Source organism: Xenopus laevis, chromosome 1L (assembly GCF_017654675.1).
Source record: "Xenopus laevis strain J_2021 chromosome 1L, Xenopus_laevis_v10.1, whole genome shotgun sequence".
In the NCBI taxonomy this organism is placed as follows: domain Eukaryota; kingdom Metazoa; phylum Chordata; class Amphibia; order Anura; family Pipidae; genus Xenopus; species Xenopus laevis.
In genome coordinates this window covers 64,915,589-64,976,956 of record NC_054371.1, presented here as the reverse complement: position 1 = coordinate 64,976,956, position 61,368 = coordinate 64,915,589, and the positions used below count along the sequence as shown (strand labels likewise).

Here is a 61,368-nt window from a genome sequence, read left to right as displayed (position 1 = left end):
TGAAACACCTCATATTACATCAACAGTTGGAGTCATTTTGGGGTCATTATGGCTCGAAAGCACTGTATCACTTTATAAAACACAAAAGCCATGAATATCTTGTAAATGATATCCTTATTAACAGTGACTAGTGATGTCATCAGTTATAAATGGTGAGTAGTGATATAATGTTTGTCACATGACTATTAAAACTTGTCTATTATAATAAATAAAGTACCCTCTATTGTAAAATATAAGGATATTAGAAGTAACCTCGGAGTTCCATGACCTATATAAAAGCACTCGGCCTACAGTATGACACACGCAAGCCCTTAGCCCAGCTCCTGTAATGTTATAACTAGAGGCAGCAGATCCTGAATTGATGATAGGGCCCAGGATGTATTGGGAACTCTGAGGGGCAGTCTATGAAAAATATTTTATTCCTACATATTAATGGGGCCCTAAAATACTGTGGTGGTGGGGGCAGTAAGTTTGAGTTCCACCTGGGAGCACATGCCAAGGCCACTTTCAGTACAGGCACTTTGTGACTTGCATGGGGTCATGTCCTCACTGAGCAGACTCTCCTGTACTTTCAAGGGAACAGCATCCTACCGACTGTCACTTCTCCTGCACTGCAATTCCCAGATTCCTTGGCAAACATTCTCTGCGTTCAGCTAAAATTCTTCTGACATGAAAACAATATTGTATTTAGTCCATGGAAGTAATATTGTATTGTATTTAGTCTATGGAAGCAATATTGTGTTGTATTTAGTCCATGGAAGCAATATTGTACTGTATTTAGTCCATGGAAGCAACATTGTATTGTATTTAGTCCATGGAAACAATATTGTATTGTATTTAGTCCATGGAAGCAATATTGTATTGTATTTAGTCCATAGAAGCAATATTGTATTGTATTTAGACCATGGAAGCAATATTTCATTGTATTTAGTCCATGGAAGCAATATTGTATTGTATTTAGTCCAGGGAAGCAACATTGTGTTGTATTTAGTCCATGGAAACATTATTGTATTGTATTTAGTCCATGGAAGCAATATTGTATTGTATTTAGTCCATGGAAGCAATATTGTGTTGTATTTAGACCATGGAAGCAATATTTCATTGTATTTAGTCCATGGAAGCAATATTGTATTGTATTTAGTCCAGTGAAACAATATTGTATTGTATTTAGTCCAGTGAAACAATATTGTGTTGTATTAAGTCCACGAAACAATACTGTATTGTATTTAGTCCAGGGAAGCAATATTTCATTGTATTTAGTCCATGGAAGCAATATTGTATTGTATTTAGTTCATGGAAGCAATATTTCATTGTATTTAGTCCATGGAAGCAATATTGTATTGTATTTAGTCCAGGGACAGCCAAGCTTCAGTCCTCCATCACTTTAAAAGTTGAACTAAGCCATTTCCCAGCCTTGCCTGTCGTGGAATTGTGGGAGTTGTAGTAAAGCGAAAGCTGGGGGAGTCAACCGAGGAATAAACACTTTCTCTTCGCCAGTTCTCAAACAACATACTAAGTGCCTCCCCCTGGATGTCATGGTCCCGCCCTCTGTTTCTGACACACTCCCTCCTTGTGTATCTCCCTCTCACACACTGTCTCTGTCATCCCCGCCTCCCCCCTTGCTCTCACACTCACACTGTTGTCACTGCCTTGGCTTCAGCCGCCTTCGACCCCCGCCCTCACTTCTCCCGGTGCCAGGAGCACATTCCGGCCGGTTAAGGTAAGGGAGCCTGTTGTACCGGAGTAGTGTTTGGCGGAGGAGTTTCGCTGCACGGGCTTTGCGAGCTGTTTTGCTGCAGCGTGACGGGGTGGGGGTTAAGGAGGCTTCTGGGAGCCGGGCATGAGGGGGAATCCCAGGCAGCGGCAGACATGATGGTAGCGATCAGCCTGGAGTAGTAGTAATAGTAGTAGTAGGTATGGGCTAGCGCTTCTCTCACTGCCGTCATGTGTATATTTGCCCTTTCACCTCGCCTGGGTTGGAGGAGCCCTTGATGTGAGCAGCAGCAGGGGATAGAGAAGGGGTTAAAGCATAAGGCAATGCCTCCTCCCTGACCATGTCCAGCCCCAGCAGCAGCAGTCAGTGCACAGGGGATAGGATGAGGATAGGCTGAGAGTAGGATGAGGGTGGGTGTGGGCTGGAGCTTGGTGTCAGCAGGGCCTACATGTTTGTTGTGTGAGCGAGTCCAGTGTGTGTGTGTATGGGTGGGACAGTTGGCATTTCCTCCGTGTCGCTGTGAAACCCACCACTGCCGCGGGAAGTATGGATGACACACGTGACTCGGCCGAGGTTAGTGACTGCTGTGACAAACTGATAAACGGACACTTAGAGGAATACTAGGAACACTTTCACTTCGGGGAGCTCGGTCCCTCCCCCTGTTCCTCACTACATGGGCACAGGAGCCTGGCTGCTTCTACATCACCGTGTGGACACGGGCTCAGCTCTTGTTTAGTGGCCGGGCACGGGGCATTGTTTCACAGCATGACTGCCAGACTCCTCTGCACCCTGAAATATTATTAATAATAATAATAATTGCCTGCTAATCCTAGCTTCCCTTAGCTGCCTCTGTTTTATCAGGGCGTCTGTATTATATGTTCTGTACCTGGCAGGGCCCCACAGCAAGTTTATTTTAGGGCCCCCCAAAATATCCAGAAGTTATCCTGTTCTCCCAATTTATATTGAAATTGCACATTAATGGGGCCCCTATACCTCATGGCCCCCCCCTGCAGCCATAGGGTCTGCTTCCTCTATAGTTTTGCCCCTGCCTGGCAGCATGGTTACTTATTACTATATGATAGGAATTACAGCAACTTGAGGTAAGGTAGCACCTGCTTTGGTGCCTGTTCCTTTAAAAGCTATATTCCCACCTCCGCTAGGTGTTGCCAGCAGTGGGGCATGTGCCCTATAAGCTTCTGGGGAGCAGGAACTTGCCTGCAGGGTGAACAGTTTTGGAAGAGCAGCAATGGAAAGCAGGTCACTTTGGAAGCTCCTCCCCAGTCTGTCACGCAGGTGTGCGTTACTGTGTTTGTATCTGTAGGGCAGCGGGTGTGTATTTGTATGGCAATGGGTGTCAGCACATGAATGTTTTACCTTTGAGTGGGCTTACCTGTGTAAAAGACAAAGTGTATGGCTACAAGTGGCGTTACATGCAAATATATTTCTAAAACCCTGATTTGTATATAATTGCATTTTCATGTGTAGCAGGGTATAGTGCAGAGTATGTACACTTCAGCCAGATCAATAGATACTCGTGTTCATATACATACTATATATAGAACTGTTTATGAAGCATCTTAGGCCTGGGGGCTGGTTAGTCAGACACTGCTTTATTGGCTAAAATGCACAGTACTGTCACAGGGAGGTCTAAATCATGTTGTTGTGTGACCAAAAATATATTTGAAAGTAGCCCTGTTACCTCACAATTAGGGCTGTCACCTGAGCTTTATATTACAGGATCGGCCAGTAAAAATAACATCGATGTTAATGTTATTCATTGGGCAGAAAAATAAGATAAGAAGTTTGGTCATTTTCCACAGAAAAGCTTCAGCCCTTCTCCCAATATGGTTGTTAGGGATTGTTTGACTTTACCTTTTGTGTGTATTTGACCATGTATGATTTCATCTTACAACATGGGTAGTGGTGCGTGTATGGCAATATATATGGTTTTACTTGCTATCATGGCTACTAGGTTTATGTGTATTTATAAAACAAAAAGCTAATCCATAGCACTGTAGTTCCTCCTCGTGTGAGATGCTAAGGCTGGAATAATATTTCCTTACATCAACTGCAAGGGGGTTTGATGGCTTTATCCCACAGCATTGCCACTGGGGCCTGCATTCTGTGACACTCACAACATGGAAAGTGGAATTTGCTTGGGAAGTGCTATGGCTTATAAAATAAGCACTGCTGGTGGCTGAGGTTGCTGCAGCCTAGTAGAGATACAATTCTAATATTCCACCTGTTCATGCTTTTGTTTTAGATGTGGAAATAGATCGTATTTTTATATGGACAATGTACTAAACAAAGGGATTGTGTTTGTCATCTGTTAAATGTTATGAGGGTAGACCGTTCATAAAAATTAAAGGAGAATAAAAGTTAAGATCACCGGGGACTGCTGACAGTTAGGAACCCCCCTTTATTATGCAGTGTTTACTTACCTGATACTCTGGACAGATGTTCCTGTTGGTACTTTGGAGTGAGAACCACAGAGCTCTTTCCTTCCTGCTTCACGTTGGATGCACATGCGCAGTAAAAAAGCCAAACTTTAAAGGAACAGTTCCTTGTAATAATAAAAAGTGGGTAAATAGACAGGCTGTGCAAAATAAAAAACAAATTCTAATATAGTTAGCCAAAAATGTATAAAGGTTGGAGTGACTGGATGTCTAACATAATAGACTGAACACTTCTTCCTGCTTTGCACCTCTCTAACTCTGAGTAAAGGCCCCCATACACAGGCCGATAGCTGCCGACAGACCGAGTTGGGTGTGGGGCCATCCGACAGGCTTCCCTGATCGATATCTGGCCGAAAGTTGGACAGATCTCGATCGGGCAGTTTAAAAAATCCCGTCAGATTGCGCCCGCATCTGTGCGTTTATGCTGTCCCGTGATCTGACCATCCGTATCATATACATTATGATCCGATCGTTGGGCCCTAGAGCCCACAATCGGACCAATATCTCCCACTTCAATGTGGGCATGTCGCCAAATGAGCGGATCTCTACGTCTATGGCCACCTTTAGTCAGCGACTTGAAGGGGGCCACATGGGACATAACTGTTCAGTGAGTTTGCAATTGATCCTTAGCTTGCAGCTCAGATTCAAAAGCAACAGTCATGAACCATTTGTCCCCCCTCAAGTCACTGATTGGTTACTGTCTGGTAACCAATCAGTGGAAACCAAGAGTGCTGCAAAGCAGGAAGTAGTGTTCTGGCTATTGTGTTACAATGTAATTGCGTTAGACATCCCTTCACTCCAGTCTTTATACATTACATTTTTGGCTAACTAACTATATTGAAAACATTTTTTATTTTGTAAAGCCGGTCTATTCACCCAGTCGTTGTTTTTTTACTGAACAATTCCTTTAAGCAAAAAAACATGCATTTTGACTACTGCACATGCGCTGCCCTGAGGCCATTGAGAAACGAAGAAGCTGGAGAAGACGACAACTCTGTGTTGCTCCCTGAGAAGCTACCCAGGAAGGTGCAGTTTTATGATAACAGGAGCGCCACCCAGTTGTATCAGGTAAGTGATTATAATCACCGGGGTTCCTAACATTTGGCACCCCCCATTAATTTCCCTTTTCCTTCCCATTTAAAGCTCCCATGCGATGCAGAACCATAGTATCCATGATAGTAAAATCATACAAGGACACGTATGTTGTGAATCGTCAATGCTTTTCAGTGTATTGGGCCCTTCATAAGCACTACTAAGGTCCAGGGCCTACAATTCGTAGGGCCCTTACAGTAGTCCTGCCTGTTTCCGTTGATGAATACCCTGTGCGATAAGGAGGGGGTATCCTGGTTATCACTTGTTCAGCAAACATATAAAAAGCCCCCATGCCCATGCAGTGATGTAAAACAAGTCGTATAAAGTGGGGGAGCTACAGAGCCCTCAAAACTGAAAATGTTCCTAGTATTCTTGTAAGTCCCTGTTTACCAGTTTATCACAGGCGTCCCTAACCCCAGCCAAGTCACTGTTAATGGTTTCCAGGGGTTCCAAATGCCATGGTTTCCCACGACTGTGGCAGGCTGTGCACTACACCAGGATGGATGAACCTTTCTACCCATGCCCTATGCGTTTCGTATCTACATGGTACTTAGTCATGAGCCATGCGAGTAAAAAATGCTTAGGGAGTATGGAGATGCATATATACTTTTAATTATGATCAATAAGCTTTTTTTTTTTTTTTTCCAATGGTGCACTGTTTAAAAAAAGGTTTTTTTTTTTCTGAAAAGCGGTTTTGGTAGAGTTGAATGGATACAATTAGGTAATGTGACGCTAATTATGTAAATTGTTGGATAATGAACAGCTGAACTCTTACTAGTAGGTATAGCAATACATATCATGAGCAATATACTGAGTTATTCGTTTTTGATTATGGTTGTCCTCTTAATATGAGTATTGCTGGTATAGAGGCCGTGCAATAATATGTAAGCGGTTTGTTTGGTTTCTTTTATTTTTTATGTTTCATATGTGTATTTTTTTGTCTCCCCACTCTTTAATACTTTACACTTCATAATTCCACTGTATATTAGCACAAAGCTATTACAATTGCACTGATCGCTTTATTGTCATTCCATTTAGAAGGTTATAGTTGTTACATTGTTTTTTGCGTTGTATAATATATGGTTAGTACACATTGTATCTATTTTATCAGTGGTTCAGATTACCATTTGTAACGCTGTTTTAGACACTTTACTGCTGACTTTGTATGGCAATATGGTTGAGAATATCACTATTTATATTTATTGTCACAATGTTCACGTCATCATGGGTTCCCGCCACACACCAGTATTTGAGTGGGTGTTTGTTATATGTCTTCACTTTGAAGAAAGGCTGTGGACACAGCCGAAACGTTAGTCTTTGCCGTTTAATAATTTCTACTATTTATAGTGTAAGACCTGTGAGTGCGACCACTCTCCGTTACCCTATTGCCGCCTGTAATACATTTCACTCTTTCATTGAAATTGCTAATGATTGCGTATATATCCAAAAAGATTACATTTGAGCATTTTATGAAGTTTTTAATCTTCATATCCAAAACTGCTGTTTCATCAGGTACATATATTAAAACGTGTAATGCATGAAATTGGAACTTAATGGTGTGGTTTAAATTTAAGTTAACTTTTAGTATGAGATATAATAACTATTCTTATCCACTTTTATATTGGTCTTTTTTTTTATATTGGTTTTCGTCATTTGTCTCAAAATATGTTTTATTTACATCATACCAAGGGGGTTATGTAATGTAAGGTGCAAAGTTTGTACAGTTCTTATCACCTATAGTAGCCAGTCAGCTTGTAGAATTTTCTGGTCACCTGTTTAAAGCAAACATCTTATTGGTTGCTATAGGTTGCTGTGCTCTCTGTACTGGAAACCCTCCACACACCATGCTGGGGCATGTGCATGATGAGATAGTGTCTCGGCTCACTCTGTTAGCCCTTATTTCTAGCTCACCTTTTCTATTATACCAGTAAACCCCCGATTCTCTAAAGAATCGTTAATGAAAGAATGGTAACAACAGTGAGGCAGCAAAATGCGATGGGTGCTGATTCACTCGGCATCCCCAGGCAGCAACTGGCGACGCTAATTTGTGGGGATGTAGAGTGAATCTGTGCCTATTGCTTGTTATTACCTATCTGCTATTAGAATTCTTAAATTTTGAGTTTATTGGTAGTAAAGTGTTACTGAAAAATTTCTTTATAAACAACATTTTTTGTGAAAATGTTCTCCTGTCCTTGAATGAGTTCTCCCTGGTGAGCTGTACTTAAAATCTTGACTTTAACATCAGATGAACGCTGCACTCTTGAAAATGCAACATAAAGTTGACCATGACCAAACACAGGCTCAGATAGGTAAATGCCGACTTTATCCAATGTTTGTCCTTGTGATTTGTTGATTGTCATGGCAAATGCAGCCTTAATGGGGAATTGTCGTCGTTTAAGTTTAAAAGGTAATTCCTGGTCAGAACTGGTAAGGTCAATTCTGGGAATCAAAACAGTATCACCGCTATGGGATCCTGTAAGCACTTCTGCCTTGATAACATTTTGTCTCATGCTCTTCACAACCAACCGTGTACCGTTACATAAACCTTGCTTAGTGTTAGGGTAGGGGCACACGGCGCGATTTCGCCGCGATTCTGCGCTGGGCGAGTTGTCGCTGCGTTTTTTAAGCCGAAATAGCTTTGCTAACTTTGGCGCTGGCGTCAATGCAAATCGCGGCGAAATCGCTGCGCTAATTCACACGCGGCGATTCTTTTTCTACTGTCGCCCGGAAACGCTCAGCGAGGCAACTTCGGACGACAATAGAAAACGAATCGCCGCGTGTGAATTAGCGCAGCGATTTCGCCGCGATTTGCATTGACGCCAGCGCCAAAGTTAGCAAAGCTATTTCGGCTTAAAAAACGCAGCGACAAATCGCTTAGCGCAGAATCGCGGCGAAATCGCACCGTGTGCCCCTACCCTTAAGGTTTCTTAACAGCATGACTATTGTTCCTACTTTGAGTATAAGATTGTGTTGTGGTAATCCAGCATTGTTGATAGTGTTTAAATATTCTAATGGGAAGTTAAGTTTCTCACTTTCGTCTTCAGAATCAATACAGTCAGTACTCAGAAAGACACAGCTTTGTCCAGGAAGTAATGCAATCACTTGGTTGTTTATCATGTCAACATCAATATTTTTTGGAGATAATATACCCCGTTTTGCTAAAAATGGCCACCCACGCAGGTACGCAACCGGTTCCCCTCCTAGAGTGACGCTAGCGCCGCCATTAGACAAACTTGCAAAGGAGTAGCAAGATGGCCGACGCTTATACAGACTTTAGTGGGCGGATGACAAACTCGCAGAGGAGTAGCAAGATGGCCGACGCTTATACAGACTTTAGTGGGCGGATTTGGCAGTGGGCGGATGACAAAGTCGCAGAGGAGTAGCAAGATGGCCGATGCTTATACAGACTTTCGTGCAGGTACGCAACCGGTTCCCCTCCTAGAGTGACGCTAGCGCCGCCATTAGACAAACTTGCAAAGGAGTAGCAAGATGGCCGATGCTTATACAGACTTTAGTGGGCGGATGACAAACTCGCAGAGGAGTAGCAAGATGGCCGACGCTTATACAGACTTTAGTGGGCGGATTTGGCAGTGGGCGGATGACAAAGTCGCAGAGGAGTAGCAAGATGGCCGATGCTTATACAGACTTTCGTGCAGGTACGCAACCGGTTCCCCTCCTAGAGTGACGCTAGCGCCGCCATTAGACAAACTTGCAAAGGAGTAGCAAGATGGCCGATGCTTATACAGACTTTAGTGGGCGGATGACAAACTCGCAGAGGAGTAGCAAGATGGCCGACGCTTATACAGACTTTAGTGGGCGGATTTGGCAGTGGGCGGATGACAAAGTCGCAGAGGAGTAGCAAGATGGCCGACGCTTATACAGACTTTCGTGCAGGTACGCAACCGGTTCCCCTAGTGTGACGGTGAGCGCATCTGCCTCCCTAGATCCTAACCTTCCAGCGGTCGCCGCCTGAGTGAGCAGGAAAGAAGAGGCGGCGGGAGGCAGAAGGAGACGGTGAGCGCATCTGCCTCCCTAGATCCTAACCTTCCAGCGCATCTGCCTCCCCGATCCTAACCTGTTCTGATCCTAACCTTCCAGCACATCTGCTAATCGAAGGCCGCATCTATGTCTTTCGGCTGAAGTTGCGCGCGCATCTCATAGATCCTAACCGAAGTTGCGTGCGCATCTGCCTCCCCTCCACTCGGGACATAGATAGGCCTTCGGTTAGTATATAGGATGTGCCCTTTAAAGGGGTTGTTCACCTTCCAAACACTGTTTTCAGTTCAGTTGTTTTCAGATTGTTCACCAGAAGCAAAAACTGTTTTTCCAAAATCTAAGTTTAATTCCCCTGTCTTTGGTGTTTGAGTCGGGCAGCTCAGCAATTCAAGTGCAGATTCTGCTCTGTTACAATTTTGCAACATTTAGTTGATACCGTTTTCAGCAACATCTCTGGAGTATTAGCAACTATTGTATCTGTTTTAAGACTATGGACACATGCGTTTTCATGGTGTGGTTTTTAAAAAAGGCTTTCCTTCTCCTTTAAGTGGTTCTTTCTGTTAATATTGAAGCAACATATGTACATATTCTCATTTAAAACTAAAGATGTATTGCACAGCAGGAAACTTTAATAAAGTATCTTGCTTTTTTTCTCTAGGTCTGAAAACAATTTTGCAAAATACTTTTCCGGATTTTATTTGGAAACGGATTAACAGCTGAATTTACTGCATTCTGGTATGTATCATGTTGGACAAGTTTGAGTTGCTACTGGAGGCTGTGTACACACAAGTATCTCTTTGTTGCTTATGAACTGGGTTACTTTATATTCTCTTGTTTATATACAAGAAGGGGACCTAATGATTTCATGTTTTTGAATTACCAACCCTAGTTATTCACATGTATTATTTGAATTGCTTTTAGTTTCAATGTGAAGTGAATTTCTTAATGCATGTAGGTGTAACATAAGGCCAGAAATGGTCAAATCTGGCATTTTTTATGTGTTTGATGTGTGTATAAAAGACAATAGAATAAGATAGAGAGGAGTGTGAGAGAGCTTGATAGGGTCAATAAGCATAACATCATAAAGTACACAAATTGTAGTGCTAAAATGTAATTTTTTAGTGCTTCTCTATCTTTCCAAGCCCTCTCCTGTTCATAATTTGTTTTTTCCTTTAATCCACGATCTGGTTTCTAGGGTGATCGGTGCCCTTAAAAGAGAACACTGGAGGGGGGGGCAAAATATTAGGCACCCCTAGTGATTATAGTTGCTTACCTAATGCGGCAGGCCGGTGCTTCTGTTTACTAAAAACTGTACTGGCACAGGGTATTTTTGAAGAAGCTCTTTGTTGCCACGTTCTTTGTCTTCTTATCGCTACACCTGGGTCAGTGTCTCGGGTCCTGCCGCTGGAGCAGCCCTTTCCATTCACAGGCTGGCTGTTGCTCTCTGATTGGTCGGCTCCCTCGGAGTGGGAGGGGGGGCTCAGCAGAGCGCAGTAGAAAAGTCCCTGGCTGCTGACTGATGCTCAAAACTCACAAACTTTTCCCGGTGTGCCCGAGCCTGCCAGCGCCTTAGTGCAGCGCCCTCACAGCACCAGGCCATCTTCACCATTGCCAGCACATCTGTCACAGAGCCAGAGCTCCGGTGCCGGGTGAGAAGCTAAAGTATCCAGCAGCAGATAGCGAGGGAGGAGAAATCGTGATTTTAAAGTATAATATGTCTTAGTGATTTTATTTCGTTGTGTATTAACAAATTTTTTTAAAAAAACAATTGATGTTACTGGTCCTTTAAATGCTAGCAAATGTTAGAAATTGTTACTGCAAGAGATACTAAAGCATCTCTCACAAATGGCAGGCCCTTGCTCAGCAGGCCAAGCTCTACAACATATTGTACTTAACATATCAAGAAACAATATTCCTGCTTCCATTAACAGATTTTTTTGGCATTTAAATCTCTTGAAATTGTTGGGCCTCTGGGATATTGTAATTTCAGTTCAGATTTATTGATGAGAGGTGGTGCGTTCTCTCAACACCTTTTTATTACCATGTTTTTTTGTAATTTAGTCAATGTAGTGAAATATTACTGCTTTAACACATTATAATGATATGACATTTATTGTCTCACAGGAAATGATAGGGACTTTAACAACATCTAAGCTGGCAAAGTAACGTCGCTGGTATTTAAGTTCTCTCTAAATAGCATAAAGTGGGGAATGAAACATTTCTTTAAGTAATGAAGTACTATAATAACTGGCACAAAAACTAAAAGAATCTGCAGATTTCAACCACATTTTGACTGCATGTATAAGTAGCATTATATAAATAAAAATTAAATACATTTTACTAAATTGACATATTTATTAATAAGGCCCTAGGCCGACAGCTGAATATAGTATGAGAAATAGTTTACGACAGTCCTTCAAGTACTCAGAATATATAAGCACAGGAGTCTGTTCCACTTTGAAATACAATATTTACAGTGTTTACAAGGGTTAAGCATTGCAGCATTAATGTTACACTATGGGGGCAAGTGCAAGGCCTCTCTGGCAGTCGCATACACAACCTTAAGCAATAAGTGATTTGTGTATGACTAAATGGAATTGAGCATGTACAGACAGAACCATGGCAAACTATGCATCTGGTTGGTATTTTAAGCCTCTTATAAATTAGTGGGACCACAAAAAATGTGTAAAATGCTGGAAAACTTTAAGTCAGAGTATGTCAAATTGAGGTTTCACTTTAATTTCAGCTACTGCAGTGGTTCAATGTGAATTGTATATCTTTGTTTTTTGCCACATACTGGATATCATTTCTAAGCAGTGGGCAAATTTGCTTCTGGGCAACCAATCGGATGATTGCTTTCAGTGCTTAACTTGCAGCTAACTGAAAAAAGCTAATCTGTGATTGGTTGCTATGGGTTACTGCCCAGGAGCAACAGAGTTTATAAATGAGCCCCACTATGTTTATTTTGTCCAACTGTGCTGCAGTGTAGCAAAAGTAGTGAGACAATGGCACTGGGCCTGTTTCTGAAATTCACTCTTAGCTGTGCTATGTGATTTGGCAGTGGGACAGTTATGCTCAGTGCTTTGTAGGCTTGCCAGAGACTCCCATGATTGCTCATTTTGACATTTACACAAAGTTCTAAATGCTCATGATTTGCAGATGTGATACAGCTGCTTTTCAAATGGGTAAAATTTGCATCGATTTCAAAAGCCCAATGCATAAATCCCTTTTGTGGCTGAGTTTCCATGCTGCACCACCTTAGGTAGATGATCCCCTACTGTTGTGTAGTGAATGGTGTATTTACATGACTTTGCACAATTATAAAGTATTGTCTGTTCTGTTTGTTGCAGCTGGTAACCGGGGATGAGGGATTTGGTAATGGTATAATATTGCCTTAGCAGTTTTGCACGTTGTTTAAAGCTTCGCTCTGTCAGTCATTGACTGAATGTGTATTGTTAATTGTATGCATTTATAGATTCTCTAGATACTACAGAAATAAACATGATGTGTGCTACATCCCCTGGCTTTTGTTTTTCATTCTCTCTCCGACTTAGCTACAATTGAGTCTCTATAATAGGCTCCACTTAGGCACTGCTTCTCCTATGAAAACCACAAACAAATACTTCATTGATATGGGTAAATGGAACATGGAAAGCCTTTGTATTTATTATTCAGAGTTTTCCATGTTAGATGGTATATTTTATTACAGGATATAATGCAAGTCACTGTAATCTTATTGTTTAGCCTTTTTAATACAGGAGAATATTATTTGATTATCGATAGACAAACTACATGGGCTATGGTTTTTTTTTTTCTTTGTCTACTTGCAAAGATCTGGTTTTGAGTTGTGATTTAAATTGGTTTGTTTTTGTGATATCAACAGTTTCATCTGTTCGTTACCTGATGGGATTTTCCAACCGACAGTATATTTGGTAAATAATAGTAAAAATATTGGAACAGGTCAACCGGCTATTCACTTGGCATCTCCTATTCAACTCTGTATGATCAGTTTAACTCCGGGTATGAACATCCTTGATACACAGACTATACTTGGAAGAAGTAAAAGATAGTACAGGTATGGGAACCTGCTATCCAGAATGCTGAGGACCTGGGATTTTCCGGATAATGGATCTTTCTGTAATTTGGATCGTCATACCTTACGTCTACTATAAAATCATTTACACATTAAATAAACCTCAGAGGCTGGTTTTCCTTCCAAAAGGATATCCTTTTTTAAAAAAAATTGGATTATTTAGATAAAATGGAGTCTATGGGAGACTGCCTTTCTTTAAATCAGAGCTTTCTGGATAATGGTTTTCCGGATAACAGAAATAATACATCCAATATTATGTATGACAGGATGGGACAGAACCATCCTGTGAGCCACACTCAAATGTGAAAGAGGTTGGAGAGCAACATAAGCATGGGAAAAGTTATCGGGTGCCAAATATGGGCTGTGATTGGCTATTTGGTAGCCCCTGTGTGGACTGGCAGCCTAAAGAAGACTTTATTTGGCATTACCCCTGTTATTTATACAATTAAAACTTGCTTCCAACCAGTAATTCAAAAATAAGCACTTGCTCTGAGGCCACTGGGCGCAACATCAAATGGTTAGTTGAGCAACATGTTGCTTACGAGCTTCTGGTTGTGGATCACTGGGCTAGAAGCTGGGCAAGCAGACATTGCAACCTGTTTCTGGTTCTTTGGTAGTGATGATGTTCAGCAGAACTATCCAGTTTTTCTCTGGGGCGATGTAGAGTGCTGCTATTGAGAAACACCTCTTTAGGCCTTGGTTTTCCTACCACTGCAGCTCAGAAATAGGAAGGTTTTACACTGCAATTTCCTGCAAATCCTGGCAAACCGCTGCACATATACACAGAGGACAGCAGGATTGTGCACCATACAGTTTGTCATCTGCTTAAAAATGAGATGCTTTGTAATAAATAGTTTTGTACTGAAGCTCATTCTCCTCCTTCACAGCCCCTCAGTGATTGCCCCTGACTCTAGGCATGTGAACGAGATCGGTTCTGTGACCTGGATATTCCAGCAATGATCCCAGGAATGGCTTATGTTGCCCCTGGTAACCTGTGGGGATCTGCCGCCTAAGGCAAGTTTCTCATGTTGCCTCATAGCAGGAGTGCCCCTGTTCAAACTCAGGTGTCTGCTGTTTGAACCCTTCGTGTAACCCCCCTGACCCATCCCACTACACCCTGCTGCACAAAACTCACCAATCCGTGTCCCTCCTGCCCTACCTCAAGGTGCCAGCAGCCCTTCAATTGTTTTATACATACCACATTTTATCAAAGTGAAATTATTTAGTTATTTATAGTCCTATAATACAAACAAGAGCCATGAATATCCTGTAAATTCAGCAGAAGTACAAAAAGCACTTGTGCTGATCCAGAGAGGACTTCTGCCCTGGAGATCTTGCCTAGTACAAGAGGCAGAGCACATTGTCAGTGGGCATCGTCCAGCTATGTGCATAACCCTGGCATAGGGCTGGTGGCAAGTATAGGGCCCCGCTATGGTCTGTGTCTTTCATTCAGTCTCAACACACACTCCCACCCCACCCAGCCTGGAGCTTAATTTAGCAAGAGAATTCCCAGCAGTAGCCATGCTTCCCTCAGCAGTTCACTCAGGTGGCTATACATAGGCCAATGAAAGCTGCCGACTACAGACCCAGTTGGCACCTTATGGGTAAATGTATTGGGGGCCCTCCTGACTACCTGCCTGACTGATATCTGGAAGGTCTGAAAATCCTTCCGGGTGAGGACCACGTCTTTGATGTGGTCCTTGCAGGTCTCTGTAGACCTATTGTATTATTATAATGTATTTATAGAGCGCCAACATATTGTGCATCGCTGATGACTTGATAGTATGATCTGGTCAGAGGCCCCTAGTAGGCCCAGTACATGGGTGATGCAATTGAGAAGAGATTCAGGTTCTTATGGTGACTTTGCCAATTAAGAGTGTATGACCAGCTTGACTTGATTACTGGACAGAGCCAGGCTCCCTGTAGCTGCTGAAAATACTGGCAATGCAGTTCCGGCATAGGATGAGGTGGGTGTATTGATGATGTAGTCAGGGAAGGGAATTGTGGTAGTTGGAGTGTGCTGCTTGAGTGCAGGGAAGCTAAAAATGACTGGGAACAGTTTTCTGCCACTGATCAAGTAGGACTAGGAGAACTGTCTGAGAATAAGGTAACTGCTAAAGCCCACGGCTGCAAATAACTATACCAATGTGTCTACTAATGTATTAGAGAGTAGTATGTATTAGGGTGTTCATATAACACTTTTTTTAAACCCCTTTTAAAGCTTATTATAGTCACAAAACATGGCAGGACTCATTTATTGGGGCATTTATTGGTGCGAGTGCGGGATGAAGGGGCACAAAATCACACCTCCTTTTAGAATGTAACAGGCTCCAAAAAGTAACTTACTTTATTGTCCGAAAGAAAAGAGAGAATACCATTAAAATGCATAGTACCTTATATTGTCAAATCCTTTTGATTAACAAAAAACATTAATTCTGTAGATCATATTGAAGCTCTGCTATTGTAGGACAGGTTTCCGTTCTGCACAAGTCATTGCATTTCCTGCCCTTTTCCTGTATTTCTTCATTTCTTTCCTCCCCCATGTGCACAGACCTTTGGTCAGAGGATTTGCAGAAGCAAAACATGCCATTCTTTGTCTTGGGGTCCTAGTGCTGCCTGCTAGAACCAGTGGGAGTCTAGAGGTTGGGAAAGGCAAAAAAGATGATGTATGTTCAGTTTATTTTGCCATACATATTTATTAAGACTGTGGGCACACAGGCTGAAGGCTCTGGCATCTCTGGGCTGACCTCTGCTGTGTGTGAGCACATACAGGCTGATCAGATGCAATTCAATGGAGCAGGGGCACGAAGCAGATCTGCTTCTCTTATCCTTCAAAAATACACAGGCTGAAAAGTGTGTATGTGTGTGTATATCTATCTATCTATATTTATAGATAGATAGATAGATCACATGAAAACATACCTGGTATTGAAAGCCCTATATCCCCTAAACGTGCCAGTGTATATTTTTATAGTGATTGCATACATCAATAGAGCATGAGCATATTTTGAAAGGTCTGCACCAGAAGCAAGTGCATTTTAGAATGCTAGGTCAACACACACTATGCATTCTGAAATACTGTATCCTCCGCCCAACTGTAAAAAGCAGGCATACCACTGAATTTAAAACACAACAAAATAATTTATAATTATTATCTTTCATTAGTTATAACCAAATATAGCATGTTTACACAAATAAAACACAAAAACTTGTGTTTACAGCATTATATTTTCCATTTCACTGGTACAAAGATAAGAATACAGAATATAAAAGCTAGGGAACTTGTTATAGTTTTTTCTAAAAATTTGATTTTGTAACATAGATCTTTGAATAGAAGCAATAGGTGTTATATCACAGACGTACACTTGATTGCCAATAGTGGTCTCTCTTTCACACATTTATGTGTTTGTGCCCGCCCTATGCTCCCTACTCTGCTTTACCTATGCTTTTTGTGTGTGCGCCATACTCTGCCTTCCCTATGCTCTCTGTTTGCGCTCCATACTCTGCTTGCCCTATCTTCCCTGTGTGTGCCATACTTTGCCTGCCCTATTCTCTTTGTGTGCGCTCCATACTCTACCTTTCCTATGCTCCTTAAAGGAGAAGGAAAGGTTAAAACTAAGTAAGCCTTATCAGAAAGGTCCATCTAAATATACCAGTAAACCCCCAACGTAGTGCTGCTCTGAGTCCCCTGTCAAAAGAAACACTGCATTTCTTTCCTTCTATTGTGTACACATGGGCTTCTGTATCAGACTTCCTGCCTTCAGCTTAAACCTCATTGCCCTGGGCTAGAGCATGCTCAGTTTGCTCCTCTTCCCCCACCCCCTCCCTTCTCTACTGTAATCTGATCCCAGAGCAGGGAGAGACTCAGGCAGGAAGTGATGTCACACCACATTAATACTGCAGCTCCTATCCTAAACAAACAGAGAGTTTTTAGAGCTTTTTACTCAGGTATGGTAAAACATTCTACAGAATAAATGTAGCATTCTAGCTTGCACTATTGCAGCTAATCTATTGGCAATAAAATGCCTCCGTAGCTTTCCTTCTCCTTTAAGTGAGCCATATTCTGCCTGCCCTGTGCTCCCTTTGCATGCCGTACTCTGCCTGCCCTATGCTCCCTGTGTGCACGCCATACTCTGACCCCCCCCTCCTCCCCCCAGCCTAACTGCCCCCCTCGGGTTGAATTCTCCTTTAAAGGGGTGTTCTCCCAAAAAGCAGCAGGCAATGCAGGTCCTTGACTTGTTGCAATAAAGATTCTCTCCAATACAATGGTGTTTTATCTGTTATTTATGTAACCTGTGCAAAATCTCAGCTTTCTCAGTGCATGCTAACAGTATATTATATGTTAATTACTTTAAAACGCTTTCATTTTTTGGTGTTATTGTTCCTTTAATATAATAATGTATTTTCCATGTTGATTGAAAGAATTTAAGTATACAACATACAAGGCATTTTATCACTGCCAAAGCTCAAAAATATAAACCACATCCTTTGTTAATGCTAAACCAATCAAACTTAAACTACATTAACCAAAAACAATTGAAACACCTTATATAGTAATTGAACCTGGCATATAGCTATAGAATAGCTGTTAAAATACAAATGAAAATTAACTAAAGTATTGTTTATAGAAACAGCATTGCTTCTGCCATATTCTCCTTCACAGAAGCTCTTAAATCTGATTTGATTGTTTTTCAGTGCTTGTATTTAAAGTTATTAGGACTCTAAAAACAATATTTGATGTGTTTTTTTTTCTCTTAAGAACAAAGGTAAGGTAGTGAGGGAAGATTTCTGGAGACTGCATAACATCTGGACTCAGGGGATGCAACATGACCTCTGCTGCTGTAGATGGTGGTGGATCGGTGGGGGAATTTGTCAGCAACGGAGTGGAAAAATTGGAACAGGTGAGAACCCAGACTAATGCCAACTGTAATCACAACACTTGGATTTCAGTATACCGGTGTCTGTATCTTATTAAACAGCAATAACAATGAGAGCAAATTAATTATATATAAAATAGAGAGAGAAAATAAATTCCTTTTTTACCTGTGCCTTGCATACTCTCATTAAGTTTGGGTTGCTGGTTAGGGACCGGGTGCATGGTAAAATATGTAATAGTGTAGAATAGATGTGTTTATATTTGGCATATAAATCTCCGTTTTATCCCTGATAAGTAAATCATCATGCACCTTGGCTTAGTGTTTTATCCTTTACTAATTTGGATTGCATACAGGAGAAACCCTCTGCTTTTTGGTTACATATAAATCCTTCATGCTGGTACATGTTTTCTGCTGCAATGGTTTCTTTACAGTATAGTGCACATACGATTTATTAATGATCTCCTTTCTATAATATGTGTTTTATGTGTTTAGGCTTGCAGATTATACCATACATGTAACACTGGATACCTAATTATCTATACACGTAACAAGAGATATTTGATTATTTTAGTTGTATACAAATTAGGGATGCATCGAATCCAGGATTCGTTTTGGGATTTGGCCAGGATTTGGCTTTTTCAGCAGGATTCTGATTCAGCCGAATCCTCATTTGTATATGCAGGAAGGGAAATAAATTAACTTTTTGTCACAAAACAAGGAAGTAAAAAATGTTGTACTCCACTATTTCCCTTCTTTAGGGAAACTTTATACTTTACAAATTACGTACAGGACTGATCAGTAATAAATTATATGTGCACTATCCTGCATAGATACTAGTGCAGCATAAATGTACCAGAACAAAAGTTTTACAGGTAAATCAGTAAATAGACAGAAAATTAAACGAAAAGGCAGAATGTTGTTCCCGGGTGTACCAACTTGAAATCCAAATAAGTAAATTATAATAATGAGCCACAGTGCATGTTGATTGAATTATTACGTATAAAATTTTGATATATCTGCTACAAATAAGCAATTTTTCTGCACAATCACATATTTTGCCATTCGCCCTTACCTGCAAGCATCCTCAGCTTTATGCAAGGCAGGGAAAAATGCTATTGTAACTTAAAAAATAGGTAAACCTTTTAAAAACAAGCTGGTGCCAGCCTCTTTTGATGTAACCCAATAAATAAACATGCCTAATAAGGTGCTACTGTAGGAAAGGTGGCAACCTGGTCTAGCCTTTATTTCCTGATCTCCCCAATGTACTGATCCAGGCATGCTCATGATATTACTCTGGAACACGACTAGAACTAAAAAGACTGTAAGAAGGATGGAGGCAAGAGGGGCCTCTGCAAAAAAAATATGGCTGCTATACCTTATAGCCTTATAGCAGCTGTATGCAATAATATATCATTACAGAGAAAATGATGTCCTTGTGGAACCTGAAATTTGCAGTGAAATCACCTAACACTAGGCTTGGGCGAATTTGACCCATTTCGTTTAGACAAAAATTTGCGGCTGGTGAAATGTCGCAGACGCCCATTAAAGTCTATGGGCATCAAAAAAAAAAATTAGACATGCGTTGATTTTTTTTATATTTGACGCATGACACCATACAAGTCTGGGCGTCATTTCTGCGGCGAAACAATTGACCCATCCCTACCTAACACTCAGTTTCAAATTAAAACCTATGAAAATTACGTTTTCATAGAAGTATATATATTTTCATATAAGTATATTGTGCTTCTTTGTGAAGACAACACAATTCTTGAACAAAATGATTTAGGCAGTAGTAGTATTGGTGGGGATTTTGGAACCAGAAACATCAAAAGGTGTGTTTTTTAAACTTTGTATCTGTTAATCCAAAACCTACAAATAAATGATTTCTTTGCAATAAATGCCCTGTTTTTTATGAGAGAGGCTTTCATTCTATGGTCCTGTAGAGAGCCATTAATGGCATTTGACCCTTGTGTACCGTTTTGTGTAAGAACTAAACCCATTGTATTCTGCAGAATTTATTTATTATCTGATTTACAGCTTAAATGGGTGTCCCAATGTCTACACAACAGCTTTTTTATATAAACTAGAGTAGTCTTTTTAAATCATACACTTTACCAGTGTAGGTCAGCAGTACATTATCATATATTTATATTAAAATATATTATAATTACTTTAGAATCCTTACATTTTCTGGTGTTACTGTTCATTTTATTTGGTTGTTACAGGAAGAAGTTCAAGTAACTGAATACCCTGCTGTGATAGTGGAGCCAGTTCCTAGTGCCCGGCTGGAACAGGGTTATGCAGCCCAGGTTCTGGTGTATGACGATGAGACCTTTATGATGCAGGATGTTGCAGAAGAGCACGAGGTGGAAACAGAGTCTGTGGAAATAGGTGAGTACTATTTTACCTTGCTTTAGAGGTTCTGTTTTTAAACTTTTTATTTATATATTACCAACTTATTAAGCAGTATTTTTGCAGAGAGGAACCTTGCCCCAGAGGTATTTACAATTTCATCCCTATCACAGGAATAGAAAGATACATTTAATGGGGTCAGATTTATCAAAAGGCATTTAACTTATCCACATGTTTTTGTATTGTGGGAGGAAACTCCAGCACCTGAAAGAAAACCACACGGATCATGCCTTGGTTAGAAATTCGCAGTATAGATGCACAGGCAAGCACAATATGATTGTGACATCAGTACAGATGCCAGGCAAGCACAATATGATTGTGACGTCAGTACAGATGCCAGGCAAGCACAATATGATTGTGATGTCAGTACAGATGCACAGTATGAATACAATCCCATTATAGTTGTACAGGCAAGTACAATATGATTAAGACACCAGTACAGATTTACAGGCAAGCACAACATGATAATGTTGGCAGTACAGTTGCACAGGCAAGCTTCATAAGATTACAGTCCCAGTATAGATGCACAAGCAGGCACAGTATGATGACAACCCCCCAGTACATGATGACAAGCAGGCATTGTGCTTACAATCCCAGTATAGATGCACGGGCAAGCACATTTTGATTACACTACTAAACATCTAGACTATACTGAATGTAAATAACTAACTAAAATATTTCACAAGTAACTTATATTTTGGGACCAGCGGGGCACTGTAGTTTCTCTGTTTGCATAAATACCTGTAACAGTATCCAAGCAAGTACCTAAATCTAAGTAGTACTTGTACTAGTTGAAGTACTTACCAAATGGGAAAAAAAGCCAATTCTTGGCACTTTCAGTTAAAATACCTTTCTGTACTTGACAAAGAAATGCACTAAAGCACAATAAAAAAAATACTGTGAACTTTTAAACTTATGGTATAAACATATGTACTATATATTTTCCTTGTGCTAATTTGAATCTTAGACTCTAAAAACTAATTTTGGAATGTAATACATTTTGTGCATATAATTATAACATTGAGCAATAGGACACACCAAACTTATATAGAAATTGATGGCAAAAGAGGAGGAGTATTACACTCTGATACATATCAGGTACTGTGACATGCAGCATACAAAATAGAAATGGTGACGCTGGGCATTAATAAAAAAAAAAAAAAGATACTAAGGCCTATGGCACACACCACATTTTCTTTATAGGAACCGCCAACCGCTACATTGATAATTTTCTATTTTACATATAAAACAAAATGTATGATAATCATTTTATTTCTACAAGGAAAATATTTGTATGGGTCATTCAGCACCATTGCCCTTTACACCTTCTGCTGTGTCCTAGATTCCTTCTTCCATCTGCTTTTAGCAACCTGCAAAATTAAATGATCATGAAAATGACTTCAATGTTAGTCTATGTGTGTGTGGGGGGTTGTATTGGATATTGGCACCAAGTAAAAGCACCTAGAACAGACTTGTAAGATATTGCCCAGATGGCAAAAACCTACTCATTTTGACTTCCTCACCAACTGTGCTTGCAGTAGCGGGAGAATGTATTTATTTTATTTAAAGGTTTGCTGTGGTCCTTGGTGCTGGAAGGTCAGATAAAAATGTCTCAACTGAAGTATGCACACAGTACTGCCTGACAGCTGAGTTTGCAATGTTTAACAGAAGAATAACCTGTTTTTCTACTGTACAAAATGCTTTAAATGTTAGAAAGTCTAGTAGTAGCATAAAATATGTAATGTATACTTTTTGCTGCTATAAGGCAGCAATTGTGATTGTATTCACTTACCTGATACCCTGAGCCTGTGCTCCTATCAGCCAAAAACTGGCCTAGCCCAGGGTTCTTCCAGCAAACACCATGGAGAGGTCCTCTTCCTGCTTTTTCTTTCTTCGAATGGGTGCACATGTGCAATAGAGTGAAAAGCCAAACTTTAACAACATAGCAGGCTTTTTTATTGTTTCTTTGAACTGCGCATGCGTCAGCATCAGGATTTTGAAAAGGATTGCACTGTGGTGCTCACTAAGAAAATGGGGCAGTTTTCTGCTAACAAGCAACAGTTCGGAGTATTGGATAAGTTATTACAATCACTTGAGTGCCTAACTCCCCAAGTGACTGATTTTCCTTCTCCTTTAAATACAAAAAATAGTTGGTGGGCTCATTCTAGGAAGAAACCAAGAAGTACAGGTATGGGATCCGTTATCTGGAAACCCGTTATCCAGAAATCTCCAAATTACGGCAAGGCTGTCTCCCTGGACTCCATTTTATCCTAATAATCTAGAATTTTAAAAATGGTTCCTTTTTCTCTGTAAGAATTAAACTGTACCTTGTACTTGATCCAAACAAAGATATAATTAATCATTATTGGAAGCAAAATTAGCCTATAGGGTTTATTTGTTTACTTTATTCTCTAGTAGATTTAAGGTATGATGATCCAAAATACAGAAAGACCACTTAGTCGGAAAACTCCAGGTCTCGAGCATTCTGGATAACGGGTCCCATACTTGTATCACAACAGATACAGGGAATCCTCCAGTTACATACACCGTAATTACATACAGTACAACTCATGCTTGCATACAGAGGCTGTTACAGTAATGTACTGTGGGTTTGCTTGACCTTTATTAGCATTTCGGTTTAATAAACCATCTGTTACAATCCCCACTGGCATGTGTTGTCTACTGCAGAGCACAGAAAGTTAAAAATAAATACTATGTTCAGACAAACATATGTCTTGTTGCATTTAATAAGTAAATGTATATGTTTCAACTTGCATACAAATTAAACTTAAAGAGATGTTGACACCAGAAATGAAACTCTTTTTTACATCTATCATACAATTTCCTTTGAAATCTACTTAGAACTTTGCCATAAAGTATTTGCACAATGCTTTTACATTACCTGTCTGATGCCCCATTTTCCTGTATGAGGGGGTTGCCATATTTGTGCAGCAGGAATCTGTTAGCATTGGAAACTTTAACTGACGGGCTGCGATGGGACAGTCAGGTTGGCAAAACAGTCAGGTTTAGAAACTTCAACTAACATTTGCTTACAAAAACCATACCTCTCAGCAAAAAATGATCAACATGACCTATAGGTATTCAAAAAGTAAAAAGTAGTTTTTTAGTGTCAGTATCACTTTAAAGAGCATTTAAAGGCAAACAAATAAAATCCCATTTTTACTTTCTTTAATGAAAAAGAAACATATCTCCAATATACTTTAATTAAAAAATGTGTACCGTTTTTATAAGAAACCTGACAGTATGCAGTGAAATTCTCCCTTCATTTACTGCTGTGGATAGGAATTGTCAGATGGTCCCTAACTGCTGAGCAGGGAAACAATCATACTTATGAACAGCAGGGGGAGCCCCCACCTTACTTTCCAGCCATGCAGAGTTCAAGCAGCTTTGTTTATGACGACCCCTAAGCAGCCCAGACCACACTGAGCATGTGCACAGTCTTAGTCTTGCAAAGATGTTTAACAAAGTTACAAGATGGTGACCCCCTGTAGCCAACTTTGAAAGCATAAATTATTTGTTTGATTAGGCTTGTGGTGCAGTAAGTTCATGTTTATATTTAGGATACAAAATACAGCATTTCTAGCCTTATTCTATTTTAGACTTTACATGCCCTTTAACAACAAACCTACAGACCCTATCTCGTACTTAAGCCGTTGACTGCCTGTATTTACTTAATTGAGAAACATAACTGATATATAGGCCTTGTGCTGGTTCAAAGCCTGCAGTTAATATATATTAAGTTTAAACTTTTGTCATATAATGGCAAATACACTGGCACACTAGCAATATTGACCTGACCTTTGTCCAGTGTGTTTGCTTTAACCAGATGCAGTGAATTATCCCTGTGTCTTGCTACTGTGTTTCCCTGGTGTGTATGTGTGGTTGTGTGTAGAGGATAGTGAAAACATTGGCTGCTTTGCAGGGTGCTGTTGACATTGATGTGAGGCAAAGAACTAGTTTGGCACAGACCTCCTCACTTCTGCATCTCAGATTGTCCTCCTCTCCAGGAGCAAGCTTCCTGTCCTCTTTAAATAAATCTAAGCAGAACCTGCTTTTGGATGGCTCTCTTTGGACGCTACACAAATAGTGCATAATAGATCATATATAATAGATAAGCATCAAAGAGGTTGTTCACCTTTGAGTTAACTTTTAGTATGGAGATGTAGAGTGATATTATGAGACAATTTGCAATTGGTTTTCATTTTTTATTATTTGTGAGTTTTTTTGAATTATTTTAGCATTTTATTTAGCAGATTTTGCACTTTCAGCAATCTGGTTGCTAGGGTACAAATTACCCTAGCTACCATGCAATGGTTTGAATAAAAGACTGAACAATTAATAGGAGAGGGCCTGAATAGAATGATGATTAAGAGAAAGTAGCAATAATAATACATTTGTAGCTTTACAGAGCATTTGTTTTAAGGTGGGGTCAGTGACCCCCATTTGAATGCTGGAAAAAGAAGGCATATTATTAAAAAAACGATACAAAATAAATAATAAAGACCAAATGAAAAGTTGCTTACAATTGACAATTCTATAACATATTAAAACAACTTAAAGGGGTGGTTCACCTTTAAGTTAACTTTGGGTATGTTATAAAATTGCCAATTTTAAGCAACTTTTCAATTAGTCTTTATTATTTATTTTTAGTCGTTTTTTATTATTTTCATTCTTCTTCTGACTCTTTACAGCATTCAAATGGGGGTCACGGACCCCATCTAAAAAAAATAAATGCTCTGTAAGGCTAAACATGTATTGCAATTGCTACTCATCTTTCTATTTGGTCCCTCTCTTATTCATATACCAGTATATTATTCAGATCAGTGCATGGTTGCTAGGGTAATTTGGACCATAGCAACTGGATTGCTGAAATCACAAACTGGAGAGCTGCTGAATAAAAAGCTAAATAACCCAAAAACCTCTAATAATACAAAATGAAAACCAATTGCAAATTTTTGCAAGGACCGGGGGGGGGTCGGGAGGGGACTGCGCAACGGCATCCAATTCGGTGCACCAGCGTTAATTGCAGGGTAGGCTCGATGGCTCAGTTCAGGACTGTCCACAGCCCGGTGTTTGGGGACCCCTGCTTTACATCATACTTAAAGTTAATGTTAAGATGTAACAACCCCTTTAAACGTGATCCACCCCTTTAACACAGTTCCTCAATGGCAGTAGAAAATCTGAGGTTGGAGGGGAGGGAACTGTCATATTCCCTCTGATGCAAGGGAAGGTAAATTATAATGTAGAAATATGGAAAGACGGGGAAGTTTGCATACAGCATACTTGTTTGCCTACTCTGCACCTTAAAAAAAACACAGGTGAATTCCTACTGACTAAACTGCTCCTCAATCAAGTGAATAAGAAACCTTATATAGAGTGATCACTGATGCACCTTTGGTGGATCTGTTTTGTTGTTAAAAGACTTTAAGAAATCCCTTTTATGGAAGAAGTCTGCTTGTACATTCTCCTAATCAGCTTCAGAATGCACGAGGGGATTGTTATAAAGATGATGCAACAATCCCATTGGCACAAAGGATGTAACTTGAGCCCTTTGTGTTTCCTAGTAATATGTACAATACTGGTACCGCTTCAGATTCTTACATTTATGTAATCATCACAAACAAACAAGTACACTATGTATTTAAAGGAACACTGATCCTTTTTAATTACAATATGTAAATCATTGCACAAGATTATGTAATGCAATGTTGTATTTGTTCCTTTTACAAAAAATATGCTTATTTACACTGGGCTTTTAGATAAAAATAAAGCATTGATCATATATTGCATAACAAAACAACAAGAAAAATTCTGTAATTTGCCGCAAAAAAAAGTATGCTGGTATGGCGAGGCTAGGGGTGGGCAGAATGTTTAGCTGTTGGCTAAATATGCTAGCAAGTGACTGATCAACTATCCGTGTTTTACAAATGTTTTTGGAAAATGACCAAATTGGCAGATGACTGGCCTGTGTGTAGTTTATGTAGGCTGTTAATACAGATTACATAATATTCAATCTTAAATTAAATAAATGCTGTAAATAATTGTATCTGATGCGTCACATACACCCTTACATACAGCCTGGGACCAGAAAAAAAAGCTGCCATGTTTATTTTCCATTTATCTGCAGTACTACATTAAAAATAGCATTGTAGCCCCTTGTGCCATTGTCCTTTGTGATATAGAGTTGCAATTCTAGTAGGCGTGTACACGAGTTTTAAGAATCTGGTACATTTCAATAACTGTAGATTTTTGCAGGATTAAGCTGCCCTTTAACTAAAATAACATTGGCAGCAGTTCTTACTGATATCCATTTTCATGTCATGCTTGCAGACTGAACTCACTAGGAATAGGAGAAGGTTTTCTGCTGTGTACTGCTGATACCTAAATAAGAGTACTGACAGGGAACAGGAGCACCCTCTGTGTGGGATAAAGAATACTGCAGCTTCTAGTAGAAACTACAGGTATTGGATCTGTTATCCAGAAACCCGTTATCCAGAAAGCTTAGAATTATGGAAAGATATACTCCATTTTATCCAAATAATCCACATTTTTAAAAATGATTTCCATTTTCTCTGTAAAAATCAAACAGTACCTTGGGCTTGATCCAAACTAAGATATAATTAATCCTTATTGGAGGCAAAACCAGCCTATTGGGTTTATTTAATGTTTACATGATTTTCTAGTAGACTTTTATGAAGATCCAAATTACACAAAGAACCGTTGTCTGAAAAACCCAGGTTGACAGCTGTAAATACTTCCTTGATGTTTGCTGCCTTTGCCTAGACAGTGTTTTTGTTGTCTTCCGACTAACTGTCAATTATAATCTGGCCCTGATTCCTACATGGCAAGAGAGATTGCGGAGAGGAAATCCTGGAGGGTAACTTGATGATTTCAGAAGCGGTACAGAATTGTTAGTGGATTCCATTAGCATGGGGTGAAGTTTATATTAAATTTTCATGATAATTCCCCTTTAAACAAAAGTGTAGAGGCTTGTGTAAGTATTTTTGTATGCCTAGAGTACCTTGTGCTAATTTGGATAGTATCGGCAAAAGATTTGTGTGCCTCAGAGCAATGTGTAATATAATTAGGGCTGCTTTAAAAAGATTTACATTAAAAAAATGGTACGGTATTGCATAGGAAAATGTAGCCTTTAGAGAAATTATTTCATTTATTTGATTAAGGCTATAATTTATTATTGCTACATTCTTCCACTAGGTGGGACATCACTTGAAACCTGCAGTACTGTACATCTGTTAAAATCAGTATAAAATTACATTGCTGCAAAAGCTTCAAACATCATGTTAACCAGCCCTCTTAGCATTTGTCTCACTCCTCTCTAAATTAAGTACAATACAAGGCCTTTTGCATGCTGGCAAGTGTAGAATAAACTGTGCTGGCACAAAAGTACACAGATGCCATAGATGCAAGCCCGGACTGGCAATCTGTGAGTTCTGGCAAATGCCAGAGGGGCTGCTGTACGGTTCCATAGAAAGTTACCATATAGTGGGCTGGTAGGGGGCTGTTTGAGCCTCTGTGTACTTGGAATGGCAGGACATATTTTGACTCCCAGTCCCGGACTGCATAGATGCTATGTTACCTTTTAAAATATGCTGTCCAACGTTTGCTGTCAATAGCACTGGAAATTGGCACTAAATTTGACTTGAAGGTACAATACAGATAGAAGACCAGCCTGCTGCTAACTAGGCTCCTACCTATGTTCAACCCTGGAGCAAGGTAATTACAGCTTTTTAACTTGAGTAAGGTTTTTTCTTAATGTTTGTTCTTATGTTAATTGAAAGAAAATTTACAGCACCTAAATAAAAGTGTTGGGGTCCCTTTAAGCCTCCTTTATTTCACAAAGCAGCTGTTCTGTCATACCTTAAGGCTGAGATTTTAGCTACATGTGTATGGCTTATAGTACATAGGATGCTTTTATGACCCATGAGTGCAGCATTTTTATGCAGTCTGACACCGCAGTACAGGTATGGGATCCATGATCCGGAAACCTGTTATCCAGAAAGTTTTGACTTGCAGAATGGCCATCTCCCATAGACCAATATAATGTAATTGTTACACTGCACACCCGAAATCTACACACTCTGCAGTAGTAGTGCTGGTTTTCTGTTGACCTGGCATGGTCCCACAGCAACAGCAACTTTTTGTTTACGGATACGCACACACAATTTTCTGCAGTGGGGAAAGTGCCCCTTCTTTTTTATTTGTTTGTATCACCACCAACATTAACGTTTCGGGGGGTACAACTCCCTTCATCAGGATATAATTACAATTGTAATTGTATTCTGGATAACAGGTCCCATATCTGAAACCACTTTGCCATAGACTTGCAATGAAATCACATGAAAGACAACTATGCAGTGAAAAGTGTTCTAATATTTTCAGGCAACTATCACCTAAGAAGCACTGGCAACATGCACTTGTAAGGTGATTTCAATGGAAATCTATGAGGGTGTGGTTTTCAGTGCTTCAGGCTGCTTAAAAACATACTTCAAAAACGGAATTGCTGTATTCCTCAACAAACAGGTTTTTTGAGGACGGAGAATAACAGAAGGTTTATATAGAGTAGTATTTCAACACTTACATTTTACACCTTTAGTGATTTTTAAAAACTGTTGTGCCTTACTATTTAACACCTTACGTGTGACACTTAGTGCATACAAATAGGTTCCCGTGAATGGTGTTAAAAAACCTCACAGATACAGGTGTCGCCTATTACCCTAGATAGTGTAATCACAAGCCACATAAATTCTTATAGTTTAGTGACCTCTGGAAAAGAGTGTTTGGACACGTAACTTAGGGGTGGAAAAATTAAACAATCAACCGCTGGGGTCCTAGTGCTTCCAGTGGTATAATATACTCACTAGACGTGAGTTGAAATAGGCATGGATATATTTTTATGGATGATGTAATCCTTTTGTTATTCAGTAGGGTTCACCTTCAGAGTTTAGGCACCGCCAGACCTTCAGACTTTCACAATTCAGAAATAGGACTCTGGAGAACCAAGATTGCTGATTCAGTGATTCATTTATTCAAAGGTGCACGACATGTTTCGAGCCAAATGGCTCTTCCTCAGGTGCTTATACAAACGCATATTTCTGAATTGTGAAATAGGCATGGGTAAGATATGATTTGTTCCATGCTCCGACTTCCTCATCCATTACTTTTATAGAGAGATAAAAACAGCAAGTGCAGAAACGCTTTAACACCATTTAATAATTATAAAAATCACACTCACAAACAATTTCTTTGTAAAACTGCATTGAGAATTTCCATGTAAGTCCCATATAACGCTATGACTCCTCGGCATCCCTCAGAGCCCAATGTGCATTTCAACAGGGCGCTTCTGCAACTCACGAGCGTAGTCTCGCTAACGCGTTTCACCTGAATGGCATCTTCTCTGAGTGATGACGTCCCCCTGATTTATCTCCCGTGATCCATCAACCAGTTTTTGCACAACTTTATTAGTCCTACACAATTTGCCTTTCCGTACACAGATATCAGACATTTCTTTACACTGATATATTACTTCCCGGGATAATCAGAATAAAACGATACTATTGCTAAAAAAGATACTCCTAATAAAAAGGATACTATTACTTCAACAGATGTCCCCCTGTTCTCCACTGATTTATAGGCGACACCTGTATCTGTGAGGTTTTTAACACCATTCATGGGAGCCTATTTGTAAGGTGTTAAATAGTAAGGCACAACGGTTTTTAAAAATCACTAAGGGTGAAAAATCTAAGTGTTGAAATACTACACTATATAAACTGTTATTCCCCCTCCTCAAAAAACCTGTTTGTTGAGGAATACAGCAATTCCGTTTTTGAAGATTGTTTTAAGCAGGCAGAGGAGAGCCTAAAGACTTTTTGGACTTTGGGGAGACCATAATTTTCTTAGACTCGAACTTAATCTGGACCCATGCTTAAAAACATAGCCTGCAGAGTTTCTGAAAATGCTCTGTGTGCGATAACCTTGTGATATCTGCCAAAAGGGGTGTTACAAAGTATTGACTGATGGGGTGGCCAAAAATTCTCTCATTACATATATTGTTCTATATTTGTACAGTGTTAAGCTCCGCTACTAAATAGCAATTGTGCATTAAAATCTGAAGAAAGATGTCTGCGTTCTTTTACTCCCTGCAGAGGACATGTTAACTTGTTTTCACCAACAAAACATAACTTGACCAGGATTGCCCAAACTTTTAAAGGCAGCTTTGCATTCTTTCAGCATTGTGTAACTTCATTTAATGAGTTTTGGATTATATGCCTTTGATTGTGCTTCTCTCCAACCAAGAATTTAAAATTACTATCTAGATACCCAGGGTGAGTGACTCAAGAAATCTCAGAGGAGTTTAATTGTGGACTTATATAATTAGTGTTTATGTATTACTTTTCTTTTCTGTTCAGTTTCCTCTTCTTTTCTCAAACCACTGTTAGACTAATTGTACTTATTGACACTAGCAATAAAGGGGGTAGAAAAGAAAAAAAGCTCCATAAAAGTAAAACACGTTTTCATGGACCCATCTTGCAGCCACTTTTTGCATACTCTTAAGTACTTTTTATAACCACTAATTATGTACCTAATATTTGAAATTATCTTTTTTGCCTGTGATAAATCACGTTTAACTGAATTTAGCCCAGTTTATAAACACAAGGAATAAATGTATCATAGACGTGCAGTCCAATATTGCCAAATGTATTTTAGACTAGCCAGAATTAGAAAGATATTTTTCCTGCGAATAAAGTAGATAAAAAATGAATGGAAGAGTGAAAGGATTAACTTAATATGTATGTCCGTGTTTAGCCTCTGTGACTGTTAATATTTTTAAAACGGATTTCCTTCATAAGCCCTATGCCTTAGGCTTTTTTGGAACAAAGGGGTGGTTTGTAGTAGAACTAAATAGAAACTAGATGGGATTAAATAGAAACTAAATAGGATTATCAAAAATTGCTAGCATAATAAATGTTTGCCATTATTCTCTAACATAACGGTTAAAGCTGTATGTCTAAATTAGTATATTGCAAAACCAAAGAATGTTAACATTTTTATCATACAATATGTATTGTTTTCTGCTCAAATAATATTGTTTTTATACTGAATGATCCACTCATTTTGAAGGGTTTTTAAATGAGTGGATCTTTTTTTTTTTTTTTTTTTTTAAATTAAACATGCATTCAGGTCATAAGCCAAATCGGACTGATCACATCTCTTGTAACCCTGGGCAATGATAATAGAGACCTGTTCTATATATATATAAATTTTTTGGTATATTCTGCCATATTCAAAAATGGTGAATATATCTTTGTAGCCCAAACTACAGATCTAAAATGAAGTCAGTAGGGGGACCCCAAATTGAAATGCTGCACAGTCAGTAGGGGGACCCCAAATTGAAATGCTGCACAGTTTTTAGAGTCAAAATCAACTAATCAGTAAAATCATTGGAGATTCAATAAAACTAAAGCAAAATAAATAATAGACTAAAAATAGTCTGGACTATATATTTTCAGACACAAACAAGCAATCAACTGCAGTGTGGAGTGGAAAATACAAAATAATCACTATAAATGATCTAACATTTTAGAAAATAGAAATGTGTGCAATGTAAGTTGGCATTCCCACAGGACAATAAAATACTTTTTAGGAGAAACAAAAGCACACACAAAAAAAGTGTGTATGTGTGTGCACACTGAATCCAAACCCTTGTGTTGAGGGCACACTGGGAGTACAGCCCGCTTCTTTCTGCCCATATTTTGTAGGCAGTCAGAGTTAAGTGGATCCATCTTTTTTGTGTGTGGCTGCACTGACAGACAAAACATCAATCTGAGAGCAGCTACTAAGCAGAGATCAGAACGAAAACAAAAAAGCATGCATTTTCGGCTGATCTCTGCTCACCCTGTAAAGCTACTGATTACTGAGTGTTGTTCATGTTTGTTTAAAGAAAATGTTTTATTTTTCTGAAATACTAATTTTCAAATTAGGCTTCTATATTTAGCCAAATCTTTTGTGGGGGGGTCATATTCAGCCAAATAAATAACAACCATAGTGCACACTTGTCAAGTTGTGTTGTTGTAAGTGTGCAAAAGCCCCACCCTTGTAAAAAAAAAAGTGTTTGTGCCACTTACCTAGCTGCAGACACACAGGTAGGCTGCCATGTGGGGAATTTGGAGGCTCCAAATGCAAGGACAACAGCCAGCACATGATTTTCAGCATAACACCTCAGCAATGATCTGTGGCACAACCGTCCCTTCCATAGATTGTAGATTCCTTGGCACTTAAATTGATTGATGTAATTCAGCCATGTTGATGTCAAAGTCACATTAAGGGTATGCTCCGCCTCTTATTGCAGCTAAAAATAGAAGTGTATAGAAGGGGATTTTCTTTTCTCCCTCTTGCCCTAAGCCCAATCCACAAAGCTCTGTGACATTGATCTCTTCCTGCATTTTTTGTTGGCTTCATATAGGTAGGTAGAGCAGCTGATCTTAATTTACATATTTTGCAGGGAAGAAATCAGAGGCTGCTTTCCACCAAAAGCTACAGATAGTGAGAGTTTTATTGACCAAAATCACTTAGGTAAGTTCAGCACACACAGAGAGCATAGGGCAGGCAGAGTATGGCACACACAGGGAGCACAGGGCAGGCAGAGTATGGCTCACACTGAGCATAGGGCAGACAGAGTATGGCTCGCACACTGAGCATAGGGCAGGCAGAGTATGGAACACACAGGGAGCACAGGGCAGGCAGAGTATGGAACACACAGGGAGCACAGGGCAGGCAGAGTATGGCACACACAGAGAGCATAGGGCAGGCAAAGTATGGCACACACATGGAGCATAGGGCAGGCAGAGTATGGCATACATGTGGAGCATAGAGCAGGCAGAGTATGGCACACACGGGAGCATAGGGCAGGCAGAGTATGGCACACACGGGAGCATAGGGCAGGCAGAGTATGGCACACATGGGAACATAGGGCAGGCAGAGTATGGCACACACACACAGGGAGCATAGGGCAGGCAGAGTATGGCACGCCCAGGGATCATAGGGCAGGCAGAGTATGGAACACTGAGCATAGGGCAGGCAGAGTATGGCACACACAGGGAGCATAGGGCAGGCAGAGTATGGCACATACAGGAAGCATAGGGCAGGCAAAGTATGGCACACACACAGATTATAGGGCAGGCAGAGTATGGCACACACGGGAGCATAATGCAGGCAAAGTATGGCACACACGGGAGCATAATGCAGGCAAAGTATGGCACACACACAGTGCATATGGCAGGCAGAGTATGGCACATGGAGCATAGGACAGGCAGAGTATGGCACACGGAGCATAGGACAGGCAGAGTATGGCACACACACAGGGAGCATAGGGCAGGCAGAGTATGGCACATACAGGGAGCATAGGGCAGGCAGAGTATGGCACACACGGAGCATAGGGCAGGCAGAGTGTGGCACATACAGGGAGCATAGGGCAGGCAGAGTATGGCACGCACGGGGAGCATAGAGCAGGTAAAGTACCTTTCCCCAGTGTGCTTCTCCAAGCCAGGCTCACTTTGTGTGTTATTGCACCTTAGCAGCCAGTTAGAGGCACAATAGGAGAGCACTCACCCAAACTCCAGAGTCAGGCACCGACCAAAAACAGGCTGTGCTAACAACGCTGACACGCCTCCGGATAGAGCGTAGCAATTAGTATCGGAAAAAGTCTTTGATCCACGGAGCACTAGACCAAGTCGAAGATTAAAATATTTCCATTTATTGAAGATTAAATGACATGCATGAAAATCCACCAACAGTGCATCAAACACAGTCCATGCTTAACGCGTTTCAACGCCACTTCCTCAGAAGCACCTTAGCAGCCAGACTTCATATCACACAATAATTTTTTCCAACCATGTGACTAATTATAAAGACAGCCACATGGGATTTCCTGCACCATATAGTATCTGTCAGGACTTACCCTGGTGGTCTAGTTGGCAGCGGGGTCCACCGCTGCTCCTTCAGCGTGGACGCCTGCTGCGCAGCTCCTTCTGCTTCAAGTGCCGGTTTCCTTATGGCGCGCACTTCCAGGTTTATGTGCCGGCGTGATGACTTCACGCGCTATGGTGCAAAATTTTAAAAGTATAAAAGGGGATTTCAGTGTGGAAATGATTGCACGTTGTTAGGTTCAATTAGCTTGTTCCTGGGTGTTATATTCCTTGTGAATCCTATTGATCTTTAGTGTATTGACCCTTGCCTGCCTGATTAACTACTTTGACCTCTCCAATCCTGATCCTGCCTGTCTGTGACTATTCTGACCTCTCCAAGCCTGATCCTTTGCCTGTCCACTGACTATTCTACATTCTCCGGCCTGCCTGTTCCTGGTGGTGTTCACACTCGTCCAGAACCGTTAGCTTTACTCCTCTCTCTATTAAGACCTGGCGGCATCCGATTAGCCGAGGGCTCCTCCCGAGATGAAAGGCGGCGGTTAAAGGCAGAAGTGAGAGCCGAGACCAGGGAGCTTAGCTTGGGTTCTGGATATATTGTGCCGAAAGTGACAGTATCTTTACATGATTCCCTGCAGCTAACATCATAAGCAATTATTATATGTGTTTGCTGCATTCAGTGATATATTCCTTACCCTCTTGAGCTCATTCACCTGAAGTAGTTCAGTGATACCTTATTATGCATGCTCTGGAAATGCTCTGTACATTCTAGGCTTCTTTTTATTTTTCCGAATATTGTGCTGATTAGGATCCAAATATTGTACTGATTGAAGTGATGATGTAGCAATTTATGGGGGATAGAGCTTTGTGGAGATTTTCAGTGGTGTCTCTGTCATCAACTGAAAAATCATACCATAACATGCAGGAATTCCAAAAGAATAAAGGTGGAGAATAACTTAATTTCTGGCTAAAATATGGTATTTATTTGCCTTATAATACCATTTAGTTCATAACAAGGCACAGAAAACTCATGCCAGTTCTTACATTTTGGGACGGTCCCCTTACAAGTTTTTTAGCAGTTTATTCACAACTACACTTTCTTTTTGGATATTCCTGTTGTATATTTTAAAACTATATTTGACCTTGTCCTTTTTTAGCTTTTTCCTTGTCATTACAACCCAACAGTAAAGGGCTGCAACAAGGGTAATGGTACATTTTGTAGGGTTTTGTCTTGAAACTTTTTCAAAAGACCATTTTGACCATTGGAAATTTGACCTTACATGTTGGTTTGTATGGTTTAAATGGGAATTGCATCAAACGATTTTATTTATTTCCCAGTTTATTAAAACATTTGAGATATTCATCTATGCTGAAAATTAATGGAAGAATGGTATTTCTTTTTTCCTGTGTGTAACTCAAACTATATGGGGGGAATTCACAAAAGTGTCGGGAATGAAAAAATGTCTTTAAAATGTCGTAGAAAGTGTCGTAGCAACAGCCGACAAATTCACAGAGCATTTCTCCGCCAATTTTCCGACATGTGCGACACTTTTGAATTAGTGTCGTTAAAAGTGGGCGTGGTTTTTTCGGCGCCACTTTTCCCGCCATTTTTATGAATTACTCGTAAACTCATTTTTTTTACCGACAATTTTTCAGACACTTTAGGCTCTCCAAAATGAAAATGTCAGACAAATTGTCGTTTAAAAAGTCTTGGTAAATGTCGTTTGTACGATGAAAAGATATACGACATTTTAGAAAATTGTCAGACTTACGAGACATTCAGAGATGGTACCATCTGCCTTTGTGAATTTGCCGTTCATACGACATTTTACACATTTGTCGACCGCCACTTCTGGGTTACTTTTTTTACCGACACTTTTGTGAATTCCCCCCTATGAGTTCTTTCTTAAATAAGCTAATACGTGAGTAAAAAAAAAAAAAGGGAAGGCGTGTGGGGTTTATACTTAGGGCAGACTCCATTGACCCCCCCCCCCAATGAATTGAGTGATGAATAAACTAAGGTTGATTAGTTATTGTGGTCTATTTAATATGAGCTGTCACCTACATTAACATTTCAGCAGAGGAATGACTAGTTAAAACTTATTTTGCCCTTGCAGCAAGACCACTGGACCCCAAAACTTTGGGAACAAGACATTTTCAACATATATTGCAGCTGCTTGTTGGTCAAAAGTGTGAGACCTGTTCTAGTTCATGGGCCCTCAGCAGTTGCAGAGGCTGTTTCCTCAATCGTCCCCCCCCCCTGCATTTCAGTATTATGTTAAAGGGATACTGTCATGGGAAAAAAAATTTTTTCAAAATGAACCAGTTAATAGTGCTGTTCCAGCAGAATTCTGCACTGAAATTAATTTCTCAAAAGAGCAAACAGATTTTTTTTTATATTTAATTTTGAAATCTGACATGGGGCTAGACATTTTGTCAATTTCCCAGCTGCCCCTGATCATGTGACTTGTGCCTGCACTTTAGGAGAGAAAGGCTGCTGTTTTTCCATCTCAATGTAACTGAATGTGTCTCAGTGGGACATGGGTTTTTACTATTGAGTGGTGTTCTTAGATCTACCAGGCAGCTGTTATCTTGTATTAGGGAGCTGTTATCTGGGGGGGGGAGGGAGGGGGGTGATATCACTCCAACTTGCAGTAAAGAGTGATTGAAGTTTATCAGAGCACAAGTCACATGACTTGGGGCAGCTGGGAAATTGACAATATGTCTAGCCCCATGTCAGATTTCAAAATTGAATATAAAAAAATCTGTTTGCTCTTTTGAGAAATGGATTTCAGTGCAGAATTCTGCTGGGGCAGCACTATTAACTGATTCATTTTAAAAAAAAAATTCCCATGACAGTATCCCTTTACGTTTTTATTGTCATAGTTGTGGTTAAAAGCACACTTCATCAAGTTAAACCTTTTGTCCTAGTAAAACCAACCTAAATGCTAGTTGTTGTTTGTGTCCTAAAATGTTGGTACTACATGCTTGTGTTCATGGGGGGAGGTTCAGGCAAATAACTTGTATGAGGGGCAGAAAGTTTCTGATGGCTGACCTAGATCTATGGCAACATAAATTGTAAATTGGTCCTGCATGCAAACACTTATTCCCCAAAAAACTTAAATGTTGGGAGAAACACACAGTGTTGTCATAAGACTAAAGGATATAGTGAAGCAAACCTTAAGCATGACATATATAGGAAATAATGTTTTGTAAAGAGTACAATCTAGCATGGTTTGTGCCTTTAATATGTCTTCACTAAGACTGACATATCCAGTTGTTGGGGCTCATTTGTTCACTCAAAAAATAGAGTATCTAGAATATCAACCAAAAACTATTAATGGACTACTGCAGAAAGGGGCACCATCAAGCGGGTACAAGGGGTATTGCTGTCAGGGACTTGTGCCGGGGGGGGGGGGCTCGAGATAGAAAAGTGTGATTTGCAGGTCACAAGGGATAGGGCTTGTTAATGGGGGGAGTGGGCAGTTGTTGTGACTCATGGGCAGAGTTTTGGCTTACTTGGCAATTGGTCAGGGCAGATTGGGAGTGTGGTCATGTGTACAATGAGCATTTGTTTTCCAATGGGGATCTATTTCACTTGTTGGCAGGGCTCACCACACAGGTGTTCCAGGTGACTAGTGCAGGGGGGCCCTGATAACTTTTGGCTATTGATCACAACCCTAACTATATATGGTACAGCAATTGCTGGTGGAGCTTTCATTCAAACATTATTTCCCTTGCAAAATATTATTGGTAGGTATATCACTTGTAGAACAAGTTTTCCACAGATCTGCCAAGCGATTGATCTTTTATATGGCCATTAAGCCTTTAGAAGGTGACTTTTTTTTTTTTATATTTTAATTTCAAATATAAATAGTGCAGAGGGGTTGCCAAGCAGTGACAGTGGGCCCGTATAGGTGGGATTTCAGATTCATTCCAACTTGTTGCTGATAATTTCCCTGGTAAAATACACTTAATTGTGTAAAAGGTTTTTCTCATGATTAAGCAACTTGAGTGTTTTACTTGCGGCGATTCTTAGAACAAAAATGGCAAGAAAAGTGTGCCCTTAGCAGAAAGGCCAGCTTTATTTGTTGCATTAAATATTCTTGGAACTATAGCATGGTTAGACATGTGTATAATCTTGGCCTCATGCTTTTATAAGGTCATGAAACTCTTTAGGTAACTTATAATATCTTTATTATTTTACAATAGGGGTACATAAATCATTATATATGTGTAAATTTCTTAAGGAGGGACTTGACCAAATAATGGACCCCAAAGGTGATATTGAGACCAAAAAAAAGCCTGAAATGGATATCCAAATGGATAAAGGTGCACATAATTGCTATTCAACATCCATTTAATAACTTTGAATAACAGACCATTTTTTGTTGATGGTAAAATGGTAAACACAAGAACAAAGTCGACACTGCAGGGCACATTTACTTAGCTCGAGTGAAGGAATAGAATAAAAAATAGTTCGAATTTCGAATGTTTTTTTGGCTACTACGACCATCGAATTGGCTACTTCGACCTTGAATCGAACGATTCAAACTAAAAATCGTTCGACTATTCGACCATTCCATAGTCGAAGTACTGTCTCTTTAAAAAAACTTTGACCCCCTACTTCGCCACCTAAAACCTACCGAACCTCAATGTTAGCCTATGGGGAAGGTCCCCATAGGCTTTCTAAGCTTTTTTTGATCGAAGGAATTTCGTTCGATCGATGGATTAAAATCCTTTGAATCATTCGATCAAACAATTTTTCCTTCGATCGTTCGATCGAACGAATTGCCGTAAATCCTTCAACTTCGATATTCGAAGGATTTAACTTCGACAGTTGAATATAGCGGGTTAATTAACCCTCGATATTAGACCCTAAGTAAATGTGCCCCTGCAAGTAGCAGACGCACACACCAATACTTGTCTGCTGAATCAAACTTAGTAGCCTGCAAATGCAAAGGACTATAATGTCCAGAGGTTATCCAACTTCTTGTATTGAAACTACTTTTGCATTCCATATGTTTATATCCTCCCTTAGGAGGCTGCAAATATGTGAAACCTGGTCCTGTGTGTCTGCCTGCTATATTTTTGGAAACTGATTCCACATTTTTCAGCTAATTGTCACAGTAGACCGTAGAGGGCAATTCCAGATTTTTTAGCATCAGAACTGACCAAACTGGTATTGTTCTAAGGGCCATCGTTCTAAGTAGTTGTGAAAATAAAAGGATTGCTATAGAAACTAGGCAGCACACTTTACCTACACAAGTGGTTATTCCACAGGCCAGTCACATAATTGCCATTAAAGAAGCGCACAGCACATGGGTCAGACGGCTAACAAGTTGGTTTGTGTGGCAAAACACTGTGTTGTATAGGGTGGTAAACAATGATTGGCCTTCAATGTAGGGATGCACCGAATCCACTATTTTTGTGAAAGATTTGGTTGAATACCGAACTGAATTCTAAATTAGATATGCAAATTAGGGGTGAGAAGGGGAAGACATTTTTACTTCTCTGTTTTGTGACAAAAAGTCAAGCGATTTCCCTCACTGCCCCTAATTTGCATATGCAAATTTGGTTCGGCTGGGCAGAAGGATTCGGCTGAATCCGAATCCTGCTGAAAAGCCGAATCCTGAACCAAATCCATCCCTATTTCAATGTTAACTGTATTTATGGACCTAGTGGCAACCGTAGTTATATTTGCAGAAGAATTAAAATTTCAAGGGTTGTCTGAACTGACTTTTATTGACCAGCGTACAAACGTCACGCAACCGAGGCAAAGGTAACATAGTAAGTAAGGTTGAAAAAAGACACATGTCCATCAAGTTATAACATATTTTTTTTTTATATCTGCCTAACTGCCAGTTGATTCAGAGGAAGGCAAATAACCCATCTGAAGCCTCACCAATTTGCCTCAGAGGGGGAAAAAATTCCTTCCTGACTCCAATCAGACTAGTCCCTGGATCAACTTGTACTATGAGCTATCTTCCATAACCCTGTATTTCCTCACTTGTTAAAAAACAATCCAACCCCTTCTTAAAGCTATCTAATGTATCAGCCTGTACCACTGATTCAGGGAGAGAATTCCACATCTTCACAGCTGTCACTGTAAAAAACCCCTTCCGAATATTTAGGTGGAACCTCTTTTCTTCTAATCGGAATGGGTGACCTTGTGTCAGCTGGAAAGACCTACTGGTAAATAAAGCATTAGAGACATCATTATACCATCCCCTTATATATTTATACATAGTTATCATATCACCCCTTAAGCGCCTCTTCTCCAGTGTGAACATCCCCAATTTGGCCAGTCTTTCCTCATAGCTAAGATTTTCCATACCTTTCACCAGCTTAGTTGCCCTTCTCTGTACCCTCTCTAATACAATAATGTCCTGTTTGAGTGATGGAGACCAAAACTGTACAGCATATTCTAGATGGGGCCTTACAAGTGCTCTATACAGTGGAAGAATGACCCCCTCCTCCCTTGACTCTATGCCCCTTTTAATACAGCTCAAGACCTTATTTGCCCTTGATGCTGCTGACTGGCATTGTATGCTACAGACAAGTGTATCATCTACAAGGACTCCAAAGTCCTTTTCCATAATGGATTTGCCTAGTGCAGTCCCATTAAGTGTATAAGTGGCTTGGATATTCTTACATCCCAGGTGCATGACTTTACATTTATCAACATTGAATCTCATTTGCCACTTAGCTGCCCGGGTTGCCAGTTTGTCAAGATCGTGTTGCAAGTGCCACATCCTGGATGGAATTAATTGGGCTGGATAATTTATGTCATCTGCAAACACTGATACATTACTTACAACACCCTCCCCTAAGTCATTAATCAACAAGTTAAATAAAAGTGGACCTCATACCGAGCCCTGAGGTTCCTCACTAAGAACCTTACTCCAAGTAGAGAATGTCCCATTAACAACCACCCTCTGTACCCGATCCTGTAGCCAGTTTTCTATCCATGTGCAAACTACTTCATTAAGCCCAACAGACCTTAGTTTAGAAAGCAGTCGTTTGTGGGGCACAGTATCAAATGCTTTGGCAAAATCCAAATAGATCACATCTACTGCCCCCCCCCCCCACTGTCCAGCATCTTATTTACCTCATCATAAAATGCAATCAAATTTGTCTGACATGACCTATCCTTCATAAAGCCATGCTGATTGCTGCTCATAATGCCATTCACTAGGACAAATTTTTGAAATCTATGTGATACCTTAACAAGCCTTCAAATAATTTGCCCACCACAGATGTCAAGATTACTGGCCTATAATTGCCAGGCTGAGATCATAATCCCTTTTTAAATATTGGAATAACATCAGCTTTTCTCCAATCCATAGGCACCATACCAGATGAAAGCGAATCTGAGAAAATCCGAAATAGGGGCTGGTCTAAAACTGAACTAAGCTCTCTTAGAACCCGGGGGTGTATGCCATCAGACCCTGGAGCCTTGTTTACATTCATTTTTATTAAAGCTTTATGAATCATATCCCCATAGACGCAAAGATTTTTTTTTTTTCGATGAACGTCCAATCTCGGTGCAATCCAACCAATCCGTCAAATTATCGTGAGGTTAGTGGGAATCGAACAATCGTGCATCCAACGACTTTTTGTCCGACATCGGTCAGAAGATTAATCGGCCAGGTTAGAAGATTTTCATCATGAAATCTATCTATTTTGCAATTGTTTGAAGGCCCAAGCAGGCAGTTCAGGCCCCCATACATGGGGCGATAAAAGCTGCCGACAGACCTAGTCGTCAGCTTATTGGCCTGTGTGTGGGGCTTCCCCGATCGATATCGGGCAGGTTAAAATCCCGTCCGGCCACATCTATGTGGTCCCACAATCCGACTGCCCGTATCTAGGGTTGCCACCAGGACGGTATTTTACTGGCCTAGCCCCTAAAACACCTGCCAAGGGCGGTATTACAAATTGACTGGCAGCTGCCGGTAAACTTGTAATACCCTTAAAAAGACCCCTTGGCCCGCCCCCGATCCCCAGGAAACGTAACTTTTGATCTGATTCTTGCGATCTCCGAGGTGCGATCCCGTCTCATTTTACATCACAGCCCGCCCCTTTTTGTTCCCCCCCCACCAGCCGGTAAAAATTTTAGGAAAAGGTACCTGTATCAGATCCATTATGATCCGACCGTTGGGCTCTAGGGCCCACAATCGGATCAGCCTATCGCCCACTTCAATGTGGGCATATTGGGGAGAGATCCGCTCATTTGGCGACATCGCTAAACGAGCGGATCTCTACGTCTCTATGGCCAGGGCAGCCATCGGGGGGGACAGGGGGGAGAGTTGTAGGGGGCCCCTAGGGTAAGGGGGGGCCTGGCCACACCAGACTTACTTTATTAGCCGGGCTGACTTCTGAGCTGCTGACTTCGGGAAGGCATGGACGTTTAAGGGGCCCTGGCCACCAATTTTCTCATAATGTGTGTGTGGGGGGGGGGCCTGGCCACCAATTTTTTTTCTCATGTGGGTCCTAGCCACCAATATTTCTTAATTGGGGGACCCTGGCCACAAATGTTTTTTTATGGGGGGCCCTGACCACCAATATCATTTTATATTTGTATTAACATGTGGGAACCCTAGCCACCAATATTTTTTTTTTTTTTTACTGCAGGGTGGGGGGCGGACCTGTGGGGTGGGGAGTGCGGACCTGTAGGTGGGGCTTGCAGTGCGTGCAGCCCAGGGGGCCCAGAAAATTTTGTCATATGGGGCCCTGCGATTTCTGATGGCAGCCCTGTCTATGGCCACCTTTACCCTCAGTTTTCCTAGCTTCAACTAGACAACATTGCTTGAAATTGTCTTTTTAGTTGATGGACAAATTGTACATGTAACGATTGTTTCAAGATAAGCTTGGTTTTACGAGAACGAAAAGATCTTTTAAAAATCCTAACATCTATGGCCAGTTAGAGGTGTGGTTTTGTCGGCGTGTAAGCTAGTTTGTGGAAGAAAGTGAGGGAAATGTGGATAGGCTTGCGAGAGATAGCAGTGCGCTTCCTGTGCGAGACTGCGGAAGGATCGTGCAACGCATACACTGTGCTTGTAGCAGCGGTTCGCTTCCTGTAGGGTGCGGAAGGATTCCAATGACCCCTCCTACCTTTGCACGCACACACTAGGCGCTGTGTGTGTCTGTATCTCCGCTTCCTCCTCCTGCCAATGTGAAGCTATATCTCCGGGATAAATATGGCGACTTCGCTGCATGAGGGACCTACCAACCAGCTGGATCTGCTCATCAGAGCCGGTAAAGCAGTAGTGGCGCGTGTAGTTGCATGCAAGGGGAGGCGGGGGCATCGGCTGCAAAGCTGCGAGTGAGATAGCGGAGCATGCACACCCGGCTCAATTGCACGGCGCTAGCTGCGATTCGCGGAAGGTTTAATGGCAGCTGCGCACGAATATTTGATCAGTCTGTAGTGTATATGTATTTGGGCTTCAGTGAATGGGAAGCAGGAAGTGATGGCTGCTGTGTGGCCGCTGCGGGTGGGAGGCCCTGGCACTTGAGCAGTTACATCCACGCCGTGAGACTACAACCAGGAAGTGTGTGTGACAATGTTGTCTTGTGCCACGCTGTCTGCGCTCAGGGCTCCATAGCTGCGGCTGCCCGTGTGTGCGCCTCTGGTTTACTGACATTTCATCCATTGTGTCTCCCATTTCCATTCCGGCGCCCAAATAAAGGGGGAAACGGGGGCTCATGTTTGCTTTGTAATCTACATTTGCCATCGCATTGTCAGGTGGAGAGCTTGGCTTGTGGGCCAATCAGCAATTAGCCAAGCTTTGATTTGCAGGGAGATGTGAGCTCACAATGCGGATGGAATTGGAGGGAAGAAGAGAGATGTAAACACGGAAGTGAGAGGCGGAGACTGTACGAGCGCTACTGCGAGCCTGCCATGTGGACTTGCCCACTAGCCCTAGTAGCAACAGACAACATATTCCTCCACCAATTCCTGCAAATATATACTCTCCTACCCAATACACTCCTGCAAATATATACTCTCCTACCCAATAAACTCCTGCAAATATATACTCTCCTACCCAATAAACTCCTGCAAATATATACTCTCCTACCCAATACACTCCTGCAAATATATACTCTCCTACCCAATAAACTCCTGCAAATATATACTCTCCTACCCAATACACTGCTGCAAATATATACTCTCCTACTGAATAAACGCATTTGCCCATTACTTATACAAATCATCTTTAAGTTTGCCCAGGTGCTGATGTTGAATCACCTTTAAAATGAATAGGGCACGTCATTAGTTCCAATAATTCCGCAGAAATACTTGAAAGGCAGTGCTTTGTTGCATCATTTGTTTTTATGCACTCTGAAGTTACCATTAATTCTTGTGCTAGTGCATTTTTTTCAGTTTAACGCTAAACCTTCAATATTTACTTTGTAAAATCATATTTTATCCAACACTAAAATAGTTAATTCATTCAGATGCATTTCAAACTCTATTCTGTATCATAACACTTAATCCATCATCAGCATTGCCTGCCCGAAGCAAACATCCGCTTGCACCCCAAAAATGCCCAAGTGGTGCCCATTGTATATCAACTTGCATTGATCTGTGGATTCTCATCCCCAGTCCAACTGTTATAATCTAGTCAGACAAATCAGTTGTAGGTAATCCTTACCTTATGCAAATGTCCCTATATCATTAATGCTTTGTTGTGTCATATTATTTTGAACGGGTGTTTCCTCTTGTTGAGAGGATGTATATGTGTGCGTGTAAATGAATGCTATCATCGTAAAAAGAAGCTTTTCTGAAATGCTATGGGCAAATTCAACATGTTGTCTTTACAGCAAAATGTGGCCTAATCTGTGGTTTTTATATAATTCCTAATTAAATAGTGACACACAGAGCTGTATTAGTTTAAGTGCATAGTTTTTCTATGTTTCTGCTTCTGTTTTCATTACCCATTTTTGTGTAACACGATGATCAGGGTGCTAATACAAGAGCAACCAAGTACTGACACTTGGACTTCTTTAAATATTGGAATGACATTACTGAAAAAGTAGGCCCATGTATATTAGGAAACACACTGGTAGAAAAGTGACTGTATTTTCAACTCTGAAGTAAAGGATCATTTCCCAGCATACAACTGGGCTGTAAGGTAAAAGCATATGTAGGTATATAAAACTCCAATGTATTCCGCAGCACTGTACAGAAGGATGTACTGTATACTTCTAACGTACAAATTACACACTGCTTATTGATGCAGGAGACAAAGAGGGCCCTGTTAAGTATAATAAAATATTGGTGTATTGTCTATTTGCAATAGTTTCAAGAATGTATCACTCCCTGGGCTTTAAGGAGGACTTTCACCAAATGGCTTTTTTCACATTAATGCTGCATTTTAAAAAAATCCCCTGTAAAAAAAACCAGTAAAAAATATTGTCTTTTTGACTCTTATATTCACTAGGTGTATTTTAAAATTACCCATGATTTGTTGTACTCAACCCCAGCTTCTATAGCCTCATTATTAGGTTTAGTGAATAACCTTTATTGTTGCTCATGCATATAATTGCATGTAATAACGCTTACTGTCCCATGTATTGCCAAACTCCACAAATGCATTGGCGCCTAAACAAAAGGTAGTTAAGTAGTGATAGTGTGGGATTACATAATTATGACATCACAAATAATCTTACGATAATTTAGCGCCCATTTTACAATACACAACTATTGTACACCAATTCATTTAATTATATAGATCATCATTTGCTCTTGTGTATCTGCTCCTATGTCTGAAAACGCACATATTGGTGTTTTATGGCAGATGTTGCAAAATATATACATCATATGCAAAAAAAAGTGTTTTCTACAGTAATGTTTCTTTGGCATGTTTACGCTGTGTTTGGTCTTTGTAAAAATCGCAGCATAAAAATGGCACATGACATCTCACCCTATAAGATACCCCTCCCCTCTGAATAATTGACTGACATTTTGTCATTTTAGAGTTTCGTTTCCTTTGGAAACAAAAAGAAAATAGCCAGTTTGTCAGTCTGTCTAATTACTTGCCTATTCATCTCACAAAAAATCATCACCATATAAGACGGGGAACTGCTGCGAGCAGCCTTCTGCCTGCAACCTTAAGGGCAGAGACACACCCTCAGATTTGGGGAGATTAGTCGCCCAGTGACAAATCTCCTCTTCTTCCGGGCGACTAATGTCCCAGAACTGCCTCGGAATGCTTTGTTTTCCAGTTGCCTCACAAGGAAACTTAGGACGACTTCGTAAAATGAAGTGCTCCAAGTGCCATCCCGCCGGCGATTTACATTCTAGCCGTTGGGAAGGCAGTTTGGGGAGATTAGTCGCCCCGAAGAAGAGGAGATTTGTCACCGGGCGACTAATCTCCCTGAATCTGAGCGTGTGTCTCTGCCCTTAGGTGGGTAATAATCATACGTTTTTTATTTGTGTTGCTGCACATTAGCCAGGGGGAAAGCATTTCTGGCACAATTGTAGATGGTAGTACAGATACTCCATGTAACACACCCCCAGGTGATTTCTGTTCACTCTTTTACTCTACATTTAACATAAAAGATTTTGAGACAAAAGCCGACTGTCAACTTAAGCATGCCATTGTACTAAGCCTTTTTGTAGTAAATGTTTGAATGCTTCCTTCCTTTCGCTGTGAAAAGACAGTAGGAAAACTTGCTAATTGGTCATGGACAACATAGCTTCAGGCTGCATACCTGGCAGTATTCTAGAGATGCTTGGAAATAAGTGAAATATTTAACAGCAGACCTTATATCAGTGGGTAAAAACTGTTGCATGGAAAAACTACACAGTGAAACTTTACACCCCCTAATTTTAAGATTTCCCTCATTTTACCCTGTTTTTTGGTTGTCCCATTATATACATCCCTTCATAGGGTTAAGGAGGCAGTTCATCTTTACATTCATTTTTAGTTTGATGTTATGAGACAGTTTGCCGTTGGTCTTCATTTAATTGTTGTGGTTTTTAATTATTGGTTACCTTTTTTTTTGTACGTAAATCTTTGTTAAATGTATACAATATACATTTATGTTGGCACTTCAAAAATATATGATACATTTTGTTCAGCAGTTCTCCAGTTTGGCATGTCAGCAGTAATCTGGTTTCTAGGGTTTACATTTAGCAACCAGACAGTGACTGACCAAAATAAGAATGAATGGGAGACCACTTGCTTAAAAAACAAAGATAAACAAAAAAGTAACAATAAATTTGTCACCCACAACAGTTTTTTTATAACTTCAGCGGTAAGTGCCCCCATTTGAAGTACCCCCTTAACACTATGAAGGGAAGCGGGTGTGACTGCAGAAAGCTGTATATGTAAGTATGTAGGACTGTGTTGATAAGTAGTTTAGTTTACACACTGATGGATAGAAGAGGAAGGCCAAATAACTTGAACTATAAAAATGAAGACCAGCTGGTGTTGCTAAGAATAGAGCTTTCTATAACATACTAAAACTTAACACAAAGGTGAATTGCCTCTTTAAGTAGATGACCGAAAATATTCTGGGATCAAGATTAAGTGCCTTTTGGTACTCTATAGCCAACTACATACATTACTTTTTCCAAGTGATTTATTTGTTACAAGAGAGGGCTTATGAATTTTTACTTTTTAGTATTCACATTACCATTTGAGAAATGAATCTGTTATCTGCTTTTAATGTCAGAATGAAAGTAGATACGAATAGAAAGATACATTAAAAAGAAAAAAATTAATCTTACAAGCATTGTATTACTGAAATCCCTGTCCCTAACAACCAGCCAGCATTTTACTTCTCTTGAGGCAAGCAAGAATAGAATAAAAAGAATGAAGGTGAATAATTCAACAAGCACAAAGTTTGAATACTTCCTTCTAGTTTCTGCCTCCTGAACATTCATTAAGTAGAGCAAACCTTTCTTTAGAAGTATAGTTAGATTAGAAACATCTTATGTTTATATTTAGAGAGAGGTCTTATCAGTTATATTCTTATTTGAAGATTCACAGAATATGATTTCAAAAGAAGTTCTATTTCTAAAGCTGACCATAGACGCAAAGATCTGATTTTCGGACCATGTGTGGAGAGTCCTGACATTTTTCGTCCACTGGAAATCAGTCGTTTGGTTGATCGGACAGGTTAAAAGATTTCTGTCGGATGCCGATAATTTCTCTGCATTTATTGCCGATCGTACGATTTTCAGTGGGAGACTGTCACCAGCTTTGTCAGACGTAACTTTCGTACGATTGCTGTCAGGGGCAGAACATCAGCTGATCTGTTCTTTTACTACTTTATTTGATCTGAATGGGGAAGTCCGATCGTTCGAGGATTAGAACAATCGGATCTTTGCATCTATGGACAGCTTTAAACTGCATTATCAAGGACTAAAATTATATTACTGTAAAATGATGTCCTACAAAGAAATCTTTGGAGCACTTGCACGGAGAGGAATCTATAGAAATGCCCTGGAGGCCACATCTGGGCTACAGGCAACATATTTGCACAGCACTGCTCCAAGCTAATACTTTGGCAGGGAAGGACCAAAACTGTGTCCTCTTATGAAGGCTTTCTATAGAGCAGCACACTTTTCATGGATTGTTTTCCATTGTAATCCCTAATGAGAACCAGATGCCAGTCAGGTAGTGGTTTTTGAGGTGTCTTTGATTACTTCTTTCTAGTCTCTTTCAAGCCTTAGCAAGGGTGGTTCTATACCTACATAAATGTCGATTCAACTTTAACAAAACACAATGGCTTCGGGCAGTTCAGAAGTTTTATTGGAAAGTTAAAAGCAATCCCCCTTTCAGTCCCCCTAGTTTGCTGTACTCTCTGTGCCCCACAAGGAGTTACTTTTGAATTGCCAGAGTGTATGGAGAGTGCTTCTAAAAAGATTCTTGATTGAGGCGTTCATGACTCCTCCTTTTCTGTCAGTATGGTTTTCGCATAGTGATAACCATAGAAACAGCCAGCAGTGAGTGATTTCATAGAGGAAGCTTCTATATTCTTGGCTGCTTCCCAACTATTGCCTCTTTCAAAAAGCCTTAACTGCTTATTGTCTCTAACAGAGAGCGATTGGGTGTTGGTGAATTCATCACACAAGAACCCTGCTTCCCTTGGCTACGGTTAGGGGGCAGCTGTAAGTTTGTCAGCTAAAATGAGCATTACCACTCTCTCCATTATCTTCCATGTTTACAAACAACATATAAAAGATAATCCATTCTATTTGTCACATTTCCTCCATTGAGTATATCCAGATAAGGCACAATACAATTCACATTTGTCTTTATTTCTGGTAAACTATCTGAAACCAACTGAACTAAAAAAAAGTGTTGGCAGGTGAACATCCTTTTTAAGAAAATGTGCACAGTGTGGTGAGTCCAACCATAATCACTTGCAGTTTATTTCCTAGTTGCAAGAAGCATTAAGAAGGGTAACCTAAAGATAGAGTGCAGTGCTGCTTGTTAGGAATGGCTCAGCTGTGATTACATTTCCATAAATGGCCAGAGCAATTGGAGATGACACCTTGCAGGGAAAGTAGACGAGGAGCAGCAGGTGGTGACGGGACTAGGACATTAAACTCCCAGCCAATACTGTGCATGACATACTTACTTTCACTTAGAACTATAAGGCAAGGAGCGCTTCAGCACATGTCTTGTAGCAGTGCCCTCAATGTGGTAGCAGGATTGTTTTCTGAAAATCGTAACTGGCACCTGTTTATAAACTCAGCAGTGCCTGATAGAGACACAATTCCCTAAAATATTTACACTTTCATTTTGCTTTGTGTTGTGCCAGTTTCTTCTTCAGTTTTGTTTCTTCTGTCTGGCATTTGTGTGTTTATCTCTTAAAAGCTTTAAGAAAGTTTGTTTATACTCTGAGAAGTGGCCTCCAATTAGCAAGGCAAAGTGAGCTTTATTCTGGGGTTTGTAAATCAGCAGCCTTTGCAGCTCCGCCATGGGGTGGGGGAGACTTGCAAAATGGGCAGGGATACAGAGAATCTAGGTAGGGTTTTGAGTAGTGGATCTTCGAGGGTTTTGGCATAAGGTATAATGAGATATGAACAGGCAGGAGTATTGCAATTCATAATTTAAGGCCACCAGGCTAACCAGTATACATTCTCTACGAAATCATATATAATATATTGTGGGATGCTCATTATAAGTAGACAAGAATCCCACTCATTTGTTATCATTTTCAGAGAAGTGTTTCTTGCCCCTTTTTGTTTATCAACTGGACATTTCTCTTATTAGGAGTCATTGTAATATTTCCAGTCATATATAGAGTTAACATTTATTGTACTTTTTCAAAATTAATTTATAAATATTACTCCAGATCTACTCTCATATTGTTTTTAGGGAAAACACTTTTACTTAATTGTGCCTATACCCTAAAGGTGATTCTTAAGGGGAAGTTAACCCCAGAACAAAAATTTCCAAGCAACTTTCCAATATACATTAATTAAAAACTATCGGTGCTTTTAAAATTGTTTTTAAAACGTTTGCTATTGAATGCAGCATTTGCCTAATTCCTGGTTGTTACGGTTTAAACAATGTTGCAAAAGTCTTAAGCTGGCCATAAATGCAAAGATCCGATCTTATGAATCATCGTACGATCGGACTTCCCCATCTCCTGACCTGCCATTAACCATTCAGATCAAAGTCTTACCAGTCAGGTCAAATAAAGTAGTTAAAGAACAAATCAGCCAATCTTCTGCCCCTGACAGCAATCGTATGATAGTTATGTCTGACAAAGCTGGTGACAGTCTCCCACTAAAAATCATACGATTGGCAATACATGCAGAGATATTATTGGCAGCCGACAGAAATTTTCTAACCTGTCCGAACAACCGATCTCCGACCGGACGAAAAATGATGGGACTCTCCACACACTGTCCGAAAATCGTACAAATCCTTGATTCGTACGATCGGATCTTTGCGTCTATGGCCAGCTTATGTTCTCCAGCAAAGACAGGTCTGTTAATCAGTTGGTTTATCTTAAATTTAATCAACAGTCTGATTCATCAGGACAGAGAACATACAGGGACAAGCAAACACTGCCTTCAATAGCAATACATGTACAAATAACTTAAAAATCATGCAAAATTTGTAATGATTGTATTGTTGCTTAGAATTATGTTTTCTTTAATTAGCCAAAGTTTTATTTCGGGTTGACTTGCCCTTTAAGCAGGCAATGGGCTTGTGTGATGGTGTGTTGATACTGTTTGAGAGTGTCATTATTGTTAAGTACTGTCGGGCATCTTGTGTATATATAATGTACTGTACATTAATAATCTGACACTTTCACACTGCTGCACTGTGTGTATTCATAGGATAACAGGCTCACTTAAATGTCAATAGTTCACCATTAACTGTTTACTTGTATTTTGAACAACTTGTCATTTGGAATGTATTTGATGAATTTGATCCTTGCCTGTGTTTTACAGTGGAAGCATCCGTTCATGGCAGCAATGTTCACTGCACAGATAAGACTATTGAGGCTGCGGAAGCACTGCTACACATGGAATCTCCTACTATCTTGCGAGATACCAGGAGCCCTGGTTTGTGCCCTTTATAATCTAATCATCATACAGTCAATCACATCACTGCTTCCTAATGCACACACTTCACAGTTGTATTACTGCCACGTTAATCAGTTTATAAGACATTGTTTAAATTATTAGTATGCTTTATTTATATAGTACTGACATATCTAAACAATTTTCAGATTGGTCTGCGCCATTAAATAAATTTACTGTGGGTTGTATAAATACATTGATACGCAGGTGTAGACTTTTTCAAGAGTAGGGTATTTGTTTGATTCGATTGAGGTTTGACCATGTTTGGACTTCACTTCCCAACCAGGGATAGTAGGATGGATGCCATTTTTATTAATAAGCTACACATAATGTAGGTTATAATAAATAATCATCCAGAAAGCTCCGAATTGCAGAAAATGCTGTCTTCCATAGACTCCATTTTATCCAAATAATCCAAATTATTTAAAATGATTTCCTTTTTCTCTATAATAATAAAACATTACCTTGTAATTGATCCAACTTAGATAAAATGAATCCATATTGGAAGCAAAACCAGCCTATTGGGTTTATTTAATGTTTACATGATTTTCTAGTAGACTTAAAGTATGAAGATCCAAGTTATCGAAAGACCTGTTATCTGGAAAACCCTAGGTTCCGAGCATTCTAGATAACAGGTTCCATACCTGTATACCTAATATATGTATAAATACATACGTGTGTGTGTGTGTATATGTGTGTGTGTATATGTGTGTGTGTGTATTTGTATATATGTGTGTGTGTGTGTGTGTGTGTGTATATATATATATATATATATATATATATATATATATATATATATATATATATATATATATATATATATATATATATATATATATAATCTTTTTTTTTTTTTTTTTTTTTTAATTCCAAAACTGAATTGACAACATACTCACTGTTCCCTCCTTTTTTCTATTTTTACAGTAGAAGTCTATGTTTCCCCATGTGTCTCGACTCCTGAATTTATTCATGCAGCTATGAGGCCAGATGTAATTACCGAAACAGTTGTGGAAGTTTCCACTGAAGATTCTGAACCAATGGACTCCACGTCCATCCCAATATCTATTGAGCTTGGAGAACCAATGAAGAAGAAAAAAGGTATTGATGTATTTAATGCTTCAACTTTTGTTCTGTTTTGCTTTTCTCTTTAATTTCTCGAGCTTCTAGTGCCATAGATTTACTTTACAGAGAATTGTACTTTTTTCCCCTAACTAAATTATATAATAGTCCTGCAGGTAGTGAGATGTAATTCTTTTAATCTTATCTTTGTTTTCATGATCGTGAAATCTTTCTTCTTCTTTATACAGCTGGCCGCAAACCAAAGATGCAACAGCCTGCCTTTTCCAATGGATCCCCAGAACTGGGAATCAAGAAGAAGCAAAGGGAAGGCAAAGGTAAACTGAAAAAAAATAGTTTCATTTCTTTCATTTCTTAATTTATTTTTGAGTGATAAATGACTTATGGTAGACTTTTAATAGACACAGGAGTGCTTTACAAGAGTATTGAGACCGGGGGACAATTTTTGTAGTGAATAAATTCTACACTGAATATTTTTTTTTTTTTTTTTTTTTTTTTAGACATTGTTTTATGTTACTTCATATTTAAATTTGAAATAAGCCAAGCCATTGCATCATCTGCAAAGGGAAAAACCCTGTCAAGTTTAGTTTAAACCTTTTTTTTTTAAAGTCCCAGAACTGAATATAATAAGGATATTCCTGAATTCTGTGGAAAGTACTGGGATTCATTTGAATTAAGGATTTGGTGCATGTTTTGTTTTTGAGATGTGGAGTCTTTCTACTTTAAGTATCCTTTTTATTTTATGCATTTGTTTTACTTTACTTCTTTTTCAAAACATCTTTCAGATTCACGACGGGCATAAAGAACTAGTTTTTTAATTTGAAATAAAAATATCTCTGCAAGATTTCAAGTATAGGATTACCTATACAGGATAATACTCTAGGGTGTTAATACTTTTGTGTTTACAAATTTTACACTGCATCATTGAATTTCAATATGAGTTTCTTTATTTTGGCATTTTTTTAATAGCCTATTATGTTTTTGAATACAGAAAAAACACTTTGGTCCTTTAGTAGAAGGTTTGACGCTGGTCTTCTTACCCTTATTCCGAATTAATACCGTCCTTCCCCCCCCCCCCCAAAAAAATATAGAAATAAGAAAAACATTGAAAATACAATGAATCTTATGGGCTTTGGAGTTTCATGAAAGTTTTACATACAAAGTGATTGTGTGTTGTTTCTTTTTTTTTTTTTTTTATTATTGATAGGCAATACCACCTACTTGTGGGAGTTCTTATTGGACCTGCTGCAAGATAAGAACACCTGTCCACGTTATATTAAGTGGACTCAGCGAGAGAAAGGGATCTTCAAGCTGGTGGATTCAAAGGCCGTCTCCAGACTGTGGGGAAAGCATAAGAACAAGCCAGATATGAACTATGAAACTATGGGTCGAGCTCTAAGGTATTTAATATGCACAAGATATGTTCTGTTTAAAGTTAGCCTAAGAAAAGGCTTCTTCATGTGCTACAGCATAACAATCTAAAATGCATGTTGAATGCACAGTTTCGGTGCAGATATGTTGAATGTAGGTATGAAATCTGTAATCCAGAAATCTGATATCCAGAAAGCTCCAAACTATGGGAAGGTAATCATGTTACCTTATTTTGTTATTATAATATAATAAGAATTATGAATGTAATCATATCCTTTTTCTTTTTAATTATAAACCTGTACTTTGTGATAACCAAGCTTCGTGAATCCCTATTGGTGGCAAAGCAATCATTTTGGGTTTATTTAGCGTTCAGATGTTTTTAGTAGACTTTATGGGGTGGCTAACTTTTAAGTGAGATTTTAGTATTTTATAGACTGGCTAATTCTAAGCAACTTTTTCAATTGGTTCAACTTGTTTATCGTTTTTGAATGATTTGCCTTCTACTTCTGACTCTTTTCAGCTTTCAAATGGGGTCATTGACCCCATGATCTTAAAAACAAATACTTTATAAGGCTACAATTGTATAACATTTTATAATTCTTCTTTCTAATTAGGCTCTTAACTATTCATATTCTAGTCTCTCATTCAAATCAATGCCTGGTTGCTAGGGTAACTAGGACCCTAGTAACCAGATTGCTGCTACAATTGTAAACGGGAGAGCTGCTAAATAATTAAAAAAACACAAATAAAAAACAATAAAAAATAAAAACCAACTGCAAACTGTCTCAGAATATGATTCTTTACAACATGCTAACAGTAAAATTAAAGGTGAACAACCCCTTTGAAATACTGCATGTGTCCCGCTGTAAATGTTGAGACTTGCAAGCCCACCAAGCTTGTATGAATATAGGCACTTGCAAGTTTACATACTGACATTGCTTAACCCATGCAGGTACTACTACCAGAGAGGGATCCTTGCAAAAGTTGAGGGTCAAAGGTTGGTCTACCAATTTAAAGAGATGCCCAAGAACATTGTGGTAATAGAAGAAGACAAAGCAGAGCCCTGCAGTGAAGAGATGGTGTCTCCCATAGATGACAAATCATTGGAGAGAGTCTCCATCCCCACCGAAGGCATTATGAAAATGGCAATGCCAGCCAGGCTAGAGAAGAGCCCAACCAAGCAGAGTTCTAACAGGAAGCCAAGACTGGTCAGCTGGTCCTGTACTGCCAATGAGGCTTCACCTCATTCACCCACCAGCACCACGCCAACACAGAGGTCAGTGTCTTCCATCTTTTGTTTTTCATTCAACACAGATATCATTATTTCATATATATTGTGACATGCTGGCTGCCTGTACACACAATTTGTGGGGGAAATTAGATATGGTAGGCAGGTAAGAGTAGGATCAAGAGCATAAAGACAGAGACAGCCTTTCTGTGGAAAGTGAGCTCCAATATGGGAACTGGACCGCTGGAATGGTTTGCCTGTTCCTTCAAGACCACTATAGCTTCCAGGGCTAGACAGCAAAATTCTTTAAAAGGAGAAGGAAAGGCTAAAATGAAGTAAGCTTTATCAGAAAGGTCTAAATAAATACACCAGTAAACCCTCAAAGTAATGCTGCTCTGAGTCCTCTGTCAAAAGAAACAGCACATTTCTTTCCTTCTATTGTGTACTCATGGGCTTCTGTATCAGACTTCCTGTTTTCAGCTTAAACCTCCAGGGCACGGCCTTGCGTATGCTCAGTTTGCTCCTTTCCCCTCCCTCCTCCCCTCCCTGCTGTAATCTGAGCCCAGAGCTATGAGTGAGCAGGAAGAGACTCAGGCAGAAAGTGATGTCACAACAAGCCAATATGGCAGCTGCTATCCTAAACAAACACAGAACACTTCAAGAGCTGTTTACTCAAGCATGGTAATGCATTCTGCAGAATAAATATAGTGTTATAGCTTGCATTATAGTGGCTAATCTACTGGCAATAAACTGCTCCAGTAGCTTTCCTTCTCCTTTAAGCAGAGAAAACATTCTCTGTTTATTAACATCTAGCTTGCAGCTTTCTATAGCTTTTTTTCTTTGATCCCACTTAAAGGAATAGTTCAGTGTGAAAATAAAAACTAGGCAAATAAATAGGCTGTGCAAAATAAAAAATGTTTCTAATATAGTTAGTTAGCCAAAAATGTAATGTATAAAGGCTGGAGTGAACAGATGTCTAATAAAACAGCCAGAATCCAACTTCTTGCTTTTCAGCTCTATAACTCTGAGTTAGTCAGCGATTTGAAGGGGGGCCACATGGGACATTTCTGTTCAGTGAGTTTGTAATTGATCCTCAGCATTCAGCTCAGATTCAAAAGCAACAGTTATGACCCATGTGGCCCCCCCTCAAGTCTCTGATTGGTTACTGCCTGGTAACCAGGGTAACCAGTCTGTGTAAACCAAGAGAGCTGAAAAGCAGGAAGTAGTGTTCTGACTGACATGTTATACGTCAAATCACTCCAGCCTTTATACATAACATTTTTCTCTAACTATATTAGAAACATTTTTTATTTTGCACAGCCTATCTATTTACCCAGTTTTTATTTTTATACTGAACAATTCCTTTAAAACCAAAGAAGCTTATATTCCCACAGTCATCCATGTAAAAGACACTGTATAGCACATCAACGCATTGCTGTTTGCTATGGTGCTCTCTCTGCTCTATTGATTAAACAAATATGTTGGAGTTGACCCACATTATCTTTATTTTAGTCGGTGGAGGCTCCTGGGAAACGGGTCAGCATTACCCAATCTCATTCCCCATTGCTCATGTTTTGTAATCGGTTGCTGGTTATGGTTTACACTATTTGGTGTCATCCACTGCTTTTCTGCCCTATATTGTTTTTAATGTAAGTTGTTACCTTGAAGTGTTGCTTCACATACACAAATACAAGAGTCCTCTGCACTCAACCCATTATCAATATATTAAGGACATTGAAACAGTTTGTGCCTTAAGCAACTAAAAAATGCCTTCCCCTTTTTGTCCATATATTGCAATATATTTAAGCTGCTTAACTACGTCAAAGTCATCCCATATCTGGCCAGTCCTATGCTCAATTTTCATCTGATTCATTAAGAATTCTATAGTTTCATTATACATTTTACAAAGGGACTAAGTTTTACCTGCAACCTACTTGCTGCTTTCAAAAGTAAAACTCCCAAACTTGGCTGCCCTTTTATTAGACACCAGTGGGATCACCTGACTATAACTTCGGAATTTCTACATAACGTCCTAAACTCCAGATACTTTTGAACATTGTTATTATGGGTGTTTGTCAGCTTTAGGACTCTGCATTAAACCTGTAGGGATTCAATTCACTTTTTTTTTCTCATGTCGTAGGACTGTCCGGGTGGCCATGCAAGTGCCTGTGGTTATGACGTCTTTGGGGCAGAAGATCTCCACTTTGGCTGTCCAGTCAATGAATCCAGGTTCTCCTCTGATTGCAAATAGCAGCCCAACAACAGCATCAGCTCCGAAGGTTGTCATCCAGATAATCCCAACAATGCTACCAGCATCGTCTGAAAGTGGAGACAAGTTCACCATGCAGCCTGCCAAAATAATCACTATTCCAACTTCCCAACTCACCCAGTGTCAGTTGCAGACAAAGCCTGGCTTGAGTGGGTCCGGGGGTCTTAATCTTGTGGGAACCCCACTGACTGTGAGGGCACTTACCCCTGTTTCAATAGCCCATGGGACACCAGTTATGAGATTGGCAATGCCAGCAGCACACCAGGCAAGGTGTCAGACTCCCCCGAGGGTCATCAGCACCCTAATCAAAGGACCTGAAATCAAATCAGACATGGTAGTGGGCAGACAGGAAGGAGAGCTAAAAACATTTCAGTTCATTAAAGATGAAAATCCTGCAGACGGGGGCAAAACAGTTACCCACGTTGTTGTCGTCAGCACCCCGTCCACAATCAACCTCCCTGTTAATGTCAAACAAGAGACAAGTGTGATATGTGACAAGTGACAAAACATCACTGCGCCACTTGCATTTCGGCTAAAACTGACATTTAAAAATCAACCGCTGATAAAACGAAACTTCTGGACAGAAAGAAGTGACAAAGTCCTTGGAGACTTTAAACAAAGACAATATAAATATACAGGATTTATAAAGAAAAACTTGACTGCAAATGAATTCTGTTCCCATGTTTTCATTGGGATCTGTTCATGTCATGTCAATGTTCCGAACGCATCAGAGGGGGAAAAAAAGCAAACTGAAAGGGACCAAAGTGATTGTTCATATCTATTATGTTTTTCAGTTTTTATGTTTGTTTGTTACACTAAATATAATGTGGAACACTAAATGACATCCCTGAACCACCACAATTGTAAATGGTAAGACATGCGTGCTCCTGTGTGCAGACAGCTCTCACTTCATCGGTGCTACACAGAAAATAAGTATTTTAGTCTATGAGCTGTAACCACACGCACGCGGGAAATAACGCCCATTGAGTTGTTCTGAAATACAAGCGCAAACAAAATTCGGGATAACACAAGCAGATTTCATATCAAAGCCTTAGACTCGTTTTTAGTTGAATTTTCTGTAAAATAAGCTAACCGCTTGTTTATGTAAAGCAATTTTTATACATATTAAAAAATGTAAAAAGAGAAGAAAAAAAACCCATTGTACCTAGCACAGTATTGGTATAGAATTACACGTAACCTATTTTATACGGTAGTTAAAAGTATGATTTTTTTTGTTGTTCATTTTTGTTATATCTCAGTCTGTTTTGGGAAGACCTGACGCATCTTGAGCAGAAAGCTTTTCATAGGAGGCTACAAACAAGGCCGTGAGACAGCAGCTCAGAGGAGCCTTTAAATGTAACATGCTTTTTTTTTGTTGTCACAATCCCTTGCATACATTTGTTTTTTTTTTTTTGCTATCCATGTAAAAGGTCACCATGAAGCATGTGTCCATTTTTTGGTTATAAAGTTTGAAGCCTGCTATTGTTTTAGTTGGAAGTGATGAAGGTGGGTCGCTTAGGGGGAGGGAATGGGGGATAAATACCAGTGTTCAGAATGAACTAAAATAGTTTGTAAATTCAACATTTGAAGTATATTCTATTTTGTTGTACTCTTGTTTCAAAGTGTATTCTAGTAGATTTTACTGCAATATAGAAAATGAATTTGGTGGTCCGTGTACTGTCTTTATTTTTTTCCAGCTAAAACATTGTTTGTTTTTCTTGTCTTTTAATTGGAATGGAAGCCTTTGTAAAATACTTGGGTACCCTAAATAGCTCAAAATAAGGCAGCTGACCTACAAATCTATAACAAACAAGGGAAAGTTGTGCTCGCCACTAATTTTTAAAACCATTAGGCGGGGGTGCAATGAGGCTGTGACCACAAAATACATATAGACAAATACAAGAGTCCTCTGCACTCAACCCATTATCAATATATTTAAGACATTGACATTTTGTGCATACTGCTACTGAAAAATGCCTTACCCTTTAAACAACACAGGGATTGTTTGTCCATATATTGCAATATATTTAAGATGGCCAACTACGTCAAAGTCATTCCATATCTGGCCAGTCCTACGCTTAATTTTCATCTGATTCATTAAGAATTCTATTGCTTCATTATACATTTTACAAAGGGACTAAGTTTTACCTGCAACTTACTTGCTACTTTCAAAGTAAAACCAGTGATCCCACTGGTGGCCAATAAAAGGACAACCAAGTTTGGGAGTTTTACTTTGAAAGCCGCTAGTAAGTTGCATCACACAGAGTCTGAAATCTTTTCCATATGGCAGTGACAGGCGGATGCCAATGAGTCATTAGGATAAGTCTTGGGCAGTTTTAGGCAATATTTGGCGTCTTCCTGTCTTGTGGAGATGCCACATTTGACACCAGCCTAAGGAGATGGAATGTGGTAACCACTGGGAAAGTTTTTCACAAAATGCATCCACTAATAGCGCTGCAATATCCTGCATTACAATTTTTTAAAATCTTTTTATATTTAATTTTGAAATTTGACATGGGGTTAGGCACGTTGTTTGTTTCCTAGGTGCCCTCAGTCATGTGTTTTGTGCTCTGATAAACTTCAGGCACTCTTTACTGCTGTGCTGCAAGTTGAAGTCACCCACCTCCCTTTCATACCCAGCAGCCTATCAACAGAGCAATGGGAAGGTAACCAGATAACAGCATCCGGACACCTGCATTGCTAAAAATACTCCCATGCCCCACCTAGTGGTAGATATGAGACAATCACACAATAGTAAAACTTCCAAGCCCAAAGCAGCTCCTTAAGTTACATTGAGTATGAGAAACGATGGCCTATCTGAAAGCAGTTCCATTGTGAAGCACTGGCTCTTTCTGAAAGCACATGACCAGGCAAAATGACCTGAGATTGCTGCCTACACACCAATATTACAACTTATTGTTTATCGGTCCAAGAATAAAATCTTAAAGCATAAGTAAACCTTTCAAATGAGCAAAACTATTTATGAGAGCTATTCTAAGCACTTTTGTGATTTACATTCATTATTTATTTTCTTTTTATTGCAAGATAATATTTTGGGGAAAAAAGCCTCAGACGTTAATTATAAGCCCTACCTTTGCCTTCCTATCCAAAACCACTGGTTATATTCAATGTATAAATCAATAGAATATTTCTCACATCTACGAGACTCGCATCTCAGACTTCTGGATGTTTTCTATCATCTGGAAATACTACATCCCTCTTGTAACCTAAAATGACTATATTTATAGGCTTACTCGCTTTT

The 61,368-nt window shown here is 39.7% G+C and overlaps 1 protein-coding gene across 6 annotated transcripts; it reads left to right on the top strand.

Moving 5' to 3' along the window:
* The first annotated feature begins 1,124 nt into the window (after positions 1-1,124).
* elf2.L (E74 like ETS transcription factor 2 L homeolog) lies at positions 1,125-59,771 on the top strand. Of its 6 annotated transcripts, none has more exons than XM_041579644.1 (10): positions 1,125-1,720; positions 9,917-9,993; positions 18,111-18,252; positions 20,454-20,619; positions 52,030-52,143; positions 53,089-53,259; positions 53,469-53,555; positions 54,446-54,638; positions 55,562-55,885; positions 57,978-59,771. In XM_041579644.1, the coding sequence occupies exons 3-10, from the start codon at positions 18,178-18,180 to the stop codon at positions 58,606-58,608; spliced, it is 1,761 nt and encodes a 586-aa protein (XP_041435578.1). In that variant the 5' UTR covers positions 1,125-1,720; positions 9,917-9,993; positions 18,111-18,177; the 3' UTR covers positions 58,609-59,771.
* Positions 59,772-61,368: the final 1,597 nt, after the last annotated feature.

Coding starts and splice junctions, on each gene's coding strand:
- elf2.L (XM_041579626.1), top strand. CDS start 18,178: ATGACCTCTGCTGCTGTAGATGGTGGTGGATCGGTGGGGGAATTTGTC. Junction 53,260..53,468: donor ACCAATGAAGAAGAAAAAAG/GTATTGATGTAT, acceptor TTCTTTATACAG/CTGGCCGCAAACCAAAGATG. Junction 54,639..55,561: donor ACTATGGGTCGAGCTCTAAG/GTATTTAATATG, acceptor TAACCCATGCAG/GTACTACTACCAGAGAGGGA.